This window comes from Ovis canadensis, chromosome 4 (genome assembly GCF_042477335.2).
Source record: "Ovis canadensis isolate MfBH-ARS-UI-01 breed Bighorn chromosome 4, ARS-UI_OviCan_v2, whole genome shotgun sequence".
Classification (NCBI taxonomy): Eukaryota; Metazoa; Chordata; class Mammalia; order Artiodactyla; family Bovidae; genus Ovis; species Ovis canadensis.
This window is the reverse complement of record NC_091248.1, coordinates 32,516,984-32,589,072: the sequence shown is the minus strand read 5'-3', so window position 1 is coordinate 32,589,072 and position 72,089 is coordinate 32,516,984.

Below are 72,089 nucleotides of genomic sequence, written 5' to 3'. Positions count from 1 at the left end.
CTTATTAAGCTTATATGCAGAGTACATCATTAGAAACGCTGGGCTGGAAGAAGCACAAGCTGGAATCAAGATTGCCGGGAGAAATATCAATAACCTCAGACAGGCAGACACCCTTATGGCAGAAAGCGAAAAGGAACTAAAAAGCCTCTTGATGAAAGTGAAAGAGGAGAGTGAAAAAGTTGGCTTAAAGCTCAACATTCAGGAAATTAAGATCATGGCATCTGGTCCCATTACTTCATGGGAAATAGGTGGGGAAACAGTGGAAACAGTATCAGACTTTATTTTTTGGGGCTCCAAAATCACTGCAGATGTAGACTGCAGCTGTGAAATTAAAAGATGCTTACTCCTTGGAAGGAAAGTTATGACCAACCTAGATAGCATATTAAAAAGTAGAGACATTACTTTGCCAACAAAGGTCTCTCTAGTCAAGGCTACAGTTTTTCTAGTGGTCATGTATGGATGTGAGAGTTGGATTGTGAAGAAAGCTGAGCACCGAAGAATTGATGCTTTTGAATGGTGGTGTTGGAGAAGACTCTTGAAAGTCCCTTGGACTGCGAGGAAGTCCAACCAGTGCATCCTAAAGGAGACCAGTCCTGGGTGTTCATTGGAAGGACTGATGCTGAAGCCGAAACTCCAATACTTGGGCCACCTCATGGAAGATTTGACTTATTGGAAAAGACTCTGATGCTGGGAGGGATTGGGGGCAGGAGGAGAAGGGGACGACAGAGGATGAGATGGCTGGATGGCATCACCTACTTCAATAGACATGAGTTTGGGTAAGCTCCGGGAGATGGTGAGGGACAAGGAGGCCTGGCGTGCTGCGATTCTTGGGATCGCAAAGAGTCAGACACGACTGAGCCACTTAACTGAACTGAACTGAAGCAAAAAGTTGTTGGCTTCCTGAACAATTTATAAGGTCATATATCTTTTTCTAAATTGTTGAAAACAGTGTAGGTTATCTCAGCATTTTTTCCTATATTATACGTACCTAAAACTAGTATCATAGTTTTGTATCATAATTTCTAAATTATTTTATATATTATGTGTAGATACCTGATAATATGTGTCTTCCTGTCTTCTCTCTAAAAAAAGTTTTATTTTTCAAATTTTCTTTACCATTCTTGTTTGCTCACTAAGTGTTTTAAGAAGGCTTGATGAACATTATTATATTAATTTAATTTTACATTTTTATGTATGAAAGATTGTATATAGCATACATAATCATGGGAATTGTCTACTTAAGAAAAATAATATCTTAAAACCTCATGTATCCTCATCACACAGGTCAAGAGAAGAGAATTCCTTGTTAAAATTTTGAAGTACTTCTACATATTTAGAATATTCATTTTACTTAGGCCATTCTGGCAATTTATATCTGATGTAGAAAAATGATCCTTTTATTGATTTTTAAGTTTATCTTGGTAAAGTTTTATATGGTACTTTAAAAAATTATTCATGCACACTTTTTTCTCAATTTTATTTCAAACTTTTAAAATGTATTTTTTCTTTTTAAAATTAGTTATATTTATGAAAGCTTTGATTAAGTCCTTGAATTTTTCAAGAGAGTTAGTTTATACTTCCACTTATAACATCTAATTCCCAGGAGTTACTTTAATGCATTTGTTTCATAAGTAATTTTCACATTTAACATTTCATTTATAATCAGTTTATGAATGTTTATATGTAATGGATATGCAATATAAATATGTAAACTTTATAATTATATATAACTATTTCTAATTTATTAAGTTGGGTACTTAGTAATACTATGGCTAAATACTAAATAATATACTATTTATACTAAATAGTATAAACTAATACTATTTATATATGCACAAATTAAACAGTTTTTAAAATTTAATACTCAATAATCTAATTTATTGTGTTGAATAAAGACCAATTACACTCAAGGGACTAACCTTTGAGTGTAATTTGGATAAGTGTTTTAATTTTTGAATCTCTGACTTTAGTACATATCCAAGGATTTTAATGTATTTTTGGAGTACATGACTGTCTCTTTGACATGGCACTTACTTGAGATTTCTTTTAACACAGCCAGTGTGATTGTTTACTTCTCTTATTAATTTCTAATACTAATACTTTATGGTCTTGGAATGACTACTTTTTAAAGAATCGGTGGTGGTTTTCCTAGTGGCATAGTATATTATCATATATAAAACAATATTCCAAGAATTCTTCAAATATCAAATGCTCTCTATTATACATATACATAGATAGGCAAATACAATTCAGTATATAAAGGAAAAGCATTAAGTTATATTTTTGTGCTCTATTCATTGTTGCTAAAATGATAAGCTTGTAGAAAATAAATAATGGAAACTATATATTAAAGGCTACAAACTTTTTGAGAACTTATTCCGTGTGAAAGGAACATTTTATAATATTCTGTTCATTATTGTAAGAAATTGGAATCACATTGAAGAGTTATTAGTATTGAAAATTGTTTTCTGCTAAAAGCTGACTTTAGTAATAGTACAAATATAGAATATAAGGGAAATAAATTGGTCCTATTAGTTATTATATACATTATATAAGTTATATAATTAAATTAACTTTTTAAATGTATTTGTGCAGTTTCAATATACATGAATAAATATAATTTTTCCCACTGAATTGTGGGATTTTCTTTTGTTTGGAAGAGGTGTCCTATCACTTAGCATTTTTTCCCCAAAAGCAGTTTGACTATTTCCCAGAAGGACATTTCCTTTAATTTCCTTTTGGATTATCTAGCTCTCTGGGTTTAAATTTAAAGTTTAAAAGAACCATTTGATTTTAATAACTTTTATGTGTAGTGCTCCATTGAATTTTGACTTTAGCACATAGAACTACTTTTCCATAAGGTGATTTCTAGTAAATCCCTGTGTGTAAAAGCAAGATAAACACACATCACTGAGTTTGTTATTGCAATTAAATTATTGGATTTTTACATTTGAATATATTTTGAGTATTGAAAGCATGAAGAGCCTGTTTTCTCATGTTGGTCATGGACACTTTTCTGACACTTAATAGCTTGAAATAAGCCTGCCAATATTCTTAAATGTCTGAGAATATGAAAATGCTACATTTTTAATATAGGGAAAACAAGTTCCGTAAACTACATTTTCTTAACAGCATCCATGATAAATGCTTCCATAGAATCCATTTTGTGAAGTCTAAATGCACATTTATTATATTTTAATTTTGATTTTCCCATTAAAATATTAGTTTAGTTTCTCACACATTTCTTTTTATAATGTTTCACTTACTTTGCACAAATCAAAATACTAAATTGGCTCTCATTAGACTTTCTTGCTAATCACCATTCATGTACACTACTAAACATAACCTATATGTACTTATACAAGCACTCATTTTTATTTTTTAAAAGCACTCTTTTAAAAAAAATTTTCTTGACATATAATTGCTTTACCGTGTTCTATTAGTGTTTGCTGTATGGTAAATTGAATCATATATATATACATTATTTAAATATATATATTCTTATATATTATAATTATATATAATATAATTATCATATTACATATAATTTATAATATAATATATATTCTTTTATGATATATATATTCTTTGAAAAGTAGTCATACCCAGACTATATATATATATATGTATACATATGTATATATACCATATGTATATGTCCACATATATGTCTACATATGTATAGGTGTGTGTGTGTATATATATATATATATATATATATATATACACATGTATATATATACATATGTATAATTGCCAGGAGAAATATCAATAACTTCAAATATGCAGATGACACCACCCTTATGGCAGAAAGTGAAGAGGAGCTAAAAAGCCTCTTGATGAAAGTGAAATAGGAGAGCGAAAAAGTTGGCTTAAAGCTCAACACAACATTCAGAAAACGAAGATCATGGCATCCAGTCCCATCACTTCATGGGAAATAGATGGGGAAACAGTGGAAACAGTGTCAGACTTTATTTTTGGGGCTCCAGTACTTTGGCCACCTCATGCGAAGAGCTGACTCATTTGATGCTGGGAGGGGTTGGGGGCAGGAGGAGAAGGAGATGACAGAGGATGAGATGGCTGGATGGCATCCCTGACTCAATGGACATGGGTCTGAGTGAACTCCGGGAGTTGGTGATGGACAGGGAGACCCGGTGTGCTGCGATTCATGGGATCTCAAAGAGTCGGACACTACTGAGCGACTGAACTGAACTGAACTGAATATTTTATTGCATATATGTACCACATCTTTACCCATTCTTCTGTTGATGGACATTTAGATTGCTTCCATATCCTGACTATTGTAATTTGTGCTGCAGTGAATATCATGGTGGATGCACCCTTTCAGATAGATACCCAGAAGGGGGATTGTAGGATCATATGGTAGCTCTATTTTTAGTTTACTAAGGATTCCCTACACTTTTCTCCATAGTGGCTATACCAATTTACATTCTCACCAACAGTGTAGAAGTGTTCCCTTCTCTCCACATTCTCTCCAGCGTTTTTTGTTTGTAAAAAAAAAAAAAAAAAAGATTTTTAAAAATTAATTTATTTTTTTAATTAAAGGATAATTGCTTTATAGAATTCTGTTGTTTTCTGTCAAATCTTAGCATGAATCAGCCATAGACATACATATATCCCTTCCCCTTTGAACCGCCCTCCCATCTCCCTCCCCATCTCACCCCTCTCGGTTGACACAGAGACCCTGTTTGAGTTTCCTGAGCCATGCAGCAAATTCCAGTTGGCTATCTATTTTACAAATGGTTATGTAAGTTTCCATGTTACTCTCTCCATACATCGCATCCTCTCCTCCCCTCTCCCTATGTCCATAAGTCTGTTCTCTATGTCTGCTTCTCCATTGCTTCCCTGCAAATAAATTCTTCAATACCATTTTTCTAGATTCTGTATATATGTCCTTGTACACAATATGTATCTTTCTCTCTGACTCACTTCACTCTGTATAATAAGCTCTAGTTGTATCCACCTCATTAGAACTGACTCAAATGTATTCCTTTTAATGGCTGAGTAATATTCCACTGTGTATATGTACCACAGCCTCTTTATCCATTCATCTGTCCATGGACATCTAGGCTACCTCCCCGTTCTAACTATTGTAAATAATGCTGCAATGAACAATAGGATACATGTGTCTCTTTCAATTTTGGTTTCCTCAGGGCATATGTCTAGGAATGGGATTGCTGAGTCATATGGTTGTTTTATTACAAGTTTTTTTAAGGAATCTCCATACCATCTTCCATAGTGGCTGTATCAATTTACATTCCCACCAATAGTGCAAGAGTGTTCCCTATTCTCCACAACCTCTCCAGCATTTACTGTTTGTAGACATTTTAATGAGGGCCATTCTATCCAGTGTGAGGTGATATCTCATTGTAGTTTTGATTTGCATTTCTCTTATAATGAGCAATGTCGAGCATGTTTTCATACGTTTGTTAGCCATCTGTATGTCTTCTTTGGAGAAATGTTTGTTTAAGTCTTTTTCCCACTTTTTGATTTTTTTTTTGTATTGAGTTGTATAAACTCTTTGCATATTTTGGAAATTAATCCTTTGTCAGTTGTTTCATTTGCTATTATTTTCTCCCATTCTGAGAGTTGTCTTTTCATCTTGCTTATGGTTTCCTTTCCTGTGCAAAAGCTTTTAAGTTTAATCAGGTCCCACTTGTTTACTTTTGTTTTTATTTCCATTACTCTAGGAGGTGGCTCATAGAGGATCTTGCTTTAATTTATGTCATTGAGTGTTCTGCCTATGTTTTCCTCTAAGAGTTTTAAAGTTTCTGGTCTTACATTTAGGTCTTCAATCCATTTTGGGTTTATCTTTGTATATGGTGTTAGGAAGTGTTCTAATTTCATTCTTTTACATGTAGCTGTCCTGTTTCTCCAGCACCACTTATTGAAGAGTGTTTCCTTTCCCACTGTATATTCCTGCTTCTTTTGACATAGATTAGGTGGTCATGGATGCCTGGGTTTATCTCTAGACTTTCTATCCTGTTCCATTGATCTATGTTTCTGTTTTGTCACAAAACAGTGTCACACTGTTTTGATGACTGTAGCTTTGCAGTATTGTCTGAAGTCAGAGAGCATGATTCCTCCAGCTCCATTATTCTTTCTCAAGATTTCTTTGGCTATTCAGGGTCTTTTGTGCCTCTGTATAAATTTAAAAATTCTATCATCATTGAGAGAAGAGTTAAAACCTATCCTTCTGAAATTGTTCCAAAAAATTGGAGAGGAAGGAACACTCCTAAACTTATTCTATGGGGCTACCATCACCCTGATACTAATACCAGGCAAAGATACCACAAAAAAAGGAAATTACAAGCCAATACCACTGATGAACAGAAACCAAAAAGAATTCCCAGCAAAATACTAGCAAACTGAATTTAATAATATGTTAAAAGAAACATACACCAAGATCAAGTGGAATTTATCCAAGTGGTGGTAAGATTCTTCAACATATGCAAATCAAATAATGTGATACACTCTATAAAAGAATTGAATAATAAATCCACATGATCATCTCAATAGATGCAGAAAATGCTTTTGACAAAATTCATGATAAAAACTCTCCAGAAAGTGGACTTAGAGGAAACGTCCTCAACAGTTTGTTGTGATCCACACAGTCAAAGGCTTTGAGATAGTCCATAAAGCAGAAATAGATGCTTTTTCTGGAACTTTCTTGCTTTTTTGATGATCCAAAGTATGTTGCAAATTTGCTCTCTAGTTCCTCTGCCTTTTCTAAATCCATTTTGAATATCTGGAAGTCCATGGTTCACATACTGTTGAAGCCTGGCTTAGAGAATTTTGAGCATTACTTTGCTAATGTGTGAGATGAGTGCAGTTGTGCAGTAGTTTGAGCATTCTTTGACATTGCCTTTCTTTGGGATTCAAGTGAAATCTCACCTTTTCCAGTCTTGTGGCCACTGCTGAGTTTTCCAAATTTGCTGGCATATTGAGTGCAGCACTTTCACAGCATCATCTTTCAGGATTTGAAATAGCTCAACTGGAATGCCATCACCTCCACTAGCTTTGTTCATAGTGAAGCTTCTTAAGGCCCACTTGACTTCACATTCCAGGATGTCTGGCTCTAGGTGAGTGATCACACCATCATGATTATCTGGGTCATGAAGATCTTTTTGTATAGTTCTTCTGTGTATTCTTGACACCTCTTCTTAATACCTTTTGCTTCTGTTAGGTCTGTACCATTCTGTCTTTTATTGTGTCTATCTTTGCATAAAATATTCCCTTGGTATCTATAATTTTCTTGAAGAGATCTCTAGTCTTTCCCATTCTATTTTTTTCTTTTATTTCTTTGTGTTGATCACTTAGAAATGCTTTCTTATCTCTCCTTGCTAGTCTTTGGAACTCTGCATTCAGATGGGTATATCTTTCCTTTTCTCCTTTGCCTTTAACTTCTCTTCTTTTCTCAGCTATTTGTAAGGCCTCCTCAGACAACCATTTTGCCTTTTTGCATTTCTTTTTCTTGGAGATGGTCTTGATCAGTGCCTCCTATACAATGTTATGAACCTCCATCCATAGTTCTTCAAGCGCTCTATCAGGTCTAATCCCTTGAAACTATATGTCACTTCCACTGTATAATCATAAGGGACTTTATTTAGCTCATACCTGAATGATCTAGTGCTTTTGCCTACTTTCTTCCTTTTGAGTCTGAATTTTGCTATAAGGAGTTCATGATCTGAGCCACAGTCAGCTTCAGGTCTTATTTTGCCAACTGTATAGAGCTTCTCCTTTTTTGGCTACAAAGAATATTATCAGTCTGGTTTCCATATTGACCATTTGGTGATGTCCATGTATAGTCTTTTCTTGAATAGACAGTAGAAACTTTGAAATGGATGCACTCAGCATTACTGAATGCATCTTTCTCAAAATATACATAGGGTCTCTCCTACAAGCAATACTCAGTATGAATGGACTTCAATGACTGTTTTTACTGAAATTTTCTGAGAATGTGGTATTGCAAGTGGGTGATGTAGTAGTAGGAGATACGTTTTATTGGTCCATAGTTAAAAGTAAGTATAAGAGCAGTAAATTCTCAAATGACCTTTGAAATCTGTCCTCTGAATAATATATTAAATAGGAGAAAATTCTAAAATCAAATTACACATTATTGTTTTCTATTGGGAAGGAAGAATATTAACAAAACATACTCTGTTTAAAATTATTTAAGTATAATTTTATACAAAAAGCAGTAGATATTTATTTTATAGTTATGATATCTGTTAGGCAGGTAATATTCTATATAACCACTTAGAAGTGTTGTATGTGGTAAGTTTTATATGTATTAAGAAAGGTTAAGCTGTGCATCATTGCACATATAGATATTGTAGGATAGCATTAGTCTCAAACTGTGCCATTTTTGCTGATACAAAATTAATTATATTCTTTTAAAATTTAATTTCAGAGAGACTTTGTATCTCTGATGCAAATAATTTAAGTGCTATTTAAAACTATATTTCTTGAAGAGAAAGAAATTAATTCTCTTTTCTGATTGGTAAATTCATTGTTATTTTTCCATATACTGTAGAATTATGTTGAGAGTGATTTGGCATGGTAGTAAAAGGTAGCACAAGTTTTTAATATAATTCATGGGAATTAAGGTATTTTTGTGTTGTTGTATTATTATCCTAGATAGATCCAATTACTCTTCTCCTTTGGCCTTTAAATCAAACAAGTATTCAAACAATATCTTTTCTATGAGAGAGTGTACACAGGGCACTCTGCTTTGCCTTTGAGGAATGTAAAAGTCAGTGCAACTGTTGATATCAGTGCTTTGTGAAGGTACAAACAAACTAAAGGAAAGGAGTAATTCTACTTTATTTGATAATACAGTCTCTCAGTCTTTCTTTTTCTGGAAAAGTGATTTTAAATTAAATTTTGAAAAGATACACATTGGAAAAGCAAATATCAATTAATCAATGTGTATATGGTTACTACCATAATTTAGTCCTGTTGAAGATACCAGCCGACAACTGGAAGAGCAAAAACATCAGATTCATAGTTCCTGGCTAACATAATGTGAACTACTTTGATGGAAAAAACAAAAATAGAATCTTATTTGCATTAGGTTTAAATAAGAAAATGTTCCAGGAATCTCACAAAGTTTAGAAATTCAGGAATTATACTTGTCCTTGGTAGAGACTGGAATCAGGAACTGAATAAATGAAAATTAATGTTACTATCTCTTATTTTCTGGGGCTTTAAGATTTATTGTGTTTATTTTATTTTTCTCCCACACACACACAAAAAAGCTACTTTAAATTTTTATTCTCTTTTTTTCTAAAAGCTATCCTTCTCTGTAAACTTCTAGATCAGTACTGATAAAGTGGCATCTGCCTTCTAAATCCAAATTTCAAGAGGGGAAATCCAATGACACTGCTTAGATCAGGAGACAATTCTTGGTTAGCCATGTATTAGTCATGACTGGGAACAGAGTTAGGTCATCCAAGGCTTTCCTTTCCTGACAATAGTGGTGAAAACTCTGTTAAAGTGCCATAATGGACAGTAGTCATGTGTTCACTAGACTCAGAAACTGCAACCATTTTCTTCTAAACTGTCTAAATTGCATGCTCTGAATTATGCAATGATTTAATTTGTGTGACAACTAAAATAATCTTGCTCATGAAGTGTAATGTTTTAAACAATTGATATACCAGTTGAATTTGACATAAATTTCTAAGATTATCAAGGCTGGGTCTTTGAGAGAAGAAATAGTTTCATAGGGTGTGCAAGTAAAAAATAGTATAATGGAATTACAAAATAGCTTAAGGGGTACAAAATATAAGTGAATCTATGGTGGAAATTCAAAGCTTAGTGGCAACAGTTGGAAATAAGCTGATATTTGGATATTTTCACATGTAACCTTTCAGCAATGGAAAGATTTGTCATAAATCAATATAGTTATATAACTAGTATCTCTCTTCTGCATTACATAGTAAAATCATTAGTGATCATGTTGTGTGCTATTTTCACTCATCTAAAACCAAAGCAAACAAGACGAACTTTAATTTTCTAAGTTACAGCTTAAACACAAGGTCCTCACAAAGGTCCCATGTCTGACTGATCAGACTACCTCCTCCCTCCTGCTTTAAATCTTGAGTCAGGATTTTAAATGTGGTCATTGGTGTCCTCCTTTGTAATTAAAGACCGCTCAAGCATTTGAGTTACATGCACAGCAGCTTAGGATCGATTTCTCATTTACTAGCCCTTTTCTTTTCCACGTTGAAATGATTCTATTCACTGCTGAGTGAGTAACTCTGTTTCTTACCCTATATATCAAGGCTTGGACACACTCACAAACCATTTATCTAGCAGAGGTAACAAAACTGCTCAATTCTTAGTAAAGAATAAGAAGAGTAGCAGCTGGAACCTTATTGTTAGTCTAAATAGTTTTATTTAATTTTAAGGTCCTAACCTGCCTTAGTCAAGGATAATTTGGTTGCAAAGTGCTGAAACCCACTGAGAGAAACTCAGTAAAAAGAGGAAGGGTATTATTATGTAAATTTAGAGGAGTCTTAAAGAAATCCAAATAAAGGAAATGTAGCTAGCCTTCATAGCAAATGGTTCTCTCCCCCTCAATCTGTCTCTCTCTCCCTCTCCCACACTCTTTCTATGCCTCCCTCATTTCCTTCCATCTAACCTCCCTGCTGGCATTATATAGGAGACAGGTATCAGGACCATCCCCATGGAAAAAAAAAAATGCAAAAAAGCAAAATGGCTGTCTGAGGAGGCCTTACAAATAGCTGTGAAAAGAAGAGAAGCGAAAAGCAAAGGAAAAAGGGAAATATATAAGCATCTAAATACAGAGTTCCAAAGAATAGCAAGAAGAGATAAGAAAGCCTTCCTCAGCGATCAGTGCAAAGAAATAGAGGAAGAAAACAGAATGGGAAAGACTAGAGATCTCTTCAAGAAAATTAAAGACATCAAGGGAACATTTCATGCAAAGATGGGCTCAATAAAGGTCAGAAATGGTATGGATCTAATACAAGCGGAAGATATTAAAAAGAGGTGGCAAGAAGAACAGAAGAACTCTACAAAATAGATCTTCATGACCAAGATAATCATGATGGTGTGATCACTCATCTAGAGCTAGACATCCTGGAATGTGAAGTCAAGTGGGCCTTAGAAAGCATTACTACAAACAAAGCTAGTGGAGGTGATGGAATTCCAGTGGAGCTATTTCAAATCCTGAAAGATGATGCTGTGAAAGTGCTGCACTCAAGATGCCAGCAAGTTTGGAAAACTCAGCAGTGGCCACAGGACTGGAAAAGGTCAGTTTTCATTCCAATCCCAAAGAAAAGCAATACCAAAGAATGCTCAAACTACCACACAATTGCACTCATCTCACATGCTAGTAAAATTATGCTCAAAATTCTCCAAGCCAGGCTTCAGCAGTGCATGAACTGTGAACTTTCAGATGTTCAAGCTGGTTTTAGAAAAGGCAGAGGAACTAGAGATCAAATTGCCAACATCCACTGGATCGTGGAAAAAGCAAGGGAGTTCCAGAAAAACATCTATTTCTGCTTTCTTGACTATGCCAAAGCCTTTGACTGTGTGGATCACAATAAACTGTGGAAAATTCTGAAAGAGATGGGAATACCAGACCACCTGACCTGCCTCTTGAGAAATCTGTATGCAGGTCAGGAAGCAACAGTTAGAACTGGACATGGAACAACAGACTGGTTCCAAATAGGAAAAGGTGTACGTCAAGGCTGTATATTGTCACCCTGCTTATTTAACTTCTATGCAGAGTACATCATGAGAAACCCTGGGCTGGAAGAAGCACAAGCTGGAATCAAGATTGCCAGGAGAAATATCAATAACCTCAGATACACAGATGACACTACCCTTATGGCAGAAACGGAAGAGAAACTAAAAAGCCTCTTGATGAAAGTGAAAGAGGAGAGTGAAAATGTTGGCTTAAAGCTCAACATTCAGAAAACAAAGATCATGGCATCCAGTCCCATCACATCATAGGAAATAGATGGGGAAAGAGTGGAAACAGTGTCAGACTTTATTTTGGGGGGCTCCAAATCACTGCAAATGGTGATTGCAGCCATGAAATTAAAAGACGCTTACTCCTTGGAAAAAGAGTTATGACCAACCTAGATAGCATATTAAAAAGCAGAGACATTACTTTGCCAACAAAAGTCCATCTAGTTAATGCTATGGTTTTTCCAGTGGTCATGTATGAATGTGAGAGTTGGACTGTGAATAAAGCTGAGCACCAAAAAATTCATGCTTTTGAACTGTGGTATTGGAGAAGACTCTTGAGAGTCCCTTAGCCTGCAAGGAGATCTAACCAGCCCATTCTGAAGGTGATCAGCCCTGGGATTTCTTTGGAGGAATGATGCTGAAGCTGAAACTCCAGTACTTTGGCCACCTCATGTGAAGAGTTGACTCAGTGGAAAAGACTCTGATGCCGGGAAGGATTGAGGGCAGGAGGAGAAAGGGACAACAGAGGATGAGATGGCTTGATGGCATCACTGACTCGATGCACGTGAGTCTGAGTGAGCTCCGGGAGATGGTGATGGACAGAGAGGCCTGGCGTGCTGCGATTCATGGGGTCACAAAGAGTCGAACACCCCTGAGCGAATGAACTGAACTGAACTGAACTGAACCTCCCTGCTACTGCATTCTCCCTGCTCTTTTCTTTTTCCTTACACTTTTAAGCTTCTCCTTCTCTCTTAACTGTTTGTAGAAACTTCATCACAGCCAACCTGAAGTGATAGGCTGTGGCCTCAACACTAAGCCGTGTTTCACGTCCAAGTCTCACAGCTAACTGATTCATTTTCAGACCCTTTTCAAATTTTGAAAAAGTAATTTAATAAACTCGACTAAGGTTATCTGGTTAACTTTGGCTGAGCATGAAGTAGGGTAACTGTTGAGGGCGCCTCTTCTATAACTTTGACAAGTGAGATCCTCTTTGGATGAACTGATTTGTGGGCAATCACTTACATTTCCAATATGTATCCCTTTCAGTTTTGAATTCAGATTTGATGAATTATTATTGCTGGTGGTAGCGATTTAGGCACTAAATTGTTTCAAACTCTTTGAGACCCCACGAACTGTATGTAGCCTGTCAGGCTTCTCTATCCATGGGATTTTCCAGGCAAGAATACTGGAGTCAATAGTCATTCCCTTCTTCAGAGGATCTTTCTGACTCAGGGATTGAACCTATGTCTCCTGCAGTGCAGGCTAATTCTTTATCACTACGCCACCAGAGAAGGAAAGTGTCTGCTATATTTTAAGCTTTATTGTACTTAATATAGTTTTTAAAACAACCCTGTGATAATTAAATTACCCCTACCTATTAATTAAAAAAAAAAAATGAGACAGTGATTTTAAAAGAATTCTTTGAGGATCTGATCATAACCAGCAATGGTGGGGGCATAGTAGGGAGAAAAAAATAGCCTGAGTTATCAATTTCTTGATTTTGATTTCTTTTTTTTTTGGACAAATTCTAAAAAATGTTGCCAAAGTGTTTTTTCTCGTTTCTTTAATTCTGGTTATATGCCATTTCAAAAGACATCAATGATCTTTTTCTCTTTAGTAGTTTTTTAGCATTCTTCGGAGAAGGAAAGTGCAATCCACTTCAGTATTCTTGTCTGGAGAATGACAGGGACAGAGGAGCCCACTGGGCTGCCGTTTGTGGGGTCTCACAGAGTCGGACATGATTGATACAACTTAGCAGCAGCAGCAGCAGCATTCTGAAGTCTTTTCCCTTTGTTCAGACTTCTGTAAAGTATTCATTTAATGTTTTCTGACATGTTGGATATTCCTTCCTTAGTTTGCTGGATGGCATGCTGCTGCTGCTAAGTTGCTTCAGTCGTGTCCGACTCTGTGCGACCCCATAGATGGCAACTCACCAGGCTCCCCCGTCCCTGAGATTCTCCAGGCAAGAACACTGGAGTGGGTTGCCATTTCCTTCTCCAATGCATGCAAGTGAAAAGTGGAAGAGAAGTCACTCAGTCATGCCCGACTCTTAGCGACCCCATGGACTGCAGCCTACCAGACTCCTCCATCCATGGGATTTTTCAGGCATGAGTACTGGAGTGGGATGCCATACTTCTGGCTTATTAAATAGTTTCCAAGTGTATGCTTGTGTGTACATTTTCTGTGGTTGTGTAACATTTGCTTGGTTAGGTCATTAGCTGGTCAAGTGGTGGCAATGAAGGGTGCATCTACCTTGTTTCTGTGCCTCCCCTTGTCAATATCTAGAGGAAATCTTTTACCTGAGATTTAATAAAGATACCAATAGGATTAGAAAATAGACGAAGAATACTGACATAGACTCCGAGGTTGAATGAGCATCTACATATTACAGCCACATCAAATTGTATTGTGCCTCACTTCATTGTGTTTCACAGATACTGCATTTTATATATATATATATATATATATATATATATATATATATATATATATATATATATAAATTGAAGGTTTGTGGCAACCCTACATCAAACAATTCTATTTATGTCATTTCCCAACACTTTTTTATTTTGTATCTTTTTCATATTCTGTTAATTCTCAGAACATTTTAAATTTTTCATTATTATTACATTTTAGGTGAATTGCTATTAGTGATCTTTGATGTTACTGTTGTAAAATGGGTGGGGGTGTGGTCCATGAAACATATAGGACTGTGAACTTAATTGAAAGTTGTTTTGTGTGTTTTCTGACAGCTTCACTGACAGGCCATTTCCTTGTCTCTTTTTGTCTTCTCAGGCCTCTCTATTCCCTGAGGCATAACAATAGTTAAATTAGGCAAATTAATAACCTTACAATGGCCTCTAATTGTTTGAGAGAAAGAGTCCTATGCTTCTCACTTTAAATCAAAAGATAGAAATAAGTCATCTTAATGAGGAAGGCCATGTCAATAGCTAAGATAAGGCAAAACTAGAGTTCTCATGTTAAACAGTTAGCCAAGTTGTGAATAAAAAAAAGAAAAATTCCTGAAGGAAAAAATTAAAAGTGATACTTTAGTGAACACATGAAAAATAAACAAACAAGCCTTAATGCTTATATGGAGAAAGTTTAAGTGGTCTGGATATAAGATGAACCCAGGCACAATATTCTCTGAAACCAAAGTTGAATCCAGAACAAAACCCTACCTCTCTTTTCTTTGAAGGCTGAGAGAGGTGAGAAAGCTGCAGAATAAAAGTTTGAAGCTAGCAGCGGTTGGTTCATGAGATTTAAGGAAAGAAGCTCTTTCATAATATAAAAGTCCAATATGAAGCAGCAAGTGCTGCTGTAGAAGGTGCAGCAAATTATCCAAAAGAGCTCCCTAAAACGGTGAAAATGGCTACACTGAAAGACAGATTTACGGTGTATACAAAACAGCATTTTATTGGAATAAGATGCCAACTAATACTTTCATAGCTAGACAGAAGTCAATGTGTGGCTTGAAAGTTTCAAAGGACAGACTGACTCCCTTGTTAAAGGCTAATGCAGCTGGCGACTCTAAGTTAAAGCGAATGTTCATTTATCAGTCCAAAAACAAACAAACAAACAAACTAGAGCCCTTACGAATTATGGTAAATCTACTTAGCATATGCTCTCTAAATGGAACAAAAAAGTCTGAAAGACAACGCATCTACTTACAACATGGTTAATCAAATATTTTCAGTCCACTGTTGAGACCTATTGCTTAGAAGAAAAGAATCACTTCAAAGTATTACTGATCATTGACAATGCAGCTGTCTACCCAAGAGCTCTGAAGGAGATGTGCAAGATGAATGTTTTCATGCCTAACAACACACCATCTATCTGCAACCTTTGGATCATGAGTAATTTTGACTTTCAAGTCTTACTATTTCAGAAATGAATTTCATAAGGACATAGCTGCCATAGATATCAATGCCTTTGATATATCTGAGCAAAGCAGATTGAAAACCTTCTGGAAAAGATTCATCATCTAGATGCCATTAAGAACACTTGTGATTTATAGGAAGAGGTGAAAATATCAACATTAACAAGTGTTTGGAAGAAGTTGATTCCAACTTTCTTTAATGACTTCAAGGCATTCAAGATGTTAGTAGAGAAAGTAATTGCAGTTGTGGTAGAAATAGCTATAAAACTAGAATTAGAAGTGGAGCCCAAAGATGTGATTGAATCGCTACAATCTCATGAGGGATCTTTAGTGAATGAGGAGTTGCTTTTTACGAATGATTAAAGAAAGTGGTTTCTTGGGATATAATCTATTCCTATCTGTTCCTGTAATCTTTCTATTGACATTATTGAAATGACACCAAAGTATTTAGAATATTACATAAATTTGGTTGATAAAACGAGGTGGGATTTGAGAGGATTGACACTAATTTTCAAAGACATTTTATGGTATCAAACAGCATTGAATGCTACAAAGAAATTATTCATGAAAGAAAAAATCAATTAATGTGGCAAAGTTCTTTGTTGTCTTGTTTTAAGAAAATGCCACAGTCACCTCCGCCTTCAGCAACCACCATCCTGAGCAGTCAGCAGCCATTGATATCACAGCAAAATACTTCATCAGCAAAATATGACAATTTACTGAAGGCTCAGATTATGGTTATCATTTTTGAGAATAAAATATTTTCAACTAAAGTATATACACTGTTTTTAAGGGGAAATGTTATTAACCATAGTACAGTACGACTGCAGTAGAGTTTAAACATAACTTTAGATGTATCTGGTGGGAGAGACTAGAGATCTCTTCAAGAAAATTAGAGATACCAAGGGAACATTTCATGCAAAGATGGGCTCGATAAAGGACAAAATGGTATGGACCTAACAGAAGCAGAAGATATTAAGAAGGGGTGACAAGAATACGCAGAGGAACTATACAAAAAAGATCTTCACGACCCAGATAATCATGATGATGTGATCACTCATCTAGAGCCAGACATCCTGGAATGTAAAGTCAAATGGGCCTTAGAAAGCATTACTATGAGCAAAGCTAGTGGAGGTGATGGAATTCCAGTTGAGCTCTTTCAAATCCTTTCAAAGATGATGCTGTGAAAGTGCTGCACTCAATATGCCAGCACATTTGGAAAACTCAGCAGTGGTCACAGGACTGGAAAAGGTCAGTTTTCATTCCAATTCCAAAGAAAGGCAATGCAAAAGAATGCTCAAACTACCGCACAATTGCAATCATCTCACATGCTATTAAAGATATGCTCAAAATTCTCCAAGCCAGGCTTCAGCAATAGGTGAACTGTGAATGCCCTGATGTTCAAGCTGGTTTTAGAAAAGGCAGAGGAACCAGAGATCAAATTGCCAACATCCGCTGGATCATGGAAAAAACAAGAAAGTTCCAGAAAAACATCTATTTCTGCTTTCTTGACGATGCCAAAGCCTTTGACTGTGTGGATCACAATAAACTATGGAAAATTCTTCAAGAGATGGGAATACCAGATCACCTATTCTGCCTCTTGAGAAATCTGAATGCAGGTCAGGAAGCAACAATTAGAACTGGACATGGAACAACAGACTCGTTCCAAACAGGAAAAGAAGTATGTCAAGGCTGTATATTGTCACCCTGCTTATTTAACTTCTATGCAGAGTACATCATGAGAAATGCTGGGCTGGAAGAAACACAAGCTGGAATCAAGATTGCCGGGAGAAATATCAGTAACCTCAGATATGCAGATGACACCACCCTTATGGCAGAAAGTGAAAAGGAACTAAAAAGCCTCTTGATGAAAGTGAAAGAGCAGAGCGAAAAAGTTGGCTTAAAGCTCAACATTCAGAAAACGAAGAACATGGCATCTGGTCCCATCACTTCATGGCAAATAGATGGGGAAACAGTGGAAACAGTGTCAGACTTTATTTTTTTGGGCTCCAAAATCACTGCAGATGGTGACTGCAGCCATGAAATTAAAGGACGCTTACTCCTTTGGAAGAAAAGTTATGACCAACCTAGATAGTATATTCAAAAGCAGAGACATTACTTTGCCAACTAAGGTCCGTCTAGTCAAGGCTATGGTTTTTCCAGTGATCATGTATGGATGTGAGACTTGGACTGTGAAGAAGGCTGAGTGCCGAAGAATTGATGCTTTTGAAGTATGGTGTTGGAGAAGACTCTTGAGAATCCCTTGGACTGCAAGGAGATCCAACCAGTCCATTCTGAAGATCAGCCCTGGGATTTCTTTCGAAGGAATGATGCTGAAGCTGAAACTCCAGTACTTTGGCCACCTCATGCGAAGTGTTGACTCATTGGAAAAGACTCTGATGCTGGGAGGGATTTGGGGCAGGAGGAGAAGGGGACGACCGAGGATGAGATGGCTGGATGGCATCATGGACTCAATGAACGTGAGTTTGAGTGAACTCTGGGAGATGGTGATGAACAGGGAAGCCTGGCATGCTGCGATTCATGGGGTCGAAAAGAGTTGGACACGACTGAGTGACTGAACTGAACTGAACTGAACTGAGTCAAGGCTATGGTTTTTCCAGTGGTCATGTACGGATGTGACAGTTGGACTATAAAGAAAACTCAGTGCCAAAGAATTGATGCTTTTGAACTGTGGTGTTGGAGAAGATTCTTGAGAGTCCCTTAGACTGCAAGGAGATCCGATCAATCCATCCTGAAGGAAATCAATCCTGATTATTCATTGAAAAGACTGATGTTGAAGCTGAAGTTCCAATACTTTGACCACGTGATACAAAGAACTGACTCATTTGAAAAGACCCTGATGATGGGAAATATTGAAGGCGGGAAGACAAGGGGACAACAGAGGATGAGATAGTTGTATAGCTTTGCTGACTCCATGGACACGAGTTTGAGTAAACTCCAGGAGTTGGTGGTGGACAGAGAGGCCTGGCATTCTGCAGTCCATGGAGTCACAAAGAGTCGGACACAACTGAGCAACTGAACTGAACTTACATGCACTGAAAAACCTAATATTCTGTGTAACTTGCTTTATTGCAATGTTTGCTCTACTATGGGCTGGAACTGAACCCTCTGAATCTCCAAGTGATGCCTGTGTACTGGAAAAGTTGCTTAACTCTGTAGGTTCTTGAAATAAGGATATTACTACCTATCCTATAGTGTGGTTTTGAAGATGAAGTCAGAAAACTATGAGTTGAAAATATATGCATGATAAATTATAGGATTATTAATGCAATGGAGGAAATTGCACACAATACATGGTCATGGCTACCACTTGCTTTTTTTTGTTAGCTTTTTATCATCATGATATTATTAAAGCAATAAGCCAGTATTTCAGCTTCCCATCCTAGTCCTAGATTCCCTTCCCTCCTGTCATTATTATTTCTTATTATGATTTTTTCATTTGGTTCTCCATGTTTTTGTGATTTCATCCTACCATTAATGAAAATGTTTACACTGCAGTGAGTTCTCACATTTTTGTTTGCAGTTTCTCAAAAATGTCCCATTTTGAGTAACAAATTATAAGATAATTCCAGCTATTAGAGGAATGGCCACAATTAACTATTTCTCATACTGAGTCATCATCCTTGGCTGTATTTTCTTAGGAGATTAGTTGTTGCTTTTTTTAAAAAAATAAGGGTTATCAAGGAATTGCAAGAAGTTTGTGTCTTGAATTAACCTTTTTTTTTTTTTTTTTTTTAAGGATGCTGTGAAGAAATAAAACCTCAAATTGTGAGATTCTCATACAATGCTACCATTCAACAAAGCCAGTCTCCCTTGAGTCCTACATGTTCAGCTGAGAGAAACAACTTTGGTTTAATTGGAAGGTCTGAAGAATCCTGTTTTATACCTTTTAGTTTAGAAGCTGATCCCCCTTGGGTTTTTCTTATTTACGTGAATTCCCCAGAAGTTATAACCATCGGAAAAGGGATGACAACAAAGATTCAGGTTATGATAAGAGCTTTCAAAAGTGATTATGAAGAGGCTAGGGTTGAAAGGATTATAACATTTTTAAAATTAATATATTTATCTTTTATGAATGTAGAAATTCTTGGCAGTTCAGGCATCTGTGTAATTAAGATGCTATGAAATTTCTTTGAGCAGTCTTAATTTGGGTTTGATGCAGTCTGTTTGTTTAAAATGTTTAGTAACTCATGTCCTAATTGCTTGTTTAAACCCACACTGACTGACAAGTTTTCTGTTACAATTGATAAAATATAGATCACCCTGAATATTTATACATAATTTGTATGTGAGTGACATTTATGATTAACAGAAGCTTAGTTTGTTAGTGAAATAAAAATTTTCAAAATGTCTTCATGTGTTCTACTGAAATGATTAGCAGAGGTCATTAATCAAAGAAGTTCTTTTTGTTCTTAATTATGTCAGATGAATGACTACACACAGAAAAGAGTATCTGGGTAGTATTAGGCTCCTCATTAAAAAGGCTTAATTTTTTAAATGAACCAGATAATTTCAGAGCTTAAGCTACTGTGATCAAGTTAGATATTTTTTAAAAGTTCATTAATGATTTAACTTCAAGAGGTTACATATGTTTCTGTCTTACCAAATTCACTCTTTCATTAAAAAACAAAAAACTCTTGTGGGACTTCATGCATTTTTAAGGAATCCAAATTTGTAAATCTACTTCATCATCCCTTGCAAGTTATGGAGAAGGACATTAATTTCATGGTAAACAAAGTGAAGCTTAACTCATATATTCTCAACAAACTAATGTAAGCTAGGTTCCAATCCACTGTAAAAATACCCAAACCTTGTTTCTGCTGCCCAGTTTCTTAGCTCACTGGATCAGGTCTTTGTTTACTATGAATTAGATTATTATGATCCCAAAATTAAAATTTTAAGTTAAGTGATTTATAAAGCTTAACTTATCTTGAATTTCAGTCTTCCTCTTCTTTCCCAAGTAAGTATAGATTTTCTAGATTTTCTCCAGTTATGTTTTAGTTTTCTAACATCATCTCCTAAAGGAAATCAGTCTTGAATATTCATTGGAAGGACTGATGTTGAAGCTGAAACTCCAATACTTTGGCCACCTATTAGGAAGAACTAACTTATTTGAAAAGATCCTGATGCTGTGCAAGACTGAAGGCAGGAGAAGGAGATGACAGGGGATGAGTTGGTTGGATGGCATCACTGACTTGATAGACATGAGTGTGAGCAAACTTCAGGAGATAGTGCTGTACAGGGAAGCCTGGCATGCTGCAGTCCATGGGGTTGCAAAGAGTCAGATGCGACTGTGAGACTGAACTGAACTGAGCATCGTCTCCACCACTTCTTTCTCTTTGTTAGACCACTTAGTGGTAGGAGCCAGAGGAATCCCCAAATCTAAAGATACCAATCTTATGTCCACAGGTGACATAAGAGAACCTCTGAAATTCTGAGAGCCTTTGTTCCTTTTGCTGTGATTTAAAAAATAAGATTCTATCTTTTGGCAGCAAACATTTCTTTGATTTATAAAACTTGTGATCAAGTCAATTAAGGGATTCAGGAATTTTGATAATGTGATTCTATCAGTAAGTAAAGCAGGAAAGAATGATCTTGCTCTTATAAAAACTCAAAAGAGAGGTGATTTGTATTTAATCACTAAGAGATGACAGATATTTTGTCTAGTGTTTTAGGAAAATGCAAAGAATGGAATTGAATAGAATTAATATAGATGGGGCATGTAAAATATGTTAGTTTCTTAAGTATTGTTCAGAAGGGAAAGTGATCTTTAAATCGCTGACCTGTTTTATGCACAGAAGATAAGTTGAATATACAAAGAAATGACAAGAAAGATACTCATCAGGGCATAAAGAAAACTGAATATCACCTACCTTACAACAATCATTTGTCTTACAACAATGATTGTAAGACAGCAATGTTATCTTACAACAATGTAGTCCTTACAACAATCATACAAAACTCATTTGTCTAGGAAATTTTCTTATAGGTTCTCCCATAGCTTAGCCCTGAAGTCAGTAATCGTTTTCATGTGTAAATTATTAACTGTCATTATCATTTTTATTTAACACAGTTCAGAATTGAATTGTCAGTTTATTTATAGAAATTAATCTACTTTCAGACAGTTAATAATTGAGTTTCGAATCTATCAGGTTGATAAAACAGACTATGAATTTGTAGTGAACACAAATAAGATAATACAGAACATTAGCTCCTGTCTGAAAAATATTGCCTGACATTTTTAAAGAAAATATGAATTTAAAAGAAGTCTTCTTTCCTATAACCAATTTCATCAGGCCTAGTAAAAGGGCTACATGTTTCCTTAATTAATTAAATAAATAAAACTAAACTTTGCATGAAACATTATCACCAACATTTAAAACCTTCCCCTTAGTCAAGGACTAAGCTGAATTTCAATAATATAGTGAGTTACATAATCCATTCATGGCTCCTGGTAAACAGCAATTTAATTGAGGGGTAGTATACAGTTGATTGAGGCATGGATGGTGCAACATGGTATATGCTCATTGCTGAACAAAGAGAGTCTCTTGTTTATAGAAAAGAGTGTTCCTCAGAGACCTTGGGGGCAGTTGTGGAAGATTTCAGAGAGAAGGCAGACTTAACAGAAGTGGGAGCCAAAGAAGAGAGGATGGGGTAAGACGGAAGCAGGATAGTGGCAGAAAGCAGGGAACTCTACAGATTTTTTTTTTTTTTTCTTCTAAGTTTGAAGTGATTGGATCAGTTTAGTCAAAGTTTTGTTTTTGTTTTTTTTTTTTTTACATTTTATAATGAAAATAAAAACAAAATAAATATTGTATTATACATGATTTAATAATACTTTCCTTTCAAACAATTTGTTCTTACAAAAATATACATATGGTTATTTTTCTTTTTAATTTCGTTTGAGATTTTGTAATACAGAAATTTGAAGTTTAAGAACTAAGTTTATTGCATTGAATCCCTTTAACAGCTGTCATCACATTTTTCTTGATAAGTTTCATTCATGTCCAACTCTGCAACCCATGAACTGTAGCCCACCAGGCTCCTTTGTCCATGGAATTTTCTAGGGAAGAATACTGGAGTGGTTTGCTATGCTCTCCTCCATGGAAGAAATGTACTTACAATAAAAGAACTTCAATATCAATTGAGCCTACTAAATCATGGTACATATTTGCCAATCCCATCATCATTCATTTGAAAGTGATTGATGAAATCTATGTGATGTATTTCTATCTACCCTGATATTCAATTGCAAACTATTTCCAAAGTTATTTCTTAATTGTCACTTAAAATGTGAGGAAAAGTTTCTACTTCATTGGAAAGCTATGCACTGTCCATAACACACTCTTTCAAGTTATTTGATTCTGATTCATGGGAATTATTTTGTAATTTCTTAATGTATTCATTTCCATTGGTATCATTCCTGATAGCAATGGAAAACAATTCTGGTCTCTAGATGTGCAGATGTATTCTGTCTAGTGTTGGGCAATCCTCTCATTTCCCCTCTTGCCATGGAAAGAACATGGGAAGACACTTCGCATCCATTTGCAGTTTCATTTCAGTATTCCTGATCTATTACTGTGTTTGCTTTTTGGATTCTTCTTTCATCTGGCTATAACATCTCACCTGTTTCCTTATTAATGTGCTAAAATCTTAAACAAGGATTAATTTTGTTATCTGTATAAGAATTATAACTTGACCTCTTTTTGAAAATTAGCCTTTAAAAAACAAATGGATCCAAAACTCAAAAAATTCATTTGGAAGACTGGAAAAGAAGTAAGAAAATTTACTTTTCAAGTTTATCTGTGCAGACACAATTGTTTAAAAAAAAAAAAAACAGACTTCCTTTATCCAACAAAATCACGTCAATGGAAATAGTTCCAATATTTAAAAATGTTATTTCCATAAATGAATTTATCACAAACAACTGCATTTTCTCCCCTCATCAAAATGGCAATTTTATTGCAAAAAGGACAGATTCAATTCATTTCAGTTCAGTCGCTCAATCATGTCCGACTCTTTGTAACCCTATGGACTGCAGCATGCCAGGCTTCCCTGTCCATCACTAACTCCTGGAGCTTGCTCAGACTCATGTCGATTGAGTTGGTGATGCCACCCAACCATCTCATCCCGTTGTCCCTGTTTCCTCCTGCCCTCAATCTTTCCCAACATCAGCATCTTCTCTAATGAGCCCAAACTTTGCATCAAATATCAAAAGTATTGGAATTTCAGCTTCACATCAGTCCTTCCAATGAGCATTCAGGACTGATTTCCTTTAGGATGTACTGGTTGGATCTCCTTGCAGTCCGAGGGACTCTCAAGAGTCTTCTCCAGTACCACAGTTTAAAACCATCAATTCTTCAGCCCTCAGCTTTCTTTATAGTCTAACTCTCATGACTATTGGAAAAACCATAGCTTTGACTAGACAGACCATTATTGGCAAAGTAATGTCTCTGCTTTTTAATATGCTGTCTAGCTTGGTCATAACTTTCTTTTCAAGGAGCAATCATCTTTTAATTTCATGGCTGCAGTAGGCATGTGCAGTGATTTTGGAGCCTCCCAAAATCAATTATGTCACTGGTTCCACTGTTTCCCATCTGTTTGCCATGAAGTGATGGGACCAGATGCCATGATCTTAGTTTTCTGAATGTTGAATTTCAAGCCAACTTTTTCACTCTTCTCTTTCACTTTCATCAAGAGCGTCTTTAGTTCTTCTTCACTTTCTGCTATAAAGATGGTGTCATCTGTGTATCTGAGGTTATTGATATTTCTCCCAGCAGTCTTGATTCATTTGTACTCCAACCAGTCCAGCATTTTTCATGATGTTCTCTGCATATAATTTAAATAAGCAGGGAGACAGTATACAACCTTGACGTACTCCTTTTGCTATTTGGAACCGGTCTGTTGTTCCATGTTCAGTTCTAACTGTTGCTTCCTGACCTGGATACAGATTTCTCAGGAGACAGGTCAGGTGGTCTGGTGTTCCCATCTCTTGAAGAATTTTTCCACTGTTTGTTGTGATCCACACAGTCAAAGGCTTTGGCATAGTCGATAAAGCAGAAGTAGATTATTTTTTTCTGGAACTCTCTTGTTTTTTTGATGATCCAACAGATGTTGGCAATTTGATTTCTGGTTCCTCTGCCTTTTCTAAAACCAGTTTGAACACCTGAAAGTTCACAGTTTATATATTGTTGAAGCCTGGCTTGGAAAATTTTGAGCATAGTTTTACTAGCATGTGAGATGAGTGCCACTGTGCTGTAGTGTGAGCATTCTTTGGCATTACATTTCTTTGAAATTGAAATGACAATTGACCTTTTCTAGTTCTGTGGCCACTGCTGAGTCTTCCAAATTTCTGGCATATTCAGTGTAGCACATTCACAGCATCATCTTTTAGGATTTGAAATAGCTCCACTGGAATTCCACCATTTCCCCTAGCTTTGTTCATAGTGATGCTTCCTAAGGCAATTGACTTCACATTCCAGGATGTGTGACTCTAGGTGAGTGATCACACTATTGTGATTGCACTGTATTAGTGTGCTTCTAATTATTTTATCTCCTCAGCTCAAGCTAAATAATTTAATCAATTATTTTGATGAATCCAACTGAATCAAATGAAAAGATTTTTATCTTAAAAAAAACACAGCAATTTGAGATGAAAGTGTCATTTGGTATAGTATATGTCTACATGGTTTCTTTAATTCTTCACTTATTTTTCTGTGAAGAGATATAATTAGCAAAGCAGTCAAAATAATCATATATTTGTCTCTAATCTTAGGTTCAACCTATAAAGTATACAAATTTTTTCCTTTGTAAATGCCCTTGTGGTCATTTGATTTGTTGTAATTAAGACGTATTTAAGGGGAAATGTATGCATCTATTTAGCAGTAATATACAAAAGGTGTAGACTGTTAGGGAAAAGGGTTTCAAAATAAAGTAATTGAAGAACTAGGAATGAAAAGTCCCTACTAAAAGAAAGCAAATATTATTTTTCCCAAAATATCTAGATAGTTCAGTCACAATCTATGTTTAATTAAATTATATGAATTTATAGTGTATGTTTGTTACTCAGTCATTTCTGACTCTTTGAAACTCCATGGACTATGTAGCCCACTAAGCTCCTCTGTCTGTAGAATTCTCTGGGCAAGAATACTGGCGTGGGTAACCATTTCCTTCTCCAAGGGATCTTCCTGACCTGGGGATCGAACCCTGGTCTCCTGAATTGCCAGCAGATTCTTAACCATCTAAGTTACCAGGGAAGCCCATATGTATCTGCTTTATGCAGTACTTATCCAATCTCTATCTCTTGTAGTGGTTTTCTCCTTGTAAGTCTTCTGTTTACTTCAAAATAAATGAATAATGAAATGCCAAATCTGTATCTAATATCAAAGTACAAAGCCTGTTTTATCACCTGGATCTGCCTTTATTGCCAGGGTTATATTTGAATTTTCCAAATGGTTGAAAATAAAGAAAATTTCAATATTTATTAACATATTCAATATTGGCTGCTAATATCACTTTTTACAGTTTATTTGCAAATGATCTCCTACAAAGTAAGTCCTTTCACTCACTCCAATTCCTATCGGTTTACCTTCTTCAAACCTTCACTGTGAGGAGACTCTTCAACAATTCCATTCTTACCCACAAAACTCATTTTGATTCACATCCATCTCTTTTTATGATTTGGTGTATTTGTCAGGTAGAATTCATGATGGGTGCCCAGGAACACTCTATCATGATGTGTACACCCACACCTAAGCCTTCATGTACCTATTTAGCAAAACTATTTCTGGAAGACTATGCCATAGTGGAAACTGACTGGGCAATATGTACCTTTAATACCGTGAAAACAAATAGTGAAACAGAAGACAGATGCTGGAAAATGTAATAAATTTTAAACGCATTAACTGATTTTATTAAGCTCTTAGCTAAGACATCTTTTTTTTTTTTTTTTTAACATAGCCTCTTCTCTTAGCCGGGTAAAGGAGATAGATAAAAGTTTTACTCTTCCAGTTACATGTATTTTAAACACGTTTGTAATTCAAAGAAGAAAGGAATGGATAGTACTGCAACAGATATTGGTCAAAAGGGAAATTAAACCCAATATACTTAAAAGTAAAGTCTAGACTATCTTTAATTGTAAGACTTATGAAACACTAATACACAAAAATATATTAACAAACAGCAAGCTCTCTGTTTGAAAACTGTTGGCAACTTTCTTCAAAAGAATAAGAACAGGACATAGAATCCCCAGAAGTATTGAACATCCAAGCTTCACCTTAGATTTTAGTGTAATGCTCACAAGAATTCTGTAAGGAAAGCAGAGACTTCATTATTAAGTTTAGCATTTTGAGGCCCTAAATCAAATTGAAAGGTTTTTTTTTTTTTTTTTTTTTTCACATTGAAGAGCCTAGGAGACCCTTCCACATATTAAATGCTTGACTGAAGTCCCTACTTTCTCTAGCTTTGGGAATAGTAATATCTAAGATGAAGAAGAAGCCAGAAAGTACAGTATATGAAATTGTATTTTATCATTTCTAGCTCACGGCTTTATACAATAGCAATTAATAGATGATTTATTTTTGTTTTAAAAATTATTTGTAATAAGTAGCCCTAGTGCTTGTACACAATTTTAAAAGGATAAAATTAAGTATTTCTCCTTCTCATGTTTCCTGACTGTTTAGTTCCCCACACCAAAAGGCAACTACTATTAATGGTTTCTTATGTCTTCATTATGTGTATACATAAAATATACATGTATATATAAAAACACACATATATGTATTTATAAACACAAGGGCTTCCCAGTTGGCACTAACTGTTTAAGAACCCACCTGCCAGTGCAGGAGATGTGACAGACTTGGGTTCAATCCCTGGGTCAGGAACATCTCCTGGAATAGAAAATGGAACCCCACCAGGAGAATTCAATGGTGGGTTATAGTCTGGTCTACAGAGGAGCCTGGTGGGCTACAGGCCACAGGATCTCAGAGTCGGGCACAACTGAACATCTGAGCAAAGCAAAATATATACACAAACACACATATATCTGTTAGAAGTATAGGTTTTCTTCATTTCAACAAACTAGCAGCATACTCTACATGCTCTTCAGCAACTTGCTTTGTTCACTTAAAATATTATTTGAGATTTTTCTATGCTGCTGCTGCTAAGTCACTTCAGTTGTGTCCGACTCTGTGCGACCCCATAGACAGCAGCCCACCAGGCTCCCCTGTTCCTGGGATTCTCCAGGCAAGAACACTGGAGTGGGTTGCCATTTCCTTCTCCACTGCATGAGAGTGAAAAGTAAAAGTGAAGTCACTCAGTCGTGTCCAACTCTTGGCGACCCCATGGACTGCAGCCTACCAGGCTCATCCATCCATGGGATTTTACAGGCAAGAGTACTAGAGTGAGGTGCCATGATTTTTCTATACCAGTACCTAAAGTGACATTTCTTTAGGCACTGTATTATTTTATGTAAATATTTCATAGAATGTTTCCTATTAATAGACATTTTTGTTTATTTGAAACTTTTTATTACACAAAAAAACCTGTAATGATTTGAATTATACATATATAATTGCTTTCATATGTGAGCATAACAGTGAAACAGAATCCAAAAGTGAAATTGAAGGGTCTACTAGTCTATTTAATGTTTTAGTCTTTTATCAATTTATAAACATATAAAAATGCCTTACTTCTTCAGCCACATAGTATATTATGAAACTTTTTTGATCTCCAACAATCAGCTTAATAATAAAAAATATCATCACAGATTTAAGTTGCATTCCTTTATTAGGAACGCTGTCAAGCATATTTGCATACATTTCAAGTTTATACATGATTCCACAGTGATAAAATATCAGCACAAATAGAATGATCAATAACTGCTGCATGGGGAGATGTTCTTATGTTGTTTGCATGGAAGAGTGATCTGGATATTGAGATGACGGCTCTCTCACCATCTGTCTCCGAGTTCTGCCCCTGAGTCTCAGGACTATGTGACATTTTACTCAAAAGTCTCCCCATCTTTGGGGCCCCAGGTTGGTTGGTGAGAGATGGTATTTTTTTCAGAGAGTCAATACACACCCTGATCCATTTTCACTCTTGAAAAGTAGAACTGGCAGTTTTCATAATGATACTGGCAAGGGCTTACTTTTGTTTTAAAAAAGCTTTCATTTTTAGTTCACTAGCTGTGAGAATAGTGATTTCAAGCACTGGTTTGTTTGTTTTTTTTTCCTAACCCTGTGTCAGACATAACAGTGATACAGACCTTTCAAAGTCTCTTCTTTGGATTTGTTGGTTAAAAGAACATCACAAAGTGATCAAAATAAAAAACTCAGGAATACTGCTTTAGAAAGAAAAATTATTGACACCAAACATTTGATATCACTTAGCCAAATCTAAGTTGACATGTTAAGTAGTCAACAATTAGATTAAAAATTGAAAATCACTAACAACCACTAAGGCATGGCTGCCACCATCAATGGACACTGTTCCCAGCACTGAACAGTATCTGAAGGACTCTTCACACTTGTTGGGAACCACTCCTTTAGTTGTGGGGAGATCTTGGGTGTCTAAAATGAAAATGGTACCCAAAATTAAGGTCAGTGGATTAACCCAGAAAAGCAGCTTGTTTTAAAACTCAAAAACACTGGAAAATTCTTAAAGAGATGGGACTACCAGACCACCTGACCTGCCTCCTGAGAAATCTGTATACAGGTCAGAAGACAACAGTTAGAACTGGACATGGAACAACAGACTGGTTCCAAATAGGCAAAGGAGTATGTCAAGGCCATATATTGTCATCCTGCTTTTTAAATTATATGCAGAGTACATCATGAGAAATGTTGGACTAGATGAAGCACAAGCTGGAATCAAGACTGCTGGGAGAAATATCAATAACCTCAGATATGCAGATGACATCACCCTTATAGCAGAAAGTGAAGAAAAACTAAAGAGCCTCTTGATGCAAGTGAAAGAGGAGAGTGAAAAAGTTGGCTTAAAACTCTCAGTATTCAGAAAACTAAGATCATGGCATCTGGTCCCATCACTTCATGGCAAATAGATGGGGAAACAGTGACAGACTTTGTTTTTGAGGGGCTCCAAAATCACTGCAGATGGTGACTGCAGCCATGAAATTAAAAGTTGCTTGCTCCTTGGAAGAAAAGTTGTAACTAACCTAGACAGCATATTAAAAAGTAGAGACATTACTTTGGCAACAAAGGTCTGCGTAGTCAAAGCTATGGTTTTTCCAGTGGTCATGTATGGATGTGAGAGTTGGACTATAAACAAAGCTGAGCACTGAATAATTGATGGTTTTGAACTGTGTTGTTGGACAAGACTCTTGAGAGTCCCTTGGAGAGCAAGGAGATCCAGCCAGTCAATCCTAAAGGAAATCAGTCCTGATTATTCACTGTAAGGTCTGATGCTGAAGCTGAAACTCCAATACATTGGCCACCTGATGTGAAGCACTGACTCATTTGAAAAGACCTTCATGCTGCGAAAGATTAAGGGCAGGAGGAGAAGGGGACGAGAGAAACTGAGATGGTTGGATGGCATCACTGACTCAATGGACATGAGTTTGAGTAAACTCTGGGAGTTGGTGGTGGACAGGGAAGCTTGGCAATCTGCAGTCTGTGGGGTTGCAGAGTAGAACATGACTGAGCGATTGGACTGAACTGAACTGAACTGAATTCTAGAATTGGCTTGATATGAACCAGCTAAAAGCAAATTCTATTTATTTTATTCATTTTTAACAATATTTATTTGGTTACACTGGATCTTAGTTGAAGATTCAGGATCTTTGATCTCCATTTCAGTATGTGGGATGAGGGATTTGTTCGTTGCATCATGTAGGATCTTCAGTTTGGCATATGGGATCCAATTCCTTAACCAGGGCTGGGTACTGGGCCCTCTGCATTGAGATCACAGAATCTTACCCACTGGACGACCAAGGAAGTCCAAATCCTACTTATTTTAGAAATAACGTTAGCTTATTTTAAATCCAAAAGGTACTCTAGTTACTGATTAAAGTCAGAATCTCTTTAAATTCTTGACTTCCCTTATGTGCTTGAGAAATTTAATTCATTGTATAGGCTATAGGCTGATTTTTTTTTCTTTAGTTGCTATGTCAGAAATTTTGTTATCTTATGGACTGTAGCCTGCTGGTCTCCTCTGTCCTTGGGATATCCCAGGCAAGAATATTGGGGTGAGTTTCCATTTCCTTCTCCATGGGATCTTCCCAACCCAGGGATCAAACTCAAGTTTCCTGCTTTGGCAGGTGAATTCTTTACCACTGAGCCACCAAAGAAGTCCCGTAGACTGAAGAGCTATGATTAATTATATTACAAAGGAATTAGCAGTACCTACATGTGAGTACAGAACTTGGAATATGCATTGCTGTCAAAAAATGTTTCATCAAATATGTATCTCTTGGTGGTGTGTTTTCCCAATATGTGACTCTTCTTAGTCATTCTCGTTAACAACAAGCAGAGTTTTTAAAAACTCTAGCAGGATTGAAAACATATAAAATTATATGTGGTAAAGAATTATTGCCATGTAAATATTTTTAAATGATCCACATTAATTCCTAATTTAACACAGAGAAAGTGTGCCTAATTGATTTATAACTGGGCAAAAGTAATATGTAACTAACAAAAAAATGAATATAAGAGAAACATATCTGATTCTTCTGTTGAAGTTATGGAGCATGCATCCTTTCTTCACTTGTATGACATCTAAGTTGGGTCTTCCCAGGTGGTTTGGCGGTGACGAATTTGACGGTAATGCAGGAGACGTGTGTTTGATCCCTGGGTCAGGAAGATTCCTGGGAGAAGGGCATGGCAACCCACTTCAGTATTGTTGCCTGGATAATCCCATAGACAGAGGAGTCTGGTGGGCTAAAGTCTGTGGGGTCACAAATAATCATACACAACTGAAATGACTTAGCACACAGGCATGCAACTATCAAACAGGTATGCAAATTCAAATGTCTAGAACTGAATTCAGCCATTTTCCTTCATAACTGCGTCTACTTTTCTGAATTTTTATTATATATTTAGTAAGAAGAGGAAAAGAAAGGAGTGAGAGTAAAAGTAATAAGGGAAAAATGCTGAGATAGTAGCTTAGTTAATACCAAAATTTAAGAGAAAAGACAAAGAAAGTAGTTTCCAGAGAATGACTTGAGAATTGAGAGGTTGGAAGGTAAATTATTTAGTGGTATCATGGAAGCCAGAGGTGAAAAGTTACTTACCTTCAGCCAACATCTACACAAATGGAGAGGAAGGATTCTCAGAAAAGTCTTCTCCAACTCTAAATCAGACAGTATAGATAGATCTATCTACAAAGAAGTCAAATCTTTATGCACCTACAACTGCACTTATTCATTTAATAGGATAAATTATAATAGAAATGAGATTCAGAACACTTACTTTTACCTATAAGCAGACCTACTAGCTAAAGAAAAATAACAGGACAGTGTTCTACCGCTGTAGTTATTACAGAGCATTGCTACAAAAGCAGAAGTGTAAGAGAGTGAAATACTTTTAGTCCTTGAAATATTTTAGCCACCATTTTTCATAAATTTGATCCCTCAAGCATTTCAGTTCATTTCAGTCGCCCAGTCATGTCTGACTCTTTGCAACCCATGAACTGCAGCACGCCAGGCCTCTCTGTCCATCACCAACTCCTGGAGTTCACCAAAACCCATGTCCATTGAGTCAGTGATGCCACCCAACCATCTCATCCTCTGTTCTCCCCTTCTCCTCCTGCCCTCAATCTTTCCCAGCATCAGGGTCTTTTCAAATGAGTCAGCTCTTCGCATCAGGTGGCCAAAGTATTGGAGTTTCAGCTTCAACATCAGTCCTTCCAATGAACACCCAGGACTGAACTCCTTTAGGATGGACTGGTTGGATCTCCTTGAAGTCCAAGGGACTCTCAAGAGTCTTCTCCAACACCACAGTTCAAAAGCATCAATTCTTTGGGACTTAGCTTTCTTTATAGTCCAACTCTCACATCCATACATGACCTCAAGCATTTACTCATTACAAATATGTATTTTTTTAAAGTCAAAATGATGAGGTATTTGGATAAATTTTTGTCTCTCTGTTCAATTTTCCTCATATTGTAATACTGAGCTTAGAATTCTCCTGAATAGAATGTTCTATTGGGAAAGAGAGGCAACAGAAGATTGGTTGAGCTTTGTGCATTTAGTTGTACATATGACACTCATAAGATGCCTGGGAATGAACAGTTCTGATAAAAGCAATCACAACATGACTCTAAACAAAGAGATTTAAGCAAGGCACTGCAGAACAACTAGAAATAACCTTTTTGTGTGTTCCCTTTATCTATAGCTTCATCAGTACAGTGTCAGGGACAAACTGAGATCCCAGCTGCCTTTATTCATTTAATAAATTGTTATAATTAATAGCTATTATTCATGCATTTCAGCCCTTTCACATTTAATAACAGCTCGTTCCAATCAAAAATATAAAAACATGGTCAGAGTGCAGTGTGTGGGGGTGTCACAGTGCAACTAGTACATTGGAAACCTTCTTATGGACTGTCATTCCATTTCTTTCCAGCAGAGCACACGTCTTTTTGTATTAGCTTGGGGAAATAAAATGGGAAGCATTTCTGTGTAATTTTAAGAATAGTCTGACTGGCATCAGAGTTAGTTGGCCCCTTTTTAATTTTTCCCCCTGTTCATTTGTTCAGGTATAATTACAGATTCTGTGCAAAATTTCAATGTCAATCCTTATTAATCTCTAATTTCTAATCATAGGCATAAGGGATTTGGAACTGCATTTCACATTTTATGGCTTTGGAGGGAGAATTGATAATGCTTCTGGTTGGGTGAATTCCTGACTACAATCCTCTCCAACTTACCCCTGAGGGACAGTGAGAATAAAATGGACTTAGTGGGAAGCTGAAGCTGAGTTCCAGCTCTTAACGCAATTATGGTTAGATTTATTGGTGGGCGTGACAGTTCTTGGTTGTACAACTCCAGAGAGAAAGAAGATAAATGAGGCTACAACACCTGTGAGACACAGAGGCAAGATTAGCCAAGAATTAAGAACCTCTTCTGAGAGTCACAGGTAGTTCTGCAAGTCTGTCAAGAGCTAATATTTGAGAGGGCAGAGAAGACTGCAGGATGAGAAGTAAAAATAAATGTGGTATTTTTAGGTCTCTACTTCATGTGAAATAGAATAACTTACTGATAGTTAAGGTATAAGAAAAGAGCCAATCAGGAATTTAGTGGGCAAGTCTTGGCACTCCTTACTGAACAGTCACACAGTTGCCTTTTCAGTGTTTCTGGAAGTGCAAAAATTCTTGGCAGTGATTTAGTAGGCAGTCTTCATGCATATATTATATGTACAGTGGTCATTGGTTGTACTTCTGTAGTTACAGTATTTTCCTGTGGACTTTTAGGGAATATATTTTCTATGGAAATGATCTGCACAAATATTACTTTCCAATGTTAATTATTTTAACTAGTAGACTTTACTTTAAAAGTGATCTTAAGTTCAACAAAATTGAGTAGAAAACACAGTGAGTTCCCATATACCCTGATCCTGATAGATGTACAACCTGCCTCACTATTAACCTCCCACTCCTAAGTGATACATTTTTTATAATAAGTGAAATTACAATGACACATTATTGTCACCCAAAGTCTGTAGTTTACATTACAGCTCACTCTTGGTGTTGTACATCCTATGGATGTGACAGGTGTATAGTAATTCACCATTGTAGTATTGCACAGAATAGCTTAACTGCCCTAAAAATGCCCTGTGCTCTGTTAGTCATCCCTCTCTTCACCCTACCCCCACCAATCACAGATGTGTTTTGAAATTAATTATTTATTTGGCTGCATCAGGTCTCAGTTGCAGTGCTCAGATCTTTTATTGTGGCACATAGACTCCCTAGTTGTGGCATGTGGGCTCTCTAGTTGTGGCTCATAGACTTAGCAACACTGTGGCACGTGGGATTTTAATTCCTCAACTGGGGAGTGAACTCACGTCCTCTGCATTGCAAGGCTGATTTTTCCCTGGACCACCAGGGAAATCCTCACAGATCTTTTAAATGTGTCCATAGTTTCATTTTTTCCATAATGTCACATAGTTGGAATTGTACAGTATATAACCATTTAAAACTGCTTTCTTTCATTTTTTAACATGCAGATGATGACTATAGCCATGAACTTAAAAGACACTTGTTCCTTGGAAGAAAAGCTATGACAAACCTAGACAGTATATTAAAAAGCAGAGACACTACTTTGCTGACAAAGGTCTGTCTAGTCAAAGCTGTGGTTTTTCCAGTAGTCGTGTATGGATGTGAGAGTTGGACTAAAAAGAAAGCTGAATGCCAGAGAATAGATGCTTTTGAACTGTGATGTTGGAGAAGACTCTTAAGAGTCCCCTGGACTGTAAGGAGGTCCAACTAGTCCATCCTAAAGGAAATCAGTCCTGATTATTCATTGGAAGGACTGATGCTGAAGCTGAAACTCCAATACTTTGGCTTCCTGATGCGAAGAACTGACTCATTGGAAGAGACCCTGATGCTGGGAAAATTTAAGGCAGGAGGAGAAAGGGACGACAGAGGATGAGAAGGTTGGATGGCATCACCAACTTGATGGACCTGAGTTTGAGTAAGCTTCAGGTGTTGGTGGTGGACAGGGAAGCCTGGCATGCTGCAGTCCATGGGTAGCAAAGAGTCTACCCATAACATGACTGAGCGACTGAACTGAAGGTTCCTTCATGGCTTTTCATGCTTGGGAGCTCTTTCTCTTCAGTGATGAATAATATTCCATTGCCTGGATGCACCACAGTATATTTATCCATTCACCTACTGAAAGATATTTGGGATGCTTCTACATTTAAGCAATTATGAATAAAGCTGCTATAAATTCCATGTGTAGATTTTTGTGCCCTTTTAACTTTTCAGTTAACTTGGGTAAATATCAAGAAGCATGATTTCTGAATTATATGCTAAAAGTATGTTTAGTTTTGTAAGAAACTGCTGAACTGTCTTCCAATCTGGCTGATTTCCCACTGGAAAAGAGGAGTTCTTATTGCTCTAATGCAATGTACATCCTCATCATTTGGTGTTGTCAGTGTTTTTAATTTGGGTCATTCTGATACATAAGTAGTGACATTTGATTTTTGTTTAATTTTCAGTTCCCTAATGATATATACATGGAAGAACTGTACAAGAAAGATCTTCACCACCCAGATAATCAAGATGATATGATCACTAATCTAGAGCCAGACATTTTGGAATGTGAAGTCAAGTGGGCCTTAGAAAGCATCACTATGAAGAAAGCTAGTGGAGGTGATGGAATTCCAGTTGAGCTGTTTAAAATCCTGAAAGATGATGCTGTCAAAGTGCTGCACTCAATATGCCAATAAGTTTGGAAAACTCAGCAGTGGCCACAGGACTGGAAAAGGTCAGTTTTCATTCCAATTCCAAAGAAAGGCAATGCAAAAGAATGCTCAAACTACCGCATAATTGCACTCATCTCACATGCTAGTAAATTAATGCTCAAAATTCTCCAAGCCAGGCTTCAGCAATACGTGAACCATGAACTCCCTGATGATCAAGCTGGTTTTAGAAAAGGCAGAGGAACCAGAGATCAAACTGACAACATCCACTGGATCATGGAAAAAGCAAAAGAGTTCCAGAAAAACATCTATTTCTGCTTTCTTGACTATGCCAAAGCCTTTGACTGTGTGGATAACAATAAACTGTGGAAAATCTGAAAGAGATGGGAATACCAGACCACCTAACCTGCCTCTTGAGAAATCTGTAGGCAGGTCAAGAAGAAACAGTTAGAACTGGACATGGAACAACAGATTGGTTTCAAACAGGAAAAGGAGTATGTCAAGGCTGTATATTGTCACCCTGCTTATTTAACTTCTATGCAGAGTACATCATGAGAAACCCTGGGCTGGAAGAAGCACAAGCTGGAATCAAGATTGCCAGGAGAAATATCAATAACATCAGATATGCAGATGACACCACCCTCATGCCAAAAAGTGAAGAGGAGCTAAAAAGCCTCTTGATAAAAGTGAAAGAGGAGAGTGAAATAGTTGGCTTAAAGCTCAACATTCAGAAAATGAAGGTCATGGCATCTGGTCCCATCACTTCATGGGAAATAGGTGGGGAAACAGTGGAAACAGTGTCAGACTTTATTTTTGGGGCTCCAAAGTCAATGAAGATGGTGACTGCAGCCATGAAATTAAAAGACGCTTACTCCTTGGAAGAAAAGTCATGACCAACCTAGATTCAAAAGCAGAGATATTACGTTGCCAACTAAGGTCAGTCTGTCTAGTCAAGGCTATGGTTTTTCCAGTGGTCATGTATGGATGTGAGAGTTGGACTGTGAAGAAGGCTGAGCACCAAAATTGATGCTTTTGAAGTGTGGTGTTGGAGAAGACTCTTGAGGGTCCCTTGAACTGCAAGGAGATCCAACCAGTCCATTCTGAAGGAGATCAACCCTGGGATTTCTTTGGAAGGAATGATGCTAAAGCTGAAGCTCCAGTACTTTGGACACCTCATGTGAAGAATTGACTCATTGGAAAAGACTCTGATGCTAGGAGAGATTGGGGATAGGAGGAGAAGGGGACGACCGAGGATGAGATGGCTGGATGGCATCATGGACTCGATGGACGTGAGTCTGAGTGAACTCCAGGAGATGGTGATGGACAGGGAGGCCTGGTGTGCTGCGATTCATGGGGTCGCAAAGAGTCGGACTCGACTAAGTGACTGAACTGAACTGAACTGAATGATATGTGACTTAGAGCATCTTTTTATATAATTACTTTCCACCCGTATATCTTCTTTTGTGAAGAGTCTTTTCAAGTCTTTGTTAATTTTTTAATTGGATTGTTTGTTTTCTTATTATTAAGATTAAGAGTTCTTTGTATATTTTAAATATTAGTCTTTCCTCAAATGTGTGCTTTACAAATATTTCTCCCAGTCTGTGGCTTACCCTTTCATTCTTTTGATATTGGCTCCTGTAGAACAGAAAGTATTCATTTTAATGGTCTAGTTTTGTCATTTGTTTCTTTTATCGTAACTGTGGTGTCGTTTCTAAAATGTTCTCATCATACTCTAGGTCATCTAGGTCTCTCCTGTGTTATCTTTTAGGAGTTTTATAGTTTTGTGTCTTACATTTAGGTCTCTGGTTCATTTTGAGTTAATTTTTGTGAAGGGTATAAGGTCTCTCAGTAAATTCTTTTTCTTTCTTGCCTGTGAATGTCCAGCTGTACTAAGACAAATTGCTGAAAAGACACTCTTTGCTCCAATGTGTTGTGTTTACTCCTTTGTCAATAATGAGTTGATTATATTTACATGAAACATTAAAAGATTTCTCTTGGTCTATTTGGATAAGGCAATGGCAACCCACTCCAGTACTCTTGCCTGGAAAATCCTATGGACAGAGGGGCCTGGTAGGCTGCAGTCCATGGGGTCACAAAGAGTCGGACACGACTGATCGACTTCACTTTCACTTTTCACTTTCATGCATTGGAAAAGGGAATGGCAACCCACTCCAGTGTTCTTGCCTGGAGAATCCCAGGGACGAAGAAGCCTGGTGGGCTTCAGTTTATGGGGTCACACAGAGTCAGACACGACTGAAGTGACTTAGCAGCAGCAGCAGCAACATTGGTCTATTTGTCCATTCTTTTCCCACACCACACTATCTTGTCTGTGATTTTTAGTATGTCTTACAGGCAGACTTTGTTCCCTTAGACTTTGTTCTTCTTCAAGAATAAGTTGACTCTTCTGGGTTTTGCACTTCTTTGTATAAATCTCCAAATGAGTTCATCAATATTTATAAAATAGCTCACTAGGATTTTAATTGGAGTTGCATTGAATCTACACATCAATTTTGAGAAGAACTAACTTCTTAACAGTAATGACTCTTTCTATCCATGAATGGAGTTATCTGTCCATTTATGTAACTCTTTCTTGATATCTTTCAGCAGAGTTTTATAGTATTTCTTATATGGATCTTGTACATATTTTGTTAAATTAATACTTCATTTTAGGAGAAGCTAATGTAAATTGCAGCATGTTTTTAACTTCAAATTCTGCTTGTTCATTCTTAGTATATAGGAAATCTAATCTTATAACTTTTGAAATCTGAATTTTATGAGATAAAATATTTATTTTATCAGATGTCTACATTATGAAAGCTGATCATTTCCACATGTATAGTGTTGCATATCAAAGTTTACTTAAAATAATAATCAAGTAAGTTGGAAACAGTCTTTACGAAAAGTCATTTTATAGATGACTAATTTTTGTTATTAAATATCAACCATTAACTTAAAACAATATCTGCCGGTGTCCAGCCCCGGTGGATCCAGGGTGATTCGAAGGTGGGGATGGAGTCAGCATCCTTGGAAATAACTTATTTAATTACAGATAGAGAAGGATTAGAAAATTAGCAGAGAAAAAGAGGCTGAATAACTTGGTTTACATGAATACCAATCACCACCTACATAGGCCGCAGGCGTCTTCCCATTCTCCTTAAGGAGAGGAAGCACTGAGGCCCCCCCGGTCGGATCTTAGAAGTCCAGGCAAAATAGTAGGCTTGGTGGGTACCCCTGTACCAGATTGGAATTTGGCCAGAAAATAGTAGGAGAGAAAAAGAGGCTGAATAACTTGGTTTACATGGAATACCAATCACCACCTACATAGGCTGCAGGTGTCTTCCCATTCTCCCAAAGGAGAGGAGGTACTGAGGCCCCCCCAGTCCGATCTTAGAAGCCCAGGCAAAATTAGTAGGCTTGATGGGCACCCCTGTACCAGATTGGAATTCGACCAGAAAATAGTAGGAGAGAAAAAGAGGCTGAATAACTTGGTTTATGTGGGATACCAATAAAATTCCAAGACAAGGAATTTGCACCATCTACACTGGGGCACCGGTGCCACTTGAATATCAGAAGGTGCCCCTCCTTGGGCTCCTTCTCACGTGAGTTTGAAAACTGGGGCAAGTAAGTATATGTGGTGGGCACCCACACTCCAGATGGGAATTCAGCCAGAAAAACAGGAAGCAAGAAAGAACGACATGAGGGAATCAGTCTTTCTGGAAACTGATCCCGATTTCTTCATTTTAAAGTTTGATTATATACCTTTTGTTACACATAGGGATGAATACGGAGTCACGTGGGGATCAGCAGTCCTGACCTTTATCAAAATCCGGTGCTTTACATAAAAAAATCTTAGGGGTTTTACATCATCTTCTGGCCATGAGGCCTGCTTACATTTTACGACCCTTTCTTTCTGATAACCAAAAACCTTATTTTTTCCAAGGGTGCTTTTTCTTAAACCAGGCACCACCCTCCAAATAAAGTTGCATTCCTATAAGGTGAGGTTGTAGTGAGTTACAATCAAGAAAGGAATTTATTTAACCCAAGGTTAACACGATTAATCTTAAAGGTTAATACTTATTTCTCCTATATGTTAGTTATATTCATTATAAGGGCAGGGAATATGGAGATTTAGCAGCAAACATCAGCGCAACAAATGAAAATCCTTTCACCAATGTTCCCCTTAAGATCTATTTAGTCTTAAGATAGTGATAAAGTTACATTTTTACATAGCAAGGACACAGTGATTTATAACAAAGTACAGTGATCTACTACAAAAGAGAAAATCCATTAATTCAAAAAGTCTAGTATTGCTAACCTTAAAAACTACTATGTTTCCTTTTCTATATTCCAAATACATTGATTAATATATTCCCAGGTACCTAAGGATATGGAGGCCTGGTGGCAATCATTGACTCAACAATGAGAAAAGCCCTATGCTAATTAAGACTTTCAAAATACTCCAAACTTTCTGTGCTGTTTATGGTTGAGAGGTAGTAAACAATCATGTGTGTAGTGGCAGGAGTATGGATAATCCTGTCACACAAGCTAGTGTGTCAGCAGATAGGTTTGACCTGAGACACCCTTGTTACACCCAGGGCAGGGAATTAGAAGCAATTATTGGTACAACAAATGAAAAAACCCTTCACCAATATAATTTCTAATCAACCCACTAATAATTTCTATCTTCCTAAAAGAATTTGCCTTTCAGTTCAGTTCAGTCGTTCAGTCATGTCCGACTCTTTGCGACCCCGTGAATCTCAGCACGCCAGGCCTCCCTGTTCATCACCATCCCCCGGAGGTCACTCAGACTCACGTCCATCAAGTCAGTTATGCCATCCAGCCATCTCATCCTCAGTCGGCCCCTTCTCCTCCTGCCCCCAATCCCTCCCAGCATCAAAGTCTTTTCCAATGAGTCAACTCTTCGCATGAGTTGGCCAAAGTATTGGAGTTTCAGCTTTAGCATCATTCCTTCCAAAGAAATCCCAGGGTTGATCTCCTTCAGAATGGACTGGATGGACCTCCTTGTAGTCCAAGGGACTCTCAAGAGTCTTCTCCAACACCACACTTCAAAAGCATCAATTTTGGCGCTCAGCCTTCTTCACAGTCCAACTCTCACATCCATACATGACCACAGGAAAAACCATAGCCTTGACTAGACAAACCTTAGTTGGCAAAGTAATGTCTCTGGTTTTGAATATGCTATCTAGGTTGGTCATAACTTTCCTTCCAAGGAGTAAGTGTCTTTTAATTTCATGGCTGCAGTCACCATCTGCAGTGATTTTGGAGCCCCCCCAAAATAAAGTCTGACACTGTTTCCTCTCTTTCCCCGTCTATTTCCCATGAAGTGATGGGACCGGATGCCACGATCTGTTCTAAATGTTGAGCTTTTAGCCAACTTTTTCACTCTCCACTTTCACTTTCAACAAGAGGCTTTTTAGCTCTTCTTCACTTTCTGCCTTTGGTAAGTCTAAAACATCTCTTGCCTCTCAAGATTAGGAGGCCGTAAACAATCACATGTGGCTGGGTTAACCTATACAGGTGGGCTAGATAACCTTCAGAGGAGTCCATAAGTTGAAACACTCTTGTCACGCTCAGGAATTTTTATTGACTTGGAGATGCACGTTTACTCCTTCTCTGAGAGAACCAGTGGGGAACAGCACCCCATAAAGTCAGAGGTGTAGGCGAGAGCATGAAACAGTAAAGTAGATATACTCTGGTTTTGGGGGTAGATGCTCGGGAACAGGGGGGTTTCTCAGGCTTGATCATGCCTTTGCGTATGCCAAGCCTCCTTCCTCGTGACCTTTTCCATGAGTGGAGTTCCTCATGCTGGCCCCCAGGACATATCAATATATTATGTTAAATATTTCACTAATTCTTTATTATTCAGTGTTTTATTATGACTATCATGATAAAATATTTAAGTTCTGAATTGGAGTCCCAGATTCACTACTTATTAGTTATATGACTTCTAATTCTCAGTTTTATCATCTGGAGTTTAAAATGGATTCTTATCCTGAGGGTGTTATGTAAAGATGGAATGAAGTAAAGTATGCTAAGATCTTAAAATCGTGCATGTAACCTAAAAAGATATTTAAAAAAATTAATTGCTTTCCCATAACATTACTACAAACACTACTGCTGCTGCTGCTGCTATGTAGCCTAGTATAAGGAAATGAACACTGGAGGTAGGACCATGAGAACAAATACTACCCTATTAATAAATGTATGACTTCAAATGGGTCCAATTATTATTGGCCTCCTGGATGAACTAGATGACATATACTTTTTTTCAGCTCTAAAGGTATACAAACACCCATGAGAAAACGTTATTAAGTTAATGATTGCGGAAGAAGAGCATATTGGCATAAGTAAATTATAATACAAGGAAAACATTTGTTGCTAAAATTTGAATTTTAGCTACTTATGTGGAAAGCATATATGTGTGTTAAGTTGCTTCAGTTACATCCAACTCTTTGCAACCCCATGACTGTAGCCCACCAGGCTCCTCTATTCATGGGATTCGCCACAAGGATAATGGAGTTGGCTGCCATGCCCTCCTCCAGGGAATCTTCCCAACCCAGGGATTGAACTCATGTCTCCGATAGTTTCTGCATTGCAGGTGGACTCCTTACTGCTGAGCCACTGTGGAAGCCCAGGTAGAAGGCAAAGAGAAACAAATACAGAATAAAGAAATAAGGATCAGTTTTAAAAATGCATAGAAATGAGAAGGTAATTTTTGAGTTCATAACATTCTTGAGTCATCCGTCAAGTACTTTGAGTTGTTTTCTATCACTTATTTTTATTATTTAAGCCATAAATTACCTCACCTGACTTCTATGTTTATATTTTTCTAGTCCACTATTTTTCCTTTGCAAAAGGAAGCAAAGTGATTCATTTAGGTTGTGTTGAATTTTGAATATAATATTGTGATAGTTTTCAACTGAAGCACTAAATATCCTAAATTTCTAACAATAGGGAAAGAGCTCAATAAATTGGAATGTACCCACTGGAAGAAATTCTACACAGTCATTTGGAGTAACTGACTGAATAGGCAGAGCTGCCTGCAAAAAATATATCTTATATGTTGACGTCACATTAAGTGAGAACAAGCTGAACACACAAGTGTATGTGTTGTGAAACAAAATTATACACATAAATGAATATGCCATAAACACTAATAATGGTTATAGTGAATTACTGACTTCATAGTAGTATTTCTCCTTACTGATAACTGACATAATCTAATGTATTTATTTCCTGATAAAAAGTGAATGTTTAAAAATAAAGAAAAAAGAACCTAAAATGTTAATATAAATAGTGGGATAAAAGTTACTTTTAATGGCTGAGAGATTTGGTTTTAGACTCAATTTGATCTCTAATTAGCTGTTTGGCCTTAGAAAACCCACTTTACCTCTCAAAACCTTCTTAAACTCACATTGTCTCATTTGCAAAATAAGTGGTTTAGGTGAGATTTTGTCTATTATTGACACTACATGAGGATATAAATAAACGCCTAACACATAGGTACTAATTAAATGAACAGTATTGATGATGCAAACATAAGTTTAAATTAATTGCAAATTTGTGTTTTATAATGAGTTATTAATGGCAATTTAAAAGGTAAAGGGAATTATATACAAAGTTACCAAATATTTCCAGTCTATCAACTCCTATTACCCGGGATTGAAGTAACTAATTTTGAATTATCTATGATTAAGACATACCTCATGAGAAACGTATATGGAGGTCAGGAAACAACAGTTAGAACTGGACATGGAACAGCAGACTGGTTCCAAATAAGAAAAGGAGTATGTCAAGGTTATATATTCAGTTCAGTTCAGTCACTCAGTTGTGTCCGACTCTTTGCGACCCCATGAATCACAGCATGCCAGGCCTCCCTGTCCATCACCAACTCCAGGAGTTCACTCAGACTCACGTCCATCGAGTCAGTGATGCCATCCAGCCATCTCATCCTGTATCGTCCCTTTCTCCTCCTGCCCCCAATCCCTCCAAGCATCAGAGTCTTTTCCAATGAATCAACTCTTCGCATGAGGTGGCCAAAGTACTGGAGTTTCAGCATTAGCATCATTACTTCCAAAGAAATCCCAGGGCTGATCTCCTTCAGAATGGATGGGTTGGATCTCCTTGCAGTCCAAGGGACTCTCAAGAGTCTTCTCGAACACCACAGTTCAAAAGCATCAATTCTTCGGCACTCAGCCTTCTTCACAGTCCAAGTCTCACATCCATACATGACCACAGGAGAAACCATAGCCTTGACTAGATGGACCTTAGTCAGCAAAGTAATGCCTCTGCTTTTGAATATGCTATCTAGGTTGGTCATAACTTTCTTTCCAAGGAGTAAGTGTCTTTTAATTTCATGGCTGCAGTCACCATCTGCAGTGATTTTGGAGCCAAAAAAATAAATAAACAAATAAAGTCTGACACTGTTTCCACTCTTTCCCCATCTATTTGCCATGAAGTGATGGGACCAGATGCCATGATCTTCGTTTTCTGAATGTTGAGCTTTAAGCCTACTTTTTCACTCTCCTCTTTCACTTTCATCAAGAGGCTTTTTAGCTCCTCTTCGTTTTCTGCCATAAGGGTAGTGTCATCTGCATATCTGAGGTGATTGATATTTCTCCTGGCACTCTTGATTCCAGCTGGTGTTTCTTCCAGCCCAGTGTTTCTCATAATGCACTCTGCATAGAAGTTAAATAAGCAGAGTAACAATATACAGCCTTGACTCACTCCTTTCCTTATTTGGAACCAGTCTGTTTTCCGTGTCCAGTTCTAACTGTTGCTTCCTGATCTGCATATAGGTTTCTCAAGAGGCAGGTTAGGTGGTCTGGTATTCCCATCTCTTTCAGAATTTTCCACAGTTTACTGTGATCCACACAGTCAAAGGCTTTGCCATAGTCAATGAAGCAGAAATAGATGTTTTTCTGGAATTCTCTTGCTTTTTCTATGATCCAGCAGATGTTGTCAATTTGATCTCTGGTTCCTCTGCCTTTTCTAAAACCAGCTTGAACATCAGGAGATTCATGGTTCACGTATTGCTGAAGCCTGGCTTGGAGAATTTTGAGCATCAATTTACTAGCATGTGAGATGAGTGCAATTGTGCGGTAGTTTCAGCATTCTTTGGCATTGCCTTTCTTTGGAATTGGAATGAAAACTGACCTTTTCCAGTCCTGTGTCCACTGATGAGTTTTCCAAATTTGTTGGCATATTGAGTGCAGCACTTTCACAGCTTCATCTTTCAGGATTTGAAATAGTTCAACTGGAATTACATCACCTCCACTAGCTTTGTTGGTAGTGATGCTTCCTAAGGCCCACTTGACTTCACATTCCAGGATGTCTACCTCTAGGTGAGTGATCACACCATCATGATTATCCGGGTCGTGGAGATGTTTTTTGTACAGTTCTTCTGCGTATTCTTTCCACCTTTTCTTAATATCTTCTGCTTCTGTTATGTCCAGACCATTTCTGTCCTTTATTCTGTCCTTTATTGAGCCCATTCTTGCATGAAATGTTCCCTTGGTAACTCTAAATTTCTTGAAGAGATTTCTAGTCTTTCCCATTCTGTTGTTTTCCTCTATTTCTTTGCATTGATCACTGAAGAAGGCTTTCTTATCTCTTCTTGCTATTCTTTTGAACTCTGCATTCAGATGCTTATATCTTTCCTTTTCTCCTTTGCTTTTTGCTTCTCTTCTTTTCACAGCTATTTGTAATGCCTCCTCAGACAGCCATTTTTCTCTTTTGCATTTCTTTTCCATGGGGATGGTCTTGATCGCTGTCTCCTGTACAATGTCATAAACTTCATTCCATAGTTCATTAGGCACTCTAACTATCTGATCTAGGCCCTTAAATCTATTTCTCATTTCCACTGTATAATCATATGGGATTTGATTTAGGTCATACCTGAATGATCTAGCGGTTTTCCCTACTTTCTTCAATTTGAGTCTGAATTTGGTAATAAGGAGTTCATCATCTGAGCCACAGTCTGCTCCCAGTCTTTTTTTGCTGACTGTATAGAGCTTCTCCATCTTTGGCTGCAAAGAATATAATCAATCTGATTTCGGTGTTGACCATCTGTTGATGTCCATGTGTAGAGTCTTATTTAACTTATATGCAGAGTACATCACGAGAAACGCTGGGCTGGAAGAAGCACAAGCTGGAATCAAGATTGCCGGGAGAAATATCAATAACCTCAGATATGCAGATGACACCACCCTTATGGCAGAAAGTGAAGAGGAACTAAAAAGCCTCTTGATGAAAATGATAAAGTAGAGTGAAAAAGTTGGCTTAAAGCTCAACATTCAGAAAACGAAGGTCATGGCATCCGGTCCCATCACTTCATGGGAAATAGATGGGGAAACAGTGGAAACAGTGTCAGACTTTGTTTTGGGGGGCTCCAAAATCACTGCACATGGTGATTGCAGCCATGAAATTAAAGGAAGCTTACTCCTTGGAAGGAAGGTTATGACCAACCTAGATAGCATACTCAAAAGCAGAGACATTGCTTTGCCAACAAAGATCCGTCTAGTCAAGGCTATGGTTTTTCCAGTGGTCATGTATAGATATGAGAGTTGGACTGTGAAAAAAGCTGAGCACCAAAGAATTGATGCTTTTGAACTGTGGTGTTTGAGAAGACTCTTGAGAGTCCCTTGGACTGCAATGAGATCCAACCAGTCCATCCTAAGGGAGATCAGTCCTGGGTGTTCTTTGGAAGAATTGATGATAATGCCGAAACTCCAATACTTTGGCTACCTCATGCGAAGAGTTGATTCATTGGAAAAGACCCTGATGCTGGGAGGGACTGGGGGCTGGAGGAGAAGGGGACGGCAAAGGATGAGATGGCTAGATGGTATCACTGACTTGATGGACATGAGTTTGGGTAAACTCCAGGGGTTGGTGATGGACAGGGAGGCCTGGTGTGCTGCAATTCATGGAGTCACAAAGAGTCAGACCTGACTGAGGGACTGAGCTGAAGAAATATCAGGACTTCCCTAGTGACCTAGACCGTAAAAATCTACCTACAATAAGGGAGACCCGGCTTCTATCCCTGGGTTGGGAAGATCTCCTGGAGAAGGAAATGACAACCTACTCTAGTATTCTTGCCTGGAAAATCCCATGGACAGAGAAGCCTGGTGGGCTACAGTCCATGGGGTCGCAAAGAGTCAGACACGACTGAGCAACTTCACTTTCTTTCATGACATATCAAGGGGATTCCCAGGTGCCTCAGTGGTAGAGAACCCACCTGTCAATGCAGGAGAAACAGGAACTTAGGTTCAATCCCTGAGTTGGTATGATCCCCTGGATGAAGAAATGGCGACCCACTCCAAATTCTTGCCTGGAGAAATCCATGAACAGAGGAGCCTACAATCCACAGGTTAGCAAAGAGTCAGACATGACTGAGCATGCACGCGCACACACACACACACACACACACACACACACTCACAAGACATACCAAGGACTCGAGACTTGGCCTCTATTCAGTTCAGTTCAGTTCAGTAACTCAGTCGTGTCCGATTCTTCGTGACCCCATGAATTGCAGCACGCCAGGCCTCCCTGTCCATCACCAACTCTAGGAATTCACTCAAACTCCTGTCCAATGAGTCAGTGATGCCATCCAGCCATCTCATCCTCTGTCGTCTCCTTTTCCTCCTGTCCCCAATCCCTCCCAGCTTCAGTCTTTCCCAATGAGTCAACTCTTCGCATGAGGTGGCCAAAGTACTGGAGTTTCAACTTAACATCATTCCTTCCAAAGAACACCCAAGACTGATCTCCTTTAGAACGGACTGGTTGGATCTCCTTGCAGTCCAAGGGACTCTCAAGAGTCTTCTCCAACATCACAGTTCAAAAGCATCAATTCTTCGGTGCTCAGCTTTCTTCACAGTCCAACTCTCATATCCATACATGACCACTGGAAAAACCACAGCCTTGACTAGACGGACCTTTGTTGGCAAAGTAATGTCTCTGCTTTTTAATATGCTATCTAGGTTGGTCATAACTTTCCTTCCAAGGAGTATGTATCTTTCAAATTTCATGGCTACAATCACCATGTGCAGTGATTTTGGAGCCCCCCAAAACAAAGTCTGACACTGTTTCCCCATCTATTTGCCATGAAGTGATGGGACCAGATGCTATGATCTTCGTTTTCTGAATGTTGAGCTTTTAAGCCAACTTTTTCACTCTCCACTTTAAAATGTTGTTCTTTCATTTAAGTCCCTATCTATAATCCCTATGTCACAGACAAGGACAGTTGGTTTAGCTATTTGATGCTTTTTCATAGCCCTTAAACCCTTATTTCTTAATTGTGCAGTTTTATTATTAAATCTCTTCTGTATAAGAAGTTGCATATCTATTACATTCTGATAGTCTCTTGACGGTTATAATGGATGCAATTTATTAAGATTTTGATTGGTGATTAATTTTATTTCCTAAATATATGTTGCCCTTCTCTACTCTCACTATCATTTGATTTCAATATTTATAATATTTTTCATTGACTATGACAGTATCCTTTTAACAACTGTGAATTGTGATTACCTCATATGTGTCCTTAATATGATCCTAGATATAAAGCAAAATGTGAAAACTTCACCAACAAACTTAGGAAATAAGCAAACACATTAGCACAGCCTTCAAAGTCTTTCATCATCTAACTCTTGAATACTTACCTGGCCACAATTTCCAGTTTACTTGCCCAAATTGATCCCATGTTCTGGACAAACTGAGTGACATACTTTTTTATTAATAGCATTACATTTCCCACTTCTATAGCATTATTCTTGTTTTGGATGGAGTATCTGCTTTATTTATTTTTTTGTGCACAAACTTTAAGACAAGTTACCTTAACACTTCTCAGCACTTCACACAGCTTTTTTACGTAACCATGTGTGTTTTAAAAATCTGTGTATGTGTCATTTGTCATACCACACTAAAGCCTTTTTGAGGGCTGCACTTGATCCTATTTTCCTTGTATTTTTAAAGCCATAGATACAGTCTTAGCTCATAATGTGTAACTAATTCAATAAGTTCTTGTTTCATGTTTAAGTTCAATAAATACTCATGATTTTCTTGCATTTTAAAAAAATACAAATCCTCTTTAAATATTCCAGCTATAGATTAGGAAGGAGAAAATAATTTTCTCTGAGACTCAAAATACTCTGAAAAAGTCAACAGTAATAATAAAGTTTTTCTCCATGTTAACTTCTTTCTTAGAAATTGAAATTGAAAATGTCATTTTCATGGACCTCTTGACATATTTGATTTAGAAAGAAGTTAAGATTCTCAAAAATTGTGTGTGTTTTTTTTTTTAAACTGTGTTGTTGAATACCAGGAATTTCCTTTTACTTTGTTTCCTTGGAACCTTTGAGCCTATCTAATCCCATTAACTTCAAAGTTATTTCAACTTTGCATCAACTGGTAAAGGTATGAAAAAAAATGAAAATGTAGTCACCAGACTTGAACCAGCATTCTCTGGACAAAATGGACTTTATGAATTCTAGCCAATTTTCCTGTTCCTTCTTAGAAACTAATAGATGTAAATTTATTTTCAAAGGAAAGCATTACAAAGTTTTAACTGCACAGTTATCATTGATGTGTTAAAGTTACACAAGGAACGCAACACCCATCTTGTTCACTAGCTCCCCCTTGGTGACACAGTATGTGAAGAACATTTGCCCAACATTTTGATTCTGGCTTCTCATGGCTGATGCAAAATGTAGATGTAAAATTCTGCTGTGCTTAGATATTAGGTAACTGATCTTTAGTGCAAATCGAAATTGTTTTATTAACTCTGACTGTAATTGCTGTGAACTAGGAAATGTTTACACTCCTAGAGAGATTAGCTGTTTATTTCTGAAAGTCTGAAATCTTTTCTTTAATTTATCTCATTTGTAGTTGCACATCTTATTTATTTATGCAATCATATCCAATTTTAGCTATCCAATATTAAATAGAAAAAAAATAAGCTTGGGTAATGTGCATACCTCATATTCATACTTACTGTTGTGATATATCACTTATCTTCTGTATTTTTCAAGTATATATGTAAGTGTTCTACAAGTATTTGTATTAAGATCAATGTATTTTTTTAGCTCAGTGAATTATTTTCTGTGACAGTTGTTTTATTACGAACAAAGATCCTGAGGAATTTATCAAGCTAGGACATAGAAGAGATGCTTTATTATACTTTTGTTGAACTGTGTTATTTTAATGTCTGTGCAGAATTCTAAACTCTTTGACCATTTGCATACTTAACCTGAACCTTGTCAAGTGTGTCCCCTTACAATGGAGGGTATTTTTCTGCCCAGAGTCAGCATATTGTCTTAATTTCATCTGTCCCACACTTCCTTCCTTCTTAGAAAGGACCAACAACAGAAATTTAAGTGCCTGTAATTCATAAACAGCTCTATATTTGTTCTTCATACCTTGAAACTTCTATGTTTGCATATGTATTGATGAGTGAGATAGTACAAGAGATAGCATGAGACACTTGGATTGGAAAGAAGAAAGATTTTTCATTTAGAGATTCCTGTATCCAATAACTCCTCTGGAAACACAGAGAAATAAGTATAAGTTTAGTCACTTCAGTGGCTCTCTGAGAGATCTGTTCACTAATGACACATGCTCCTTTGCATGTGTACAAGTAGTATGTTTAAAAGGTCTCATGACCACCACTTCTTAGGAAATTATAGACCAGTAATAGTCCTCATCCAAGGGGTTTCTTGCAATGTCATGATTTTTGCAGTCATATTTGGTTTCTTGCAATGTGATGATTTTTTCAGTCACATTTGGGACATCGCAACAGGAAGAAAATGGGAAATGAAGGGTGTAAAAGAGAGTAACATGGAATCAAGTACAGCAAAATGAAGTAAGTCATGTTTTCCATTGCATGTCAAACATTGAGAGGGTGAGAAGAGCGTGACAATTTAAAAAGACATTTTGAGGGAGTGCGGCTGTGCGCCTGTGTGGCGCCGAGTACCAGCGGGCAGTTTTGAGTTTCGCTCCTGGAGCCAGAGGCTTAAAGGATGGCCTCAGTAAAAAAAAAAAAAAAAGACGTTTTGAGAGGGGAACAAATTATTATAATGTTATTTATGCTAATTTACAAGTATTCAAAGTTTAAATGTACACTGGCTATGTTAAAAAATCAACAAAAAATGTACTTATGAAAACAACAAAAATTATTTGTGTTTAGCCTAAACTACATAAGAAAGTGACAGTGTATCAGATCTAACATGATGAACACATTGCAATTATTTGCTTTTTTCTTTATTAGTTATCAAATGACTTCTAAAACTGTCTGTGGTTATTGAGAGGACAATTCTAGACCTGAAAGCCACAAGCCAGTGATAGTTTCCTCAGCCAAAATGCAGAACTAGGATTGATGTGAATCATTCCATAATTCAAGAAAACTAAGCACGTATCTCACAAATCTGTCATCTGAAAACCAAAGATGACTTTTATGGAAAGCACAGCTAAGGAGGAAGGCTTCACTGATTATATGACATATTGGAACACTGGAACATGAGGAAGATTCAGAATTGTGTGCTTTTCTGGTTAACACGAGAAAATGTGGGAAACTAGACAAGTGAGAATAGAACGAGAGAAAATGATGTATCATCAGAGAAATAACATGTAGACAGAAACACAAGTGTAAGGTAAATGTGTAGAGAAAGCTTAGGTGCTCTGCCAATGGTGAAAAATATAGCTCACAAATTACTTGGAAACAGATCATGTACAAAATTGCTTGTAATTATAGTTAATGTTTGGGGTATTTACCATTTCATTCCAATACTTCAAACCTTTTGATCACACCCCCCATGTCTCACTGAGTTAATAAATATTTTTTGAAGGTACACTACATGCCAGGTAAAGTAGTTGGTGTACAGGAGAACAAAACAGAAAGAACTGTGTTCTGTGGTATTATATCAGGGAAATTCCTAGAGTTAAGAAATTTAGAAGTCTATTACTTTCTGATTGCTTCATAAAAATTACCACAAACTTAGCAGCTGGAAGCAACATGAGTTTATTTTCTCAGTTTCCATTTATCGGAAGTTCAGACCCAGGTTAATTGGTTTCTCTGCTGAGGATCTTATAAGACTGAAATCAACATGTTGATTGTCTCTTCAGTCTTATTTAAACCCCAGAGTCCTTTTCCAAGCTCAGTCAAATTAATGACAGAATTCAGTTCCTGTGGTTGTAGGACTGAGGTCTCCTGCAGCTCTTTGCAAAGGCAATTCCCAATACTATGGCTTTTTTCCAGGACAAGCGGAGGAACTTCTCTGATACTTCACATTCTTTTAAGGGTTTACCTGGCTAAGTCAAGAGCACCCAGGATAATTTCCCTTTGTATGAATTTTATCTCATCATATCTATAGTTCTTTTTTTTTTCTTTATTTTACTGTATAATACTGTATTGGTTTTGCCATACATTGACATGAATAAAGAACGGTATTTAGAGGGGAGGTCAACATGCATCATTTTTGAGTTTTGCAAATCACAACAGTTTCCCTGAGGAAGTAATATGAAACCTGAGACCAAAGAAGCCTTAGAGTTATGAAGGCAAAAATGGGAAAATGTTTACAGCTTGGATGTAGGAAACACAAAAGAGAATCTAACAAACTTGAAGAAGTTCAGCTTAGCTTTGGGAAGGAAGTCTACACATCATAAGAAAGTTAACAAAAGCATGCATAATATAGTACCATAATGTATTTCCTATCTCATTTATCACAACTTCCAGCTTTGAACTCTATATCTGAGTTACACTAGATTTTATTATTTTCTCTTATGCACTTAGAGTCAACTTTGTTTAGTTACTCAAAGCACTGGGCCCTCCCTTACTCTATTCCTAGTATGACTTCTTAACAGAAGACTAACTAAACTGATATGAATGCAGAGTTCCAAAGAATAGAAAGGAGAGATAAGAAAGCCTTCCTCAATGATCAGTGCAAAGTAATAGGGAAAAAAAAAAAAAACAACAACAAGAAAATAGGAAAGACTGGAAATCTCTTCAAGACAATTAGAGATACCAAGGGAAAATTTCATGCAAAGATGAGTTCAATAAAGAACAGAAATGTTATGGACCTAACAGAAGCAGAAGATATTAAGAAAAGGTGGAAAGAATACACAGAAGAACTGTACAAAAAAGATCTTCATGACCCACATAATCACGATGGTGTGATCACTTACCTAGAGCCAGACATCCTGGAATGTGAAGACAAGTGGGCCTTAGGAAGCATCACTATGAAGAAAGCTTGTGGAGGTGATGGAATGCCACTGGAGCTATTTCAAATCCTGAAAGATGATGCTGTGAAAGTGCTATCAGTATCCCAGCAAATTTCAAAGACTTAGCAGTGACCACAGGACTGGAAAGGTCAGTTTTCATTCCAATCCCAAAGAAAGGCAATGTCAAAGAATGCTCAAACTATGGCACAGTTACACTCATCTCACACACTAGAAAAGTAATGCTCAAAATTCTCCAAGCCAGGTTTCAACAATACATGAATTGTTCAAGCTGGTTTTAGAAAAGGCAGAGGAACCAGAGATCAAATTGCCAACATCTGCTGGATCATGGGAAAAGCAACAGACTTTCACAAAAATATCTATTTCTGCATTATTGACTATGCCAAAGCCTTTGATTGTGTGGATCACAATAAACTGGAAAATTCTGAAAGAGATGGGAATACCAGACCACCTAACCCGCCTCTTGAGACACCTGTATGCAGGTCAGGAGACAACAGTTTGAACTGGACATGGAACAACAGACTGATTCCAAATAGGAAAAGGAGTACGTCAAAGTTGTATATTGTCACCCTGCTTATTTAATTTATATGCAGAGTACATCATGAGAAACACTGGGCTGGATGAAGCACAAGCTGGAATCAAGATTGCCGGGAGAAATATCACTAACCTCAGATATGCAGATGATACCACTCTTACGGCAGAAAGTGAAGAAGAACTAAAGAGCCTCTTGATGATAGTGAAAGAGGAGAGTGAAAAAGTTGGCTTAAAGTTCAACATTCAGAAAACTAAGATCATGACTTCCAGTCCCATTACTTCATGGTAAATAGATGGGAAACAGTGACAGATTTTATTTTGGGGGGCCCCCAAATCACTGCAGATGCTGACTGCTGCCATGAAACTAAAAGACACTTACTCCTTGGAAGGAAAGTTATGACTAACCTAGACAGCATATTAAAAAGCAGAGACATTACTTTGCCAACAAAAGTCGATTTAGTCAATGCTATTTTTTTTCCAGTAGTCATGTATGGATGTGAAAGTTGGACTATAAAGAAAGTTGAGTGCCATAGAATTGATGCTTTTGAACTGTGGTGTTGGAGAAGACTCTTGAGAGTCCCTTGAACTGCAAGGAGATCCAACCAGTCCATCCTAAAGGAAATCCGTCCTGAATATTCATTGGAGAGACTGATGTTGAAGCTGAAACTCCAATACTTTGGCCACATGATGCGAAAATCTGACTCATTTGAAAAGACTGTGAAGCTGGGAGAGATTGAAGGTGGGAGGACAAGGGGATGACAGAGGATGAGATGGTTGGATGCCATCACCAACTCAATGGACAAGAGTTTGAGTAAGTCCAGGAGTTGGTGATGGACAGGGAGGCCTGGCGTGCTGCAGCGCATGGGGTCTCAAAGAGTCAGACACGACTGAGTGACTGAACTGAACTTGAACTAAACAGAGATTAGAATGTTGACTAGGAATTATACTGATAAAATGATGAACCTCCAAATACAAGTCAAGTGCCATTATTCTGTATTCTTTTAGCACACTGTAAGACCATGTAATATCTATTACTTATCATATGAGATTACAACTTTCCATTTTGCTTTGCCCAAGCAAATGTAAAATTTCACTGTTATATCCTTTTGCCTAGCTCAATTAGATCAAGTAAGAAATGCTGAATGAGGGTGATGATGACGATGATGATGATAACAATGATGACATGAGGAATGAAAGCAGAATTATAAACAGATTTTAAAGAAAGGATCAAATTATTTAGCATGAAGCACTATACAAATGTATTTACTTATTTTACTCCATTTTAGCAATGAGTTAAGAACAAAGCTCATACATGTTATTTCTGGTCTTGAAGACAACTTTATATATGTTCAGAGCTGAGGAAAGAATTATATGTAGGGATAAATATTATAGTTGAAGGTCTTCTACATTTGGAATGTATGTAAATAAGCCAATATCATGCATAGTTTTTTTTATTTTTTAATCGGAAACAGCTAAAAAGCTAGAATTGTACTGAAGAGACACAATGCTTATAGCTAGATGTGAATATAAGCATGATTAAGAACACTTATTTGACTCCCCTCTGGCTTAGTCAGCTTCACTTTTCTCTATAACAATCAATGAATAGCACACAAGTTTCAATTTTTTATAAGGTTTGACATTATACTGATTGAACTAAGAAAAAAATACTTAAAGTCTTTAATAGTAGTAATAGTCATTGCTCCCTTTGGAGCAGTTATTATTCTTTTTTCCTCCCCTAAAGCATTTAGAATTAAAGTAATTCTATCAATCAAAATATTTTGTGTTCAGATTTAGAGTCTATAATATTTGGGGAGACTCAGAACCCACATCTGTCAGCCAGTGAGCATTTGTTTTATGACCATGACTAACAAAGTATATTCAAAGCCAAGTATTAATGACATGGTAAGACAAGAATACATTGATAGTAATTGTTTTAAACTTTAGACTTGGATGTCCTTTTCCCAAACATTTCATAATTAAAATTCACGTGACTTAAAAGCCTACTTATTCGTATAACACTAACATATCCATATCTATTTTAAGAAATATAAACTGTTGAATATTGTAAAATATTTTCTATATTTTCAATTGTGTTAGTTTCTAAAGGTTGCCAGAACAAATACTTACAGACTAGGGGGGGCTTAGAGCAATAAGGATTTATTCTTTTACACTTCTGGATGCTTGAAGTTCAAAACTAATGTGTCAGTAGGATTATGTTCCCTCTAAAGGCTCTAGAGAAGAAATCTTCCTTTCTGCTTTCAAATTCTGTTGGCTCCAGGTTGACCTTGGTATTCCTTGTCTTATAGCCACATTATTCCTGTCTTTACCTCTGCAATCATAGGGACTTTTTCTCCTTGGTATGTCCTATATGACCTTATAAGGACACCAGTTTTTGAATTCACATGCTATCCTAATTCACTATGATCTCACCTTAGCTAACTACATCTAACAAATAATAACTAACTAAATTTCCTATATTAAAGTAAGGTCACATTCTGGGGCTCAAGGTAGACATGTATTTGGGGGGAGTACTATTTAACCCCATACATCAGTGTATAAATTTTTCATTATCCTTCACAGAAGTGGTGTACATTTAAAATTTCTTTAATATTTACTTGTCATTTCAGGAGTTCACCATTTTTAAAATTTTGTGATCAGTGGTATATTTTTCAATTACATTTTCTTAATGTTTATATTTAACTTGAATATATTTAGTATGCATCCATTTATATTTAATTTGAAGAGTTTATTTTGGTTATATAATATCTGCATTGTGTACAATTACACAGTGATACTTATAAATAATGTCCTGCCTGATGTAACACTCATCTTTTTATTCTCTAAGAATGCCAGTCACTTTTCTGGGAAATGAATAGTAAGCAAGGTGGTTATTTTATTTTATTTTGCTCTGTAATTTAGCTCTTAAAAACACCAGTTTTCCCTTTACTTTACATGCTTTTATGTGTTTCCTCATAAGAATAACTTGTAGTTCTATCAATTCAAGCTCTGCAGGAAGCAGACACCAAGACATTAGGTAAGATTCCAAGACAAGGGATAAGAGATTGGGAGAGCACCTGTGAAAGATAAAGGAGGAACCAGAGGCAGGGAATTTATAGCCTTTATAGAATGATGTAGGTACAGAACATGTGAAAGAAGAAAAGACAGAAAAGATGAGTTATGAAGTCTTGGATGAACAGTACAGTTCTGAAAAAGTCAACCAGACTGGTGAGGAATATCCAAGTGGAAATTACTCACTGGAGAAGTTTCATGTCAGATAAGAATGAATCAGCTCTAAAATCCCCTACTATGCTGTCTCAGTTGCTCAGTCATGTCTGATTGTTTGTGATCCCATGAACTGTAGCCCACCAGGCTCCTCTGTCCATGGGATTTACCAAGAAAAAATACTGGAGTGGGTTGTCATTCCCTTCTCCAGGGACTACTATGATTAGCCATTGGTTATAGGCAGCTGGTGGGGTGATGGCAGTGTAGCTTCATTATGAATACTGTTGCAGAAATGGAGCTAAAGGCTGTCATAAAACTATACACCCTGTTGTATACAGGGCTGTATTAAAACTACACACCTCTCTTGAACGAGCTCTGAGTAGTGTATCTCCATGGCCAGCCTGGTCCATCTCTTGCTTCACACAGGTCCATTGCTCTCTATATTTGAGGAACAACTCCTTGATGGTTTCCAAGTACATTTCTTTCTGAGGAGAATCTTAAAGAAGGACATAAGTAGACTGAATTGCAGCCTTCATCGCTGCAACTGGTCTCATGTTTGCAACTGGTATTCCGATTTTTCCTCTTATTCAATTTATTCCTCAACCTCTATTATCACTTTGGCAGGTAATGGAGGTTTGCTTGGTGGTGTAACCCAAATCTTCATTCATCAAGAATGTGAACACAAGGTAATTATGGCTTTTCAGGCCAAGTTGCAGCACATGTCCATTAAGAGTTACAACTGGTCAGGTAAATACCATGAGTCACTCAAGCAGATCACATGAGTTTCAGATTTGTCTATTATGCAATCATGTTATGAAAAGGCAAAAATATATGACACTGAAAGATGAACCCCCAAAGTCAGTAATACCCAATATATTCCTGGAGAAGAAAAGAGAAATAGCTTCAGAAAAAAAGAGGCTGAGCCAAAGCAGAAATGATGCCTAGTTGTGGATGTGTCTGGTGGTGAAAGTAAAGTCTGATATTGTAAAGAACAATATTGCATAGGAACCTGAAATGTTAGGTTCATGAATCAAGGTGACTGGAAGTGGTCAAACGGGAGATGGCAAGAGTGAACATCGACCTTTTAGGAGAAGAAGGGGATGACAGAGGATGAGATGGTTGGATTGCATCACTGATTCAAAGGACATGAGTTTGAGAAAGCTCAGGGAGTTGGTGAAGGACAGGGAAGTCTGGCCTGCTGCAGTCCATGGGGTCACAAAGAGTCAGACATGACTGAGCAACTGAGCTGAATTGAACTGAACTAAAATGGACCAGAGTGAATTTAATTCAGATGATCCTTATATCTACTACTGTGGGCAAGAATTCCTTAAAATAAATGAATAGCTCATAGTCAACAAGAGTCTGAAATGCAGTACTTGGATGCAATCTCAAAAACAACAAAATGATCTCAGTCCATTTCTAAGGCAAACCATTCAATCTCACAGTAATCCAAGTCTACGCCCCAACACTAATGCTGAAGAAGCTGAAGTAGAATGGTTCTATTAAGACCTCCAAGACCTTCTAGAACTAACACCAAAAAAAAAAAAATGTCCTTTTCATCATAAGGAACTGGAATGTAAAAAAATTAGAAGTCAAGGGTTACTCAGAGTAACAGGCAAGTTTCACGCTGAGGGACAAAATGAAGCAGAGGAAAGGCTAACAGAGTTTTGCCAAGAGAGCACAATGGTAGTAGTAAACACCTTCTTCCAATAACAGAAGAGATGACTTCATACATGGACATCACCAGATGGTCAATACCAAAATCAGATTGATTATATCCTTTGCTGCTGAAAATGGAGAAGCAAATACAGTCAACAAAATAAGACCTGATGGTGACTGTGGCTTATGTCATGAACTACTTGTTGCAAAATTTGAACTTAAATTGAACAAAGTAGGGAAAACCACTACAGCATTTAGGTATGACCTAAATCAAATCCGTTATGATTATATAGTGGAAGTAACAAATAGATTCAGGAGTTCAGATCTTAGAGAGTTCCAGAAGAATGATGGACAGAGGTGTGTAACATTGCACAGGAGGCAGTGATCAAGATCATCTGAAAGAAAAGAAATGCAAAAAGGCAAAATGGTTGTCTGAGGAGACTTTACAAATAGCTGAGAAAAGAAAAGAAGCAAAAGGGAAGAAGAAAAGGAAAGATATACTCATATGAATGCAGAGTTCCAAAGATTAGCAAGGAGAGATAAGAAAGCTTTTCTAAGTGATCAGTGCAAAGAAATAGAGGAAAACAATTGAATGGGAAAGACTGCAATCTCTTCAAGAATATTAGAGATACCAAGGGAACATTTCATGCAAAAATAGGCTCAATAAAGGACAGAAATGGTATGGACCTAACAGAAGCAGACGATATTACAAAGAGGTGGAAAGAATACACAGAAGAACTGTACAGAAAAGATCTTCATGACCCAGATAATCACGATGGTGTGATCACTCAGAGCCAGACATCCAAGAATGTGAAGTAAAGTGGTCCGTAAGAAGAATTACTCTGAACAAATCTAGTGGATGTGATGAAATTTCAACTGAGTTATTCCAAATCCTAAAAGATAACACTGTTAAAGTGCTCCACTTAATATGCCAGAGAATTTGGAAAACTCAGCAGCGGCCACAGGACTGGAAAGGTCAGTTTTCATTCCAATCATAAAGAAAAGCAATGCCAAAGGATGTTCAAACTACTGCACAATAGCACTCATTTCACATACTAGCAAAGTAAGGCTCAAAATCCTGCAAGATAGATTTCAACAATGCATGAACAGAGAACTTCCAGATGTACAAACAAAATTTAGAAAAGGCAGAGGAACCAGAGATCAGATTGCCAACATCTGTTGGATCATAGAAAAAACTAGAGATTTCAAACAACAACAAAAAAATCTGCTCTTCTTCACTGTGTAAAGCCTTTGACTGTGTGTATATCAGCACCCTGTGGAAAATTCTTAAAGAGATGGGGATATCAGACCACTTTACCTGCCTCCTGAGAAATCTGTATGCAGGTTCAAGAAGCAACAGTTAGAACTGGACATGGAAAAGTGGACTGGTTCAAAATTGGGAATGAAGCATGTCAGGGCTGTATATTATCATCCTGTTTATTTAACTTACATGCAGTGTACATCATGAAAAATGCCAGGCTGAATGAGGTTCAAGCTGGAATCAAGACTGCTGGGAGAAATATCTATAACCTCAGATATGCAGATGACACCACCCTTTTGGCAGAAAGTAAAGAGGAACTAAAGAGCCTCTTTATGAAAGTGAAAGAGGAGAGTGAAAAACCTGGTTTAAAACCTAGCGTTCAGAAAATGAAGATCCTGGCATCTGGTCCCAGCACTTCACAGCAAATGGGAGAAAATGGAAACAGTGGCAGACTTCATTTTCTTGGGCTCCAAAATCACTGCAGATGGTGACTGTAGCCACGAAATTAAAAGATGGTTGCTCCTTGGAAGAAAAGCTATGACAAACCTAGACAGCCTATTAAAAAGACATTATTTTGCCAGTAAAGATCTGTATAATCAAAGCTATGGTTTTTCCAGTAGTCATGTACTGATGTGAGAAATGGGCCATAAAGAAGTCTGAGCGCTGAAGAATTGATTCTTTTGAACTGTGGTACTGGAGAAGACTCTTAAAAATACCTTTGATAGCTAGAAGATCAATCCAGTGAATCCTAAGGAAATCAGTCTTGAATAGTCATTGAAAGGACTGATCTTCAAGCTGAAGCTCCAATACTTTGACCACCTTATGTGAAGAGCCAACTCACTGGAAAAGACCCTGACACTGGGAAACACTGAAGGCAGGAGGAGAAGGGGACAACTGAAGATGAGAAGGTTGGAGGACATCACCAATTCAATGGACATGAGCCTGAGCAAACTCTGGGTTATAGTAAGGACAAAGAAGTCTAGCCTGTTGCAGTTCATGGGGTCACAAAGAGTCAGACATGACTGAAATACTGAACAACAATGTTATATAAAAGATTTCCCCAAATCTCCTGCTGACTGTGGTGGTTAAGGCTATGAAGATCATATACCTCTGTTCTCTTAAATCTCAGTGGTGCCCTTTCTGTATCCTGATAAAAGCATGTCCTCCTTTGGGACTGGGACATCCAAATCTGCAGAGCCCAGATTTGCAAGGATGGAAAATACCAAGTTCCTCAGGAGATTATTGAGAAAATGGTAAAATGAGTCACTCCTTTCCATGTGTGCTGAGTTGCTTCAGTTGAGTCTGAATCTTTGTGACCCTATGGACTGTTGGCCACCATGCTTCTCTCTCCATGGGATTCTCCAGGCAAGAATACTGGAGTGACTTGCCTTGCCCTCCTCCAGGTGATCTTCCTGACCCAGGGATCAAACCTGCGTCTCCTGCACTTCGGGCAGATGTTTCACAGCTGAGCCATGCGGGATGCCTGAGTCACTCCTACTTGCACCTACCCCTCCCCCACCAATACCATATATTCTTCTTACCAGGAACATAGAATTTGCTGATTTAATACACATACAGCATCCTGAAGTGCGGTTCCTTATCCTAGCAGTGACTTGCCTCCACAAGGGAACTTCTACCGAGCTATTCATAGATAGTTGTAGTGCTCTATGGAGCTGGAAACTTGTAGAAAGCACAGCACTTGATATGACCAGTTGTACTCATCCCCACAAGTCCTACACTGTCAAGAGAGCCCTCTTCTTAGTCGCCATGCTTTCTGTGGGGTCCATGCCTGTGAACCAGGCAATTCTGTGAGGCCCTGGAGAATGGTACAAATAGGTTGCCTTTATAGGTGAGGAAGGGGTATGAGGTATTTGATGTGCATCTCACTGACTTGTTTCTGTATCCTCAAATATTATTATTAATTAATACTATTTTATTGCTTTAGTACTGGTTTCTGTTGCTGGCAGGATAAACATTCAGCAGCAACACTGGTAAGATAGGCATCACTATATTTATGAGCCCATTGTGAAAATTCTGGGATAATCAATGAGAAGAGCTGACTAACGCCAATGGAAAGAGTCATTTTATCATCTTGATTTTTCAGTGTCCATTGAATGGAGGGTGCTTTCTGGTTAGCATGACACTGGCAGTCTAATATACCACTAAATATATGAATAGACTTATCTTATATGGCAGAAAGTGAAGAGGAACTAAAAAGCCTCTTGATGAAAGTGAAAGAGGAGAGTGAAAAATTGGCTTAAAGCTCAACATTCAGAAAACGAAGATCATGGCATCTGGTCCCATCACTGCATGGGAAATAGATGGGGAAACAGTGAAAACAGTGTCAGACTTTATTTTTTGGGGCTCCAAAATCACTGCAGAGGGTAATTTCAGCCATGAAATGAAAAGACGCTTGCTCCTTGAAAGGAAAGTTATGACCAACCTAGATAGCATATTCAAAAGCAGAGACATTACTTTGCCAACAAAGGTCCGTCTAGTCAAGGCTATATTTCTCCAGTGGTCATGTATGGATATGAGAGTTGGACTGTGAAGAAAGCTGAGCACTGAAGATTTGATGCTTTTGAACTGTGGTGTTGGAGAAGACTCTTGAGAGTCCCTTGGACTGCAAGGAGATCCAACCAGTCCATTCTGAAGGAGATCAGCCCTGGGATTTCTTTGGAAGGCATGATGCTAAAGCTGAAACTCCAGTACTTTGGCCACCTCATGTGAAGAGTTGACAGATTGGAAAAGACTCTGATGCTGGGAGGGATTGGGGGCCGGAAGAAAAGGGGATGACAGAGGATGAGATGGCTGGATGGCATCACCGACGCGATGGACATGAGTTTGAGTGAATTCCGGGAGATGGTAATGGATAAGGAGGCCTGGCGTGCTGCGATTCATGGGGTCTCAAAGAGTCGGACATGACTGAGCGACTAAACTGAACTGAACTGAACTGATAGATATAAGTATGGATTGTGTTCCCTTTAGAACACATAAAAAGTCTACCAAGCACTGTGATTCATTGTGAGCAGGAATGCCAAATGCAACAATTTGTGTTTTTCAGTTCAGTTCAGTTGCTCAATTGTGTCCATCTGTTTGCGACCCCATGGGATGCAGCACATCAGGCCTCCCTGTCCATCACCAACTCCCGGAGTTTACCCAAACTCATGTCCATTGAGTTGGTGAGGCCATCCAACCATCACATCCTCTGCTGTCCCCTTCTCCTCCTGCCCCCAATCCCTCCCAGCATCAGAGTCTTTTCCAATCAGTCAGTTCTTCGTGTGTGATGGACAAAGTATTGGAGTATCAGCTTCAACATCAGTCATTCCAATGAACACTCAGGACTCATCTCCTTTCAGATGGACTGTTTGGATCTCCTTGTAGTCCAAGGGACTCTCAAGAGTCCTCTCCAACACCACAGCACAAAAGCATCACTTCTTCTGCACTCAGCTTTCTTTATAGTCCAACTCTCACATCCAGACATGACCACTGGAAAAACCATAACCTTGACTAGATGGACTTTGTTGGCAAAGTAATGTCTCTGTTTTTTAATATGCTATCTAGGTTGGTCATAATTTTCCTTCCAAGTAGTAAGTGTCTTTTAATTTCATGGCTTCAATCAACATCTGTAGTGATTTGGGAACCCCCCAAAATAAAGTCAGCCACTGTTTCCCCATCTATTTCCCATGCAGTGATGGGACCAGATGACGTGATCTTCGTTTTCTGAATGTTGAGCTTTAAGCCAACTTTTTCACTCTCCTCTTTCACTTTCCTCAAGAGGCTTTTTAGTTCCTTTTCACTTTCTGCCATAAGGGTGGTGTCATCTGCATATCTTAGGTTACTGATATTTCTCCCAGCAATCTTGATTCCCACTTGTGCTTCTTCCAGCCCAGCATTTCTCATGATGTACTCTGCATATAAGTTAAATAAGAAGGGTGACAATATATAGCCTTGATGTTCTCCTTTTCCTATTTGGAACTAACCTGTTGTTCCATGTCCAGTTCTAACTGTTGCTTCTTGACCTGCATACCGATTTCTCAAGAGGCAGGTCAAGTGGTCTGATTTTCCCATCTTTCCAGAATTTTCCACTGTTTATTGTGATCCACACAAGAAAAGGCTTTGGCATAGTCAATAAAGCTGAAATAGACATTTTTCTGGAACTCTCTTGCTTTTTTGATGATCCATTGGATGTTTTCTATTTGATCTCTGGTTCCTCTGCCTTCTCTAAAACCATATTGAACATCTGGAATTTTAGGGTTCATGTATTGTCGAAGCCTGGCTTGGAGAAGTTTCAGCATTACTTTTCTAGCATGTGAGATGAGTGCAGCTGTGAGGTAGTGTAAGCATTCTTGGGCATTGCCTTTCTTTGGGATTTGAATGAAAACTGACCTTTTCCAGTCCTGTGGCCACTGCTGTGTTTTCCAAATTTGCTGGCATATTGAGTGTAGCACTTTCACAGCATCGTCTTTTAGGATTTGAAATAGCTCCACTGGCATTCCATCACCTTCACTAGCTTTGTTCATAGTGATGCTTCCTAAGGCCTACTTGACTTCACATTCCAGGATGTCTAGCTCTAGGTGAGTGATCACACCATCTTGATTATGTGGGTCATGAAGATCTTTTTTGTACAGTTCTTCTGTGTATTTTTTCCACCATTTTTTAATATCTTCTGCTTCTGTTAGGTCCATACCATTTCTGTCCTTTATTGAGCCCATCTTTGCATGATATGTTCCCTTGGTATGTCTAATATTCTTGAAGAGATCTCTAGTCTTTCCCATTCCATTATTTTTCTCTATTTCTTTGCACTGATCACTGAGGAAGGCTTTCTTATCTCTCCTTGCTATTCTTTGGAGTCCACATTCAGATGGACATGTCTTTCCTTTTCTTCTTCGCTTTTCACTTCTCTTCTTTTACAGCTATTTGTAAGGCCTCCTCAGGTAGCCATTTTGTTTTTTTTGCATTTCTTTTTATTGAGGATGGTCTTAATCTCTGTCTCCTATACAGTGTCACAAATCTCCTTTCATAGTTCATCAGGCACTCTGCCTATCAATTCTAATTTTACTGGAGCTGGAGCCATGAGTGAGATGCTGAGAGGAGATACACCACATCCAAGCTAAGAGAAATCCCAGTAAGAAGGTAGGTGCTGAGAGAAGGCATCAGAGGGCAGACAGACTGAGACCATAATCACAGAAAACTAACCAATCTAATCACAAGGACCACAGCCTTGTCTAATTCAATGAAACTAAGCCATGCCATGTAAGGCCACCCAAGATGGATGGCTCATGTTGGAGAGTTCTGACAAAATGTGGTCCACTGTAGAATGGAATTGCAAACCACTTCAGTACTCTTACCTTGAGAACCCCATGAACAGTATGAAAAGGCAAAAAGGTAGGACACTGAAAGATGAACTCCCCAGATCAGTAGGTGCCCAATATGATGCTGAGGATCAGTGGAGAAATAACTCCAGAAAGAATGAAGGGACGGAGCCAAAGCAAAAACAATACCTAGCTGTGGATGTGGCTGGTAATAGCAGCAAGGTCTGATGCTGTAAAGAGCAATATTGCATAGGAACCTAGAATGCTAGGTCCATGAATCAAGGCAAATTGAAAGTGGTCAACCAGGTGATGGCAAGAATGAATGTTGACATTTTAGGAATCAGTGAACTAAAATGGACTGGAATGGGTGAATTTAACTCAGATAACCATTATATCTACCACTGTGGGCAAGAATCCCTTAGAAGAAATGGAGTAGCCATCATAGTCAAAAAAAGAATCCTAAATGCAGTACTTGTATGTAATCTCAAAAAAAGAGAATGATCCCCATTCATTTCCAAGGCAAACCATTCAATATCACAGTAATCCAAGTCCATGCCCCAACCTGTAATGCTGAAGAAGCTGAAGTTGAATGATTCTATGAAGACCTACAAGACCTTCTAGAACTAACACCCCAAAAAGCTGTCCTTTTCATTATAGGGGACTGGAATGCAAAAGTAGAAAGTCAAGAAACACGTGGAGTAACAGGCAAATCTGGCCTTGGAGTACGGAATGAAGCAGGGCAAAGGCTGAAAGAGTTTTGCCAAGATAATGCACTGTTCATAGCAAACACCCTGTTCCAACAACACAAGAGAGGACTCTACACATGGACGTCACCAAATGGCCAACACTGAAATCAGATTGATTATATTCTTTGCAGCCAAAGATGGATGGCTGTATACAGTCAGCCAAAACAAGACCAGGAGCTGACTGTGGCTCAGATCATGAACTCCTTATTGCCAAATTCAGACTTAAATTGAAGAAAGTAGGGAAAACCACTAGACCATTCAGGTATGACCTAAATCAAATCCCTTATGATTATTTGTGTTTTACTTTGGAACAAATATCCTATCACACCCCTGATCCTTGGACTCTTCAATCAAGTGTCAAGTTTCTAAAGCTTTGTAGGAAATCTCTCTAATCCTCTGGAATACATGTATCTTATTGAGACCTCTAATATACTAGCCAGGTTTTGTTCATTCTATCCAAAGAGCATGATGTCATCAGTGCAATGGATCAGTGTGTCTGTGGATGTCCAGATGGTCCAGAAGCTTTGGATTATAAGAGTAACAAGCTAATAGTTGTTGTTTGTTTTCAATAAGTCATGCCTTACTCTTTTGTGACCCCATGAACTGTAGCTTTCAGACTCCTCTGTCCTTGGAATTTCCCAAGCAAAAATACTGGAGTGGGTTGCCATTTCCTACTCCAGCAGATCTTCCTGACTCAGGGGTTGAAACTGTGTTGCCTGCAATGGCAGGCAGATTCTTTACCACTGAGCCACCAGGGAAGCCCAAGAAACTGATAGAGCCATGGGTAAAGATGCAAATAAATATTACCATTTTCATGTGTATACAAACTATTTCTGATCCTCTTTTCTGGTCAAAACAGAAAAAAAAAAACCCATTCATTCATCAAATCAATGGCAAGATATCATGTTATCACAGACCTTATCAAACTGTTCTAGCAAAATAACCACATCTGACAACACAGTTAAAATCAGCACTGATATTTGGTTAAGCTTGCTGTCATCTACATTCATTCTCCAGCTTTTTTCCAGTTTTTGTAGCAACCATATTGGCAAATTAAAAGGAGATATGATTGGCCTCCATGTTTGCATTCTTTAAATTTCCATATGTGGCACCAATTGCTGTCACTGTCTCTCAGATATGATTTTATTTTTGATTCACTGTCTTTTCCAAAGTGCAGTTGAGGAGTGAGGGGAGTAACTGCAGAGGCTTCTTCTAGCATTTCCTTGCTTGATACCTCTTATCACACTTGCTAAACTTATACCAACTGCCAGGTTGTTGATCCAAATTATAGACTTGGCCACCAGGAAAATGACCTCCTGATTGGTCAGTAGACCTACTACTCATACTATAGAATTTATCCAGAATTCTGTTCATCACCTGACCTCTGCAAACCTCCACTGCATCTATGGAAGGACAGGAGAGCATGACAAAATGCTTTGGTTCAATACATAGGAATATCAGTTCAGACCTCATGTCCAAGAGCTCTCTAAATATATTTGACCCTCAAAGAACATGGGTTTGAACTGTGTGAATCCACCTATATGTGGACTTTCTCAGTAAATATATTGGATTTGGAGATTTGTGACAATTTGAAAAAACTTGCAGATGAACCACACAGACTAGAAATATCAAAATAATTAAGAAAATGTAGGTATGTCATGAATAGATACAATATATGTTGATTGTAGTCTATTTTGTAATTTGCTACCATCACACAGATTTAAATTTATTATAAAAAGTTAGAATTTATCAAAACTTGAGCATCTAAACACCTACAGACCAAACGTTTCGTACATAGTCAAGAGTAATGTAAGCAAATGTAAAAATGCAGTATTAGATTGTAATTGCATAAACTTATCTGTAGTACACACTGTATGTGCATGGTATGCTAAGTCAATTCAGTCATATCTGACTCTGTGCAGCCATATGGACCATAGCCCATCAGACTCCTCCATCCTTGGGATTATCCAGGCAGCCATGGAGAATAATGGAGTGGGTTGCCATGCCCTTCTCCACATACTATACTGCTGCAGTAATTTCATAGCCACCTCCTGTTTCTAACCTGGTGAGACCAAGTGTTGCAAGTGTCTGCTTAAAATGCCTATGACTAAACTAATCATCACCTCGTGAGCAGTTTGTCTACCCAGTAAATTGTGTATCAACAGTAAAAAGCAATCTCTCTCATTTCTCGTGTATATTTTCATCACGTTTAGTGCAATACTGTCAACCTTGAGCAACACTGCTGTGGAACTCATAGGACATGACACTAGTGATATTGGAAGTGCTCCCAGGAAGCAGAGAAAGTTAACACATAAGAAAAGTTGAATTGCTTGTTATATGCCATAGGTTGAGATCTACATCTGCTCTTGTCCACCATTCCAAGATAAATGAATCCAACAACAGGACCAACTGTTATGAAAAAAAAAAAGAAGAAGAAATTTGTGAAGCTGTTGCTGCAGTTATGTCAACAGGGCTGAAAAATTTGCACTTTTTGTGACGCACATTTTTTGTCTCATGTTGAAAATGCATCTTTTATGCGGATACAGGATTGTTGTAAGGAAATCACACCTATAGGCTTTAATATGATTTGAGGAAAAGTAAAGTCATCATATGACAACTTAAAGCAAAAGGAAGGTGAAAGATCTAAAGCTGCAGAATTTGATGCCAGAAAAGAATTGTTCGATAAATTTCAAAAGAGGTTTGACTTAAAAAAATGTCAAGATAACAGAAGAAGCTGCTTCTGCAGACCAAGAAGCAGCTGATGAGTTCCCCAATGCCATTAAGAAAATAACTGAGAAAAAAGGATATCTGCCTGAACAGCTTTTAGATGCAAACAAAATACCCTATTCTAGGGGGGAAAAGTCCACAAAGGACATTTATTAGTACGGAAGAGAAGCAAGCACAAGGATTTAAGCCAGGAAGGGATAAGCTAATTCTACTGTTCTGTGTAAATGCAATTGAGTATGATCAGGACTGCCCTTACAAGACTGCTAAAGCCTGAGCCTGGAAGGAAAAAGATAAATACCAGCTGCCAGTCTTTTGGATGTACAAGAAGAAGACCTGGACAATAAGAACTTTTTTTTCTGAATTAGTTCCATCAGCACTTTGTCCTTAAAGTCAGGAAGTAGTATGACAGTAGGAAGCTGACTTTAAAAATTCTTTTAATATTGGATGATGTCCCTGAACACACAAAACTCCACGGTTTCAACACCAAAAGTGTCAAAGTGGTCTACTTGCCCTCACGCATGCCTCTAAGTTTGCCCCTCGCAGGAAATCATAAGGACCTTTAAGGCTCATGATAGTTGGTACTTGATGGGAAGAATTATCAACACCATGGAAGAGAACTCTGACAGACAACATCATCAAAGTCTGGAAGGATTATGCCATCAAGGATTCCATCATTGTTATAGAAAAAGAAGTGAAAGTCATCAAGCCTGAAACAGGAAGTTCCTGCTGGATAAAACTGTGCCCAGATATTGTTCATGCCTTCACAAAATTTACAATAGATTCAGTCAAGAAAAATCATGAAAAATATGGTGAATGTGGCAAAAGGTGAGAGTGAATATCAAGATATGGATCTTGGAGAAATTCAGGAGCTAAGAAATACTACACTAGAGACATTAGCAGAAGACAACTTAATGAAGATGAGTGCTTCTGAACAAATGCCAGCTGATGAGGAAGACACCTTAGAAGTGTCAGAAAACAAATTATCATTACATAATCTGGCAGAAGGGTTCCAATTACTTAAGATTGTTTTTTTACTTTTTTTTTTTTAATGACATGGACTCTATTCTATGATATGGCACTGAAATTAGAACAAATGGTAGAAAGATTGGCATTGTATAGAAACACTTTTAGAGAAAGGAGAAAGCAACAAAGTCAGAAATTAAAATGTATTCCCATAAAGTTACAATTAGTTTGTGCCTAACTCCTATACCCCTTTTCACCTCTTCCCCCTCTTCCTCCTCTGCCATCCCTGAGACCAAAAGATCAATCCTTTCTCTTCCTGCATCTCCTCATCTTATTCAGTGTGGAAATGACGAGGATAAAGGCTTTTATGATGATCCACTCCCACTTAATGAATAATAAAATTTCCTTATGCCATAACAGTTAATAAACTTATCTGTTTAGTATGTGCAAAACACTTATCTTTATGTGAAAATCTAATAACTATATGAAACATTTTTATGTAATTATTATCATTGCCTAAGTATTCATATGTATTAAAACCTCTGCATGTGCATGCTAAGTTGCTGCAGTTGTGTCTGACTCTTTGTGACCCCATGGACTGTGGCCCACCAGGCTCCTCTGTCCATGGGATTCTCCAGGCAAGAATCCAGGAGTGGGCCGCCATGTTCTAGGGGATTTTCCCAACTCAGGGATCAGTTGGATCTTTTATATCTCCTGTATTAGCAGGTGGGTTCTTTACTACCTAAACCTTTGGACTTCTGCAATTCAAATTGGCGAACCCTGAGCCTTCTCCTATGGGACTTCCCTTGGCTGAGAAGGAAAGAATCCTCCTGCAGTGCAAGAGATGCAGGAGGCACCGGTTCAATCCCTGGGTGGGGGAAGATCCACCGGAGGAAGGCATGGCAACCATTCCAGTATTCTTGCCTGGAGAATCCCATGTACAGATGAGCCTGGCAGGCTGCAGTCCATAGAGTCACACAGAGTTGAATATGACTGAAGTGACTTAGCATGCACGAGCCTTCTAAACTGTGTTCTTTTTTGCTATAGGAGATAGGAATCACTTCATAAGCTACTAAACAATCCCTCTGTTAAAATGTTTAACCTTGAGATATTTGTTAAGCTTCATTTTCCCATGATCCCTTTATAAAGGTTATACATATAAGTTAGTAATAAGCAGCCAACTTTAGTGTCCTTGTAGGCATATATTTAAAATTACAATTTATCCATACCCATGTGAGAAAAATTGAAAATAAAAACAGACCAATATCATAGGATAAGTAAAGAATATTTCAAATATCTACTCCTTAAAAGATAATCAGGCTTGTGCTGACTCACTTATTGTTTCCATTAGTTTTACAAAATGGATAAGTTCAATAATGCATAAACCTCTCCTGGACACTGAAACAGAACAAATATTTTCTAATTCTCCACATAAATGTGACATAACTTTGAAAACAAAACTTAACAAAGACTATTATTCTTTTAATGAACTCCGTGATTGGCAAATGCAATCAAGAAATTCATTAAAAGAATAATTTCCAGTGAGTAATTAAAGTTTATGACAGGAATTTGAAGGTTTATTATTGGCACCCTTAATAGTATAATTAACATTAATGGATGAAAGGTGAGAAGCTTGAGGATGTGTTTGACTCCCAGTCTCACTAAAGATATTGCTTGTGCGGTCTCTCTCTCTTTCTTTTTTCTCTTTTAATTGTCTTTGTCACAATTTATTGTGATAAATAACTGATATGTTTACCTCAGTGTCTTCTTTCTTTAAAAAGAAGTTCTTAGGAGGAAGAAAAATTGAGCAAAAGAGAAATAATGAAAATTAGAGCAGAAACCAATGAAATTTCAATGCAGGAAACAAAGATATATCAATGAACCCAAAAGATAATTCATTTAAAAATCAATATAATCAATAAATCTCTAGCCAGACTAAGCAAGAATAAATAAAGAGAAGTCACACATTATCAATGTCAGAAATGAAAGATAAGAACAGTGAATGATAAAAGAAATGCTATGTATACTTCTATGTCAAATATTTTGATAATTTAGACCAAGTAGACAAATTATTTGGAAGACATAAATTACTAAAACCCAGCCAAGGAGAAATAAAAATCCTGAATGGCTTTTATATATGAAATATGTTGAATGAATAACCAGTAA